Below are 67,500 nucleotides of genomic sequence, written 5' to 3'. Positions count from 1 at the left end.
GTCCTGGTCTGTATCCTGGTCCAAGTCCTGGTCTGAGTCCTGGTCTGAGTCCTGGTCCGAGTCCTGGTCTGTATCCTGGTCCAAGTCCTGGTCTGAGTCCTGGTCTGAGTCCTGGTCTGAGTCCTGGTCTGTATCCTGGTCCAAGTCCTGGTCTGAGTCCTGGTCTGAGTCCTGGTCTGAGTCCTGGACCGAGTCCTGGTCTGACTCCTGGTCTGAGTCCTGATCTGAGTCCTGATCTGAGTCCTGGACCGAGTCCTGGTCTGAGTCCTGGTCTGAGTCCTGATCCGAGTCCTGGTCCGAGTCCTGGACCGAGTCCTGGACCGAGTCCTGGTCTGAGTCCTGGTCTGAGTCCTGGTCTGAGTCCTGGTCTGTATCCTGGTCCAAGTCCTGGTCTGAGTCCTGGTCCGAGTCCTGGTCCGAGTCCTGGTCTGAGTCCTGGTCCGAGTCCTGGTCTGAGTCCTGGTCCGAGTCCTGGACCGAGTCCTGGTCCGAGTCCTGGTCTGAGTCCTGGTCCAAGTCCTGGTCTGAGTCCTGGTCTGAGTCCTGGTCCGAGTCCTGGTCTGTATCCTGGTCCAAGTCCTGGTCTGAGTCCTGGTCTGAGTCCTGGTCTGAGTCCTGGTCTGAGTCCTGGTCTGAGTCCTGGTCCGAGTCCTGGTCTGTATCCTGGTCCGAGTCCTGGTCTGAGTCCTGGTCCGAGTCCTGGACCGAGTCCTGGTCCGAGTCCTGGTCTGAGTCCTGGTCCAAGTCCTGGTCTGAGTCCTGGTCTGAGTCCTGGTCCGAGTCCTGGTCTGTATCCTGGTCCAAGTCCTGGTCTGAGTCCTGGTCTGAGTCCTGGTCTGAGTCCTGGTCTGAGTCCTGGTCTGAGTCCTGGTCCGAGTCCTGGTCTGTATCCTGGTCCGAGTCCTGGTCTGAGTCCTGGTCCGAGTCCTGGACCGAGTCCTGGTCCGAGTCCTGGTCTGAGTCCTGGTCCAAGTCCTGGTCTGAGTCCTGGTCTGAGTCCTGGTCTGAGTCCTGGTCTGAGTCCTGCTCTGAGTCCTGATCTGAGTCCTGGTCTGAGTCCTGGTCCAAGTCCTGGTCTGAGTCCTGGTCTGAGTCCTGGTCTGAGTCCTGGTCTGAGTCCTGGTCTGAGTCCTGGTCTGAGTCCTGGTCCGAGTCCTGGTCTGTATCCTGGTCCGAGTCCTGGTCTGAGTCCTGGTCCGAGTCCTGGTCCGAGTCCTGGTCTGAGTCCTGGTCCGAGTCCTGGACCGAGTCCTGGTCCGAGTCCTGGTCTGAGTCCTGGTCCAAGTCCTGGTCTGAGTCCTGGTCTGAGTCCTGGTCTGAGTCCTGGTCTGAGTCCTGGTCCGAGTCCTGGTCTGAGTCCTGGTCTGAGTCCTGATCTGAGTCCTGGTCTGAGTCCTGGTCCGAGTCCTGGTCAGTTTGGCCAAAATGAGCCTCGAAATATAAACGTCACCTCATGTCAGCAACAAGCCGCCATTGAACACATCAGATCAATTATTAACTCCCATCACATCAATCCTGGACTCAAAGTCCCACATTTAATAAAACCTATTGATCATTTATCATTCAATGATCAGATAGTTGATCATAAACCCGGCCTGCTTCTGGTCGGCAGCAGGAAACTGGACCTGAACCCAGCAGGTTCTCCTGCCGTTCATCAGTAACCAGAACTAGTTCAGTTCAGTCAGGTCAAAATGAATCAGTTCATGTTCATAGTTCACCTCCTGAGGAGTCTGCAGTTCTCAGGCTATTCAGACTCAGAAGAGTCTGTTAATTTATGAACTGTTAATAAAGCTTAAAATGAATACATGAGTCATTAATTGTCCTCCTCTCTGTTTCCTTTCATGAAATCATTCTTAAAGGCTGAGTTTCTAACATATCTGCTGAGTGAAACTAATCGCTTCACAAACAGAACAATATGTTTTCTGAGTCTAAAACTAACAGGAAGTTGATCCCCCAAAATCATTCAGTCACTACTGTCTGCTCAAACTCCACCATTCATGTTTCAGCTGAAAATATTACTTCATCATAAACTTTAACATTTTCACATGGAAGAATCAGTTTTCTTCTTCTCCTGTTGTAAATAATCAAACTGTGATTGAAAGAGTTTAAATGAAGGGAAGAAGAAGAAAGGAGGCACTCTATAGAAATATCCTCAGTTATAAAGTCAGCTTGCTTTACTGTGGCCTTCAGTGCTGACCTTTGACCTCTCTGGTTATGCAGATCAGAGGAATGTGACAGCAGAACCGGGTCAGAACCTGCAGGTTCTGCCCTGTAGAGCTGCTGGGAACATCATCGCTGTGGAGTGGAGGAAATCTGATCTGGAGTCAGATTATGTTCTTCGCTACAGAGACGGGTGTCTGGATGAGGAGAACCAGAACCCGTCCTTCAGAACCCGGGTGGCTCTGCTGGACGGAGCGGTGAAGGATGGAAACGTGTCTCTGGTTCTGAAGAACCTGACGGTTAACGACACCGGAGCGTATGAGTGTCGAGTCGCCCAGACAGGAGCAGAAGAAGCTAACGCTAACATGAAACTCATCAGCACCGTCTACCTGCATGTAGCTCCGCCCCCTCCTACAGGTGAGAGTTGGTTTCTGATGATGATCTGTAGTCGGATCAGACTAACACCTGGTTCTGTTCTGCAGGGAACCAAGACGGCAGCAGAAACACTGGATCCAGAAATCGACACGTTGGACTGATAGCTGCAGTTACTTTAGTCGTTGTTCTGATTATTGCTGCCTCGGTTCTGGTTCTGACCCGCAGGGAACCAAACAGCTGAGGAACCAAACAGCTGAGGAACCAGTGAAAATCGCCTGGACCGATTCCTGCTGTCAGTCTGGCTTTGGCTGCTCCAATGATTTGAACAGAGAAAGTTTTGACTCTTATTGTTGTCTTGAACTGTAGTGTTTCTGTTTTCCTGGGTTCCGTCGGTTCTGGTGAGATCAACAGCATCAGACGTCTTCTGTCAGAACCACCAGATGAACTGAAGCTCGTTGTGTGGCTGCAGAACCGCAGCAGAACCAGGCAGTTTTCTCCTCCTGACGTCTCAGTGATCAGGAACTAAACGGGTCCAGAGGAGAACTGGGTCGGTCCGACCTCGTTTCCTCATCGGTGTCAGAACAAAGAGCAAAGTGTTCAACGAGGTTCTGTGAACAACAACGTTTTTATGGACTGAGGAGTTTCAAAATCTGGACTTTCTGAATTTTTCTTGTTAATCTGTTAAAGATTCAGCTGTCAGCACATTTCTGAGTCAAAATGTAGAAGCTTTATTAGCAACACTAACAAACACATTAACGATCATCACTCACAGCAATAGTCAGAGAGTCATGAAACAGGAACATTTCTGGATGAATCTGGTCTGATATTGTCTTTATGACATATCCTCTGTCAGTTCAGAAACAGGTCAAAGCTCCAAACGTTGGCATCTAAAGATCATTTCAAATGCTTTTATTGCTTCTCATCTTAATAATCATAACAGCCTCTTTATGTACTTTATAATCTGAAGACACTTTACTCCATCTGTCTGGACTCTGGTCATTGTTAAAAGAGCTTTATTTATTCTGCTTTATGTTTTTTTGTCATGTTTTATGGTTGTTTTCATCCTGTAAAATATGCTCAATAAATAGTTTCAACATTATGTCAGGTTCCAACTGAGAGATCAGAAAACACAGTGAGGCTGCAGACCAAACATTTCACTCTGCAGATGATATAAAACTGCATTAATATTTCACTGCATGTTATTTTAGAAAAGCTTTTCTCCTGTCTGGTTGTTTAATGTGAATAAATGTTGAATGTTTTCATGTTTCCATTAAAACTCTTAATATTCTCTGGATGCAGTCAGTGGATGATAATTGTTCTCACTTTATGATTTAACTGAATAAAACAAGAAATGATTTTAGCAGAAACTTTATCTGGAGATGTTTTAAATCTAACTCCTGTTTCAAAATAAGAGCATGCAGTTCAGCCTTGTTCCTCCCTAACATGATTTTATGAATTATTATATTTGATGTTGGTTGTGTTAGTGGCAGAGATCAGAATCATCATCATGTTCAGGAAGATCTAAAGTCTCTGATAAACAGCAGGACATGCAGAATAAACAGCAAAGCTAAAGACACTAGCATAGCGCTAACTGTGTGCTATGCTAGCAGCAGCTTCCCATGACTAAAAAATGAATGGAGACGATTATCTCCATAGATCAGGAGAAGACACTGGGAATATGCTCAGAATACGTTTTATGAAAGTATTTTACTGACTTGCTCTTGTTCAGGTTTGTGACGACGTTGACCTCCAGCGTCTGGTCATGTGACCTTTCACCCTGGATTTGTGAAACTTATGTTGCTCAGAGTAAACACAGTTTTGTTTTATTTTAATAACTAAACTAAACTTATTGTTTAACATCATCTGTTAGTTCGTCAGAAAGCAGAGGAACCTATTGATCTATTGATGACATCAAACTGATCACTAAGCGATGATTTTCTTGTAGTTGAACATTAATGCATGAACTCATCTCTCATATTTAACAGTAAATAATACTTTTTATTCTTTAAATGTAAGAAATAAATGGCAAAACAAATATCTCAACAGGCCTTTTCTTTAAAGCCAGACATCAGGTTTGATCTTTATCATGAATCCTGGTGAAGTTCCTCCAACCTGAAACCAGTTTCTATTTACTGGAAATCAGCAGAAACTGGATGTTAACCCTCAGTGGAAAATCCCCACGAGTTATCTCTAGAGTCATCTCTGGAGCTGACTCAAGGGGATTTTCCAGAGAGAATGTCAGAGATATCTCTAGAGTTAACTCTGACATCCTCTCTGCTTTGAAACAGCATTTTGTTTCAATCAGACAGGAATGTTGAAGCAAGAGATCATTTATCATAAATAATTAGCATTATTTCTGTTTAAATACAGGTTTAAAGAATAAAACTAATGAGCTCTACCCAACAAAAACACTGATCCAAAGACCCGCCCTGTTCTGCTGATTGGTTTCTTATTCACTCACTGGATGCCTGCAGCCTGGTCTGCATGACTCATGGTTTCACCTGGAAGTCTCAGCTCTCCGTGTTGCTGCTTCCTGTAAACCAGGGAGAGGTTTACAGGAAGAATCATGGTTGAGTTTTATGCTCATTTTCATTATCCTGCTCTATCTAACGTAAACTTGCAAATTAATAAGTTTGTTTTATCGAAAAACGGTGAAGAAACTATCACTATTTAGTATATTTTCTGTCAAAGTTTGAGCAGAAAAACAAAACAATAGCAGGAGCCAGGAACTGTTTAAATCAAGTATTTTATTTTTATTTACCCATAAGGTTGATGTTTTGGAGCAGCCGTCACAAAGTCCTGATTGAAAATGTAAGAGCTGAAAAGGTGAGAGAGCAAAACATTCAACCAGCATGGTTCAGTTCCTCCAGTTGTTGAAGGAAACCCAGAAGGTTTGACCCAAATCACACAGTTTGAGGGCAACGGTACCAAATACTAATGGAGAGTATTTAAACTTCTGACTTTGAAGAAAGTAATGAACACTTTTTATTCTGAGTGAGTGGAGAAGCTCCTCCTCAGAAACTACTCCGACATTCATGTTTTTGGACCTAATCATGATGCATGAGTGGCCATGATTCCCTCAGAGGTCAGTTCACTGTCAGCAACCGTTCCCACATAACGGAAGACTTGTTTCCTGTGTCTGACTGGGTTTTCTAAAATCAGTGCAAAAAGGACCAGTCCTCACCACCCGCCCTGGCCTGTTTCTTCTTCATGAAACAAGCAAACAATGAGTCGTCTGCATTCTTTAAAAGGCAAACAGCAGGCAGGTAAAGCGGGGCCTTCACTGCTGCTGCGGTTTGTGAAGAGGATAAAGAGGAAGAGTGAGAACAGGAGCCTGAAGTCCCTCCAGATCCAGAGAAAACAGCTCGACCCATTTACTGTAACCCAGCAGGAGGTCGATGTTCAACCTGAGCGGAAACCCCCAGTCACTCAGAGCCTTCAGTTCATAAAGAAAAGTTTATTTGATTTCTAAAACAGTTTGAATGTTTCTGACAGAAAATAAAATAAAGCCTCTCAATATTACATCTCAGTACAGAAATATAACATTTTACACTGAACATCACTTCTTCACTGAATTCATGACTCAACTCTGCCCCCTGCTGGCGGTGGATGGTACAGAATCCTCTGCAGTCTTGTATAGTAACGAAGTAAAATACTTCACTACTTTAGTATATTTTGGAGTACTTCATACTTTCCTCAAGTATAAAATTTTTTGATAACTTTCACTTTTACTTCACTACATTTCTGAACTTAATTTTATACTTTTACTCCGATACATTTTCAATGTGTGGTTTAGTTACTCGTTACAAAAAAACAAGAGAGAAACGCAAATGTTATGATCAACCTACTGATCAACTGCAACAAAGCCTGTTAGCCTGGGTTTGTTCATCTCCACCAATAGGATGCTCAGGTTTCTCCTCCCCACCTACGTCACAAAGTCCAGCAAACAGTCTGATTGGTCAGTGCTCCGTTTGTGCCGTTAAAATGTTCGATTGTGCATCTTTGGTTTCCGAGATATTAAAATGATTTTTTAGGTCATCCAGAGTCACCATCCCCGCATTTTGCTCCAAAACAAACCAAAGTGGGCTGGTTCGTTAATGCTCCGTTTGTGCCGTTAAAACAAACGCAGCAAAGTTGTTTTCAGTTTGGATTCTGACTGTTCCAATATCCGGTGTGAGCGGCGTCTAACTCGAGGTTGATCCGATTCATGAACGCTAATTTGGGCCAGCCGGTCTCTGGTCTCCTCCTTCCTCAAGGAGTCGGAGTTTCACTCAGAGAGAGTCAACAAATTTTAACTCTCCTGAGAAACTAATGGAAATAGATTTCTACTGACCAACTGACACAAAATTCATGACACAAAATATTGAGTATGAAGTAATCATACTCAATATTTTCAGTAATTGTAATCTTAAAAAGTATATATTTTGGATGGCCTAAAAAATAATTTTTAATATCTCGGAAACCAAAGCTGCACAAACGAACATTTTAATGGCACCAACTGAGCACAAACCAATCAGAGTATTTGCTGGATTATTTGAGTAGATGGGGTTCAGCTTCACTGAGGTCTGTTTCCTTCTCCCATTAAACACCAAGTTAACTAAAATCTCTCCCTCTTCAGATGTCAATAAGCTGCATTTCCCTCCCAATTCTTTTTTCTTTTGCATAATGACCAGTTGTTGCACCTATAGTGTGTGAAGTAGAGGAATCCTAACGGGTTTTTTCTTCATGTTTGCTGCATTTTCTGTTCTGACTATTTATTTTTCTCATTTTCAGCACTGACCTTACTGAAAGGGAAAACTTGAGGCTCATAGAAACTTTGTATTTTCTGTCCTGGAGGGTTTACTAAGAAGCTGGTTCAGTTGTAAAGCAGGTTAAGTTAACCTAAAGCAGGTTAAGTTAATCTAAAGCAGGTTAAATTAACCTAAAGCAGGTTAAGTTAACTTAAAACAGGTTAAGTTAACTTAAAACAGGTTAAATTAACCTAAAGCAGTTTAAGTTAACCTAAAGCAGGTTAAGTTAACTTAAAACAGGTTAAATTAACCTAAAGCAGGTTAAGTTAACCTAAAGCAGGTTAAGTTAATCTAAAACAGGTTAAATTAACCTAAAGCAGGTCAAGTTAACTTAAAGCAGGTTAAGTTAATCTAAAGCAGGTTAAGTTAACCTTGTGGTTTAGCTAAAGCACCTAATGTTCTTAACTAACTGATCCTGCAGGTTTATCTATTAGCAGGTTTCATTTTGCCTGCACTTGGTTGTGTTCATTGTTTTAAGTGTATTTAACAAGTTTACCAAAATATAAAAAATGTCATTCAAACTGCATTTGACTTGTTTTACTTTTTACTTTTCATTTCATTACTTGAGTTCATCCATTGTTACAGTAATTTTCATACTTAAGTACAAGACATTTCAGATACTTTAAGACTTTAACTCAAGTAACATTTCAGTGACTTTTACTTTTACCAAAGTCATATTTTGGAGCGGTACCGATACTTTTACTGGACTCTGAGATTTCACTACTTTATACAACACTGTTGAAAAGCTTCCAGTTCACCTTCAGATCATATTCAGTCTAATAAATTAAAATCATTAAAATCATAAGGCAGAAGGAGGTTTGTTCTTTGTTCTCTGCCTCATGTTCAAACTTTCTCTTACTAAACTGGGTCACTGTGACCCGGTTTCCTCCTGACTGAACGCTGAAGCTCCTCTGAAGATCCTGACGGCATCTCAGCCAGGACTAGGTCTGAACTTTGACTAGGCCATTGACGCACATTGATTGACTGCAGTTGAATTTGAAGTTTTTATAAATAAATGTTGCAGCAGTAATGGACACCATGAGCCTCCACTGAACTGATTCAGTGGCAGCGCCAAGCGCCAGACAGACGGACTTTAATGGACAGATTTATGGCATGAAATAAAGAATAAATCACATATGTCACATATAGTACTGCATTAGGTTATAAATGATTAAATATTAACATTTTGTAAGTTAACCTATCAACTGTAATTCTTAATATTTGCATCATATTCATGTGGAAATTTTGCCCTTACTGTGCAGTATTTTATTTATCCTGATTCCATATATTTTATATTCTATGTTTGTACGAACACTGCAAAACTCACACACACAAAATGTTAAAATTGCACATATACACAACTAAAATATCACACATGTAAATAGACATTATTCTGAATGGTTGAAGAGAACTAACACTAGGCTGAATGAATGGATGAATGAAAATTTATTTGTATAGCATGTATATTTCAGCTACAAGGCATTTCAAAGTGCTTTACATCATAAACACAAAACACAAAGTCATGCAACATAGAATAAAATATCACCTTTTCCTGTTGCCCACAACAGGAAAAGGTCTCACAACCTTTTGTCACGGAATTTAAGCGCCTGTTACCGCCGGACTCCGCCGTCCGTTTAACCACGGGTATTTGCCGGGCCCCGTTGCCCACAACAGGAAAAAAAAATTAAATAAATAAATAAATAAAAAAAAAAAAAAAAAAAAAAAGTTTTTTGTAGTAGATGGTTGACTTCCGGTGTTTGATTTAATGCTTTTATTTTGATGAGAGAGCTTCTGCTGTTTATGTTGCGGATCGGCAGCTTGGCAACAGAAGGAAATGATAAGTATTATTATTATTATTATTATTATGACAGGCCTGCACAGTGACACAGTGGGTAGCTCTGTTGCCTTGCAGCAAGAAGGTCCTGGGTTCGATTCCCGGCCCGGGGTCTTTCTGCATGGACTCTGCATGTTCTCCCTGTGCATGCTGGGTTCTCTCCGGGTTCTCCGGCTTCATCCCACAGTCCAAAAACATGACTGTCAGGCTGATTGGGCTTTCCAGATTCTCCTTAGGTGAGTGAGTGTGTGTGGTTGTTTGTCTCTGTGTTGCCCTGCGACAGACTGGCGACCTGTCCAGGTGACCCCGTCTCTCGCCCAGAATGCAGCTGGAGAGGAACCAGCAACTCCCGACCCCCTTAGGGAGAAGGATGACCGGAGAATGGGTCGGAAAATTTGCAAAGCAATAATTTTGATCATCCAGCTAGGGAAATTTTAAAAACCATGTTGGGAAAAAGAAACAAAAGAAATGGGGAGTCTTGGATGGACAATTGAAAACAAAATAAAAGAATTTAACATGAGTAGTTTGGAAATTAGTCATACAACACCAACATCAGTAAACCACCATGGATTCTACCAGAAGCAATAGTAGATATGACAATAATGGAAAAAAAACAGGATAAATCTTTCATCAATGATAGTGGTTCAGTACAGGTACATTTAAACAATTATTATTATTATATTCAAATCTATACAGATGCATCAAAAAACAACCGGAAAAGTAGGTATAGCGTTGTAGAACCAGAATTCATTATAAAAATAGGAAAACGAATTACAGACGGATTATCAGTGAACACAGGAGAAATGATGGCAATATTAATATCTTTACAATGGATAGAAGAGATAAAACCATTAAAAACAATAATTTGTTCAGATTCAAGATCTGCATTATTAAGTATTAAAAATAAACAATCGGGTAGTAGAATGGACATTTTATTAGAAATATTTCACACATTAAAAATATGGGGGTGATAGTTAATTTGTTTGGGTTCCAGCACATATTGGAATAGAAGGAAATGAGAGGGCAGATAAAATAGCAAAAGGGGCAATTCAAAATCCAATTAGCATTAAAGTTAAAACAAGTAGAGCTAAAGGAAAGAGTATGGTTAAGGAAAAACTGAGGGAAAAGTGGCAGGAAAGGTGGGATGAAGAAACAACAGGAAGATGGTATTATAAGATTCAGAAGATGGTAGGAGAAATAAGAAAGGGAAGAAGAAATAGAAAAGAGGAAAAAGTGATAACAAGGATAAGATTTGGGCATACAGGACTTAACTATACACTTTTTAGAATTCAAAAGCATGCAACTGGTAAATGTGAGTATTGTGGAGAATGGGAAACAGTAGAACATGTTATTATGATAAATATGAAAGAGAGGAGATATGAAAAAAGAGTTTGAAAGTATTAAGGAAAAATTTAGTTTAATAGATATTTTGAGGAAGAATTTGGAGAGCAAACATATACAAATAGTTATTAGATTTTTAAAGAAAACTAAGATATTCAGTAGAATTTGATAGAGTAAGTATAAGAGTTAATGTGTGGATGATAGAAATGGGTAGAATATAAATATGGATGTAAGTATGTGTGTGTAGGTATCAGTATAGTTCTAGGGATTTTTGGGTTTTTTTCTCTGTAGACGTTTGTAGATGTATGTATGTGTATATATAGGTATACATATAGAGAGAGAATTAGGGTGGGATGGACCTAACGGAGTGGGCGTCGGACAGGAGAGGAGGTTGGAGAGTGAATGGAACAAACAAGGCGGTAGGATTTGAATTTTGGCGGATCGCATTAGCTGTACATTGACTGTAGCAGCATGGCTTCTACATCAGGAGGAAATAGTGGGAATGAGATGATTGGATGATTTCTAGATCATCACGAATGAAAACAGCTATTAGGAAAATACAAGAGAGAGCCAGAAGTTGGTCAGAAGGAAGTGAGGCAAGAGCTGACATTAGCAGAAGGACAAAAACAAACTAAAGGGCGAATTCAGAAGAACAGAGTCAAGTTAATTTAGGAGCAGAATTTAAAGTTATGGTAGAATTCAAGCAAGAGGGGGGAAGCTATACATCCCATAAAACTGACCAAAGCAATAGAGGCAGAAATAGGAAAAACCAAAATGGCTAGAATCATGAACAGAAGAATGCTAATACATGCTAACAGTGAATCACAGCAACAGAAGATCATGAAAATGAAAACCCTGATGGGGGAAAGAGTTAGAATCAAATTCCAGGATTGTTAGCGAGGCTGAGAGGAGAGATTTGAAATGACAATGGAGGATGTGAAAGCAGAAATCAAAGGAGGGAAAATGACAGATGCCACCAGGATTAAAAGTAAAAGAGATGGGAACTTAAAGACCAAAGCAGGCACTATGGCAGTAATTTTACAGTTTGAAAATATTGTGCCAGGAAATATCCAGCTGGGTTACATAAACTATAAAGTTAGAGAGTAAATCCCTGAACCCCTCAGGTGTTTTAAGTGTCAAAGAATGAGACACACTGCAAAGGAATGCAAAGGAAAAATCAGGTGTGCAAGATGTGGAGGTCCACATGAATATGGAAAATGTGAGAAAGATGCAAAAATCAAATGTTGTAATTGTGGAGGAGAACACAGTGCAGCTTATGGCGGTTGCCAAATACAAAAGGAAGCTAGGGAAGCTCAAAGAATTAAAATTACAGAAAGAATTTCATATGCTGAAGCCTTAAAAAGAGTAAAGAAAGACAGTGGTAGAGGAAGAGGAGAAACAGGTCAAAGAAACTCAGTTTGGAATACAAATCAAGTGCAGAACGGGCAGAGACAAATCCTAGTCCAAATCCAAATATTCAAAATATATGCTTTTGGATATTTGCATTTGAATAAAAAGAAAACTTTGTAGCATTTATGTGCCATTTTATTAATGTAACAGTGCAAATGAAGAAGAAAAGTGATAAAATAAAGGCAATAGTAACAGCAGCTGGAAGATTTTTAGATATAAAGAAATACAAGCAGATCAAATGCTGAGTGCCACTGAAACTACAGAAAATACTCAGGATTAGGATCCAAAATGGTTTCACATTTTCTCAATGGATGCTTGAAGCTTAATAGCCAATGGACAAGAATTTAAAAAGTATATTTATGAATTAGAAATAATCCCTGATATTATATGTATTCAAGAAACATGGTTAAAACCAAACCTAGACTTTAAGATTCCTGGATCCAGCATGGAAAGACAGGATAGAAGTGATGGTAATGGAGGAGGATGTGCTACTTTAATTAAAGATGGAATAGCTTATAAGAAAATCCCAATGAATAATGAATTAGAATGTGTTATTATAGAAATATTTAATGTAAGACAATATGGTAATATTAAAATCATAAATTATTATAATTCATGTAAAAATCTCGATTGTAAAATGCTTAAGGAAATGGCTGGGAAATTACATAGAAGAGAATTATTTTAATGCCCATAATAGTCTCTGGGGTAGCAAGAAGACGGACCAAAATGGCAACATAATAGAAGAAATAATGGATGAAAGGTCATTAGTTTGTCTTAACAATGGAAAAGGAACCAGAGTATAAAAATACAACCTCATGTCTAGATATTACATTAGTATCTGATTGTCTTGTAGGTTCATGTGAATGGGACGTCAACAGGGAATCTACAATAGGAAGTGATTACTTTCCAGTGAGTACAATAATTAATGATAATATAAAGAAGTAAGAAGATGTCATAATCACAAGATGGTGTTTTAATAAAGCTGATTGGAAAAATTTTAAAGTAAATTGTGAGGAAAGCAGACATTTGGTTACATTAAAAGGCATATAGAAGAGTGTACAAGCCAGATAACAAATCATATTTTAAATGCTGCAAATTCAAGCATACCAAAAATAATAATAAAAGGGAATAAAAAAGTAGTTCCTTGGTGGAATGATGAATGTACTAGAGCGGTTAAAGATCGTAACAGGCCATTTAAAATACTGCAGAAAAATTTAACAATCGAAACTCTTATTGATTATGAAAAGAAAAGAGCAGTGGCTCGTAAAACTATTAAGGAAGTTAAAAAGAAAACGTGGAGAGAATATTGTTCCTCAGTAGGATCAGAAATAAAATTACAGAATGTTTGGTCGGTGTTTATTTAGGAAAATGATTGGGAAAAGGAGTGATGTTAAAATACCAGCCTTAGTCAGAGATCAGGAAGTAGTAGTGTTAAATAAAGATAAAGCAGATTTGTTGGGTGAGTCGTTTGCTGCAGTGCATAGTGGCAAACATCTTACAGACATTCATAGACAACAGAAGATTCAAAAACTTGGTAAGCATAAAAATATATTGGAAAAAAGTCAAACATATTAGACATGAATATAACCATGAAAGAAATTAAAACAGTATTGAAAAGGACAGGATATTCAGCTCCAGGGGAGGATCAGCTATGCTATGCTATGCTATGCTATGCTAGGCTATGCTAGGCTATGTAAAAACAGATTCCTGAAGTAACATTAGAATTAATATTAAAACTGTTTAATAAAATATGGAAAGAAGGTTTAATACCAAATAGCTGGAAGAGGGCAATAATCCCACCGTTTAATAAACCAGGGAAAGATCCTGTAAATCCAAATAATTACAGACCAATAGCATTAACTTCACACCTAAGTAAGTGGATGGAGAAAATAATAGTTAATTTGAATTTACTCTTGATCATAAAATATTAATTAATGAAAATCAGTGTGTATTTAAGAAAGGGAGATCAACAATGGATGCAATAACCAGAGTCAGTAATGATATAGAGAAAGCTTTAAAATGAAAGAGATTATGGTATTTTTTGATATAGAAAAAGCTTATGGTTCATTATGGAGAGAAGGACTACTTATAAAAATGAAGCAGATGGGAATAGGAGGGAAAATGTTTAATTGGATAGCAAATTTTTTGTTGGATAGAAAAATAAAAGTTAAAAATTGAAATGATTACTCAAAAGAATTTAATGTTGAAAATGTAATTCCACAAGGTAGTGCAATTAGTCCAATACTATTTAATATTATGATAAATGATATAATTTCTGAAACAGAAGAATGTATAAAATCTGCATTATATGCTGATGACGGGGTTATATGGATGAGAGGAAAGAATACAAGATATGTGGTAGGAAACATTAAGAAAGCACTTAATAAAGTAGAAAAATGGTCCTATGAATGGGGTTTTAAATTATCAACAAGTAAATCTTGTTATATGATTTTTACAAATAAGAAAAATATTGACATAGGAACAATAACATTATATGAACAACCATTGGAAAGGGTAGCAGAATTTAAATATCTGGGAATATGGTTGGATCAATCATATACATGGAAAACACAAATAGAGAACCTGGAAACTAAATATAAGAAAGTTATAAATTTACTAAAGGCTGTGGCTGGAAATAACTGGGGTGCAGATAGACAGTCATTACTAAACATATATAGGGCTCTCATGAGATCAATAATAGATTATGGTAGTTTTATATATGGAGTAACTAAAACAACATTACAAAAAAGAGATACATTACAGAATAGGGCTTTACGTATTTGTACAGGAGCAGTGAAAACGACACCTATTAATGCCCTTCTAATAGAGACTGGAGAGATTCCAATGGAAATAAGAAGAATCAAATTAGCTCTAACATATTGGATGAGAATAAGAAGCAGCAAGATGGAAATGTAAATTCAACAATATTAAAATATTGTTGGGAATACTCACAGCTCCAGAGTGATGGATTTGGATGGATCATAATGGATTAAAATGTATGGATTAGAAGATGATCCATACAAGGCATTGATATTGGTTCTATCAGCAGATGAAGGCGTAAAAGGCAATGAAAGGGCAGATAAATTAGCAAAAAGGGCTTCAGATCAGCCAATAACAATTAAATGGAGCTAAGGCGTAAATTCAAGCTGGGAGACAGAACACAGCTGATCTACATCACAGCTGATCCTCTTCAATCACGTCACACCCTGCTGCAGCCAATCAGGATCGGCGCCCTCGCGCGTCCCAGCCAATCAACGTCAAGCTGGTCCATTCAAGAAGATGAGCTTCCGGGGATCTGCCTGCTCGTCAGCTGTGCTTCGTCTTTGGTCTGCAGCACCGTAGATGTCCTTCCCTTCTTTCACCGCTCAGGTCCAGGAATCATCCCTTGGCCGCCGGCTGCACTTCGTTAATCTTCCAGTGGCTCCTCACAGATCCTACTGCCGCTCCTAGCCTTCCTTCGGCCTCCATCGGCGGCGTCGAAGCGGGACATCTCCCCTTTTTCATGTCGTGGTCACATTCCGTCATCCGCCTGGTTCCCTGCTCCGGCTCACGATCGTTCAATTGCTGCGGCTCTCCGACGCTGCCCCGCAGTCGTGCGCAGGTTCTCCCCAAGACCTGCTTTGGTTCCTCCTGCTCTTTCTGCTGTCTCATCACGACCTGGCTCCATTACCTGGACGGTCTCCTCCTGTTCGTCTCCGGGAGTACGCTGCCTCCGGACCACTGCGTTCACTTCCGCGTGTCTCGGCTCTCAGCCGGCTCTTCAGTCTCATCATACCGTAACCTCTCCCGCCCATCGAGGGCGTTGCCAGGTAAGACGTACCCGCTCCTGTCCAGTTCATCAGCCGTTCGCTCAGCTCTCAGTCAGTGCACCAGCACTTCAATGCATGTTCATGTCGCCCCTGTGCGGGTCAATCTGTACGTCTCAGGGACATCCGAACGCTTAGTGCAGTCAGCGAGCTGGGTTCACCTCGTCTCAGCCTAATCGGCTCTCAATTCAGCATTTCGTTCCGGCATTCCCCGCCCGGCCCCGAAGCCCTCGCCTCAGTTGCTGGCTTAGATCGCTCCATTCCGCCAGGAGCCCAGTCGCTCCTCGGCACACCCTGCCCTCTAATCCCAGAGGCCCGCAGGCTGTCTGCCACAGCTTTAGCTTATTTAAACAGGATGTGATTCTTTAAGGTCACGGACGAGTCCGGGTGTTAAGTCTGGTTCGATAAGGGTTTGTTTCTCTGTTGCTGCTCTTATATTTAGGGGTTGTGCTGTCTGAGCATCTCGGTTAGCTCCTGTAATTCTGCCTATTGTGCGGCTCTCTCTGGCCACCAGAGAGCGGCGCTCAAGGCAATACATGTTTCCTAAGGCGTCAGGGTACGCATCTTGGCCCTTCCCGTGTTGCTATTCTACTTCCCGAATTCAGCGCGAACCGGTTTGTCTTAAACTTAAGTTGCCAACAACCTCCGGTGTTAAGAGCCCACGCTCATCGCTAAACAAGCGTTTAGCTTAATCGCCTAGTCCGAAATTAATATAAGTCTCACCAGTATTTCAGTAGCTTTGTATATTCGTGCACTTCGAATGTATTATGGGAATTTAAGTCTCAAACGCAGTTCACGGCTTTCTCATGGTCTCCTGCTACCGGACAAATTTAGAAATGGCGATCATGTCGATCAAGATTTATACCCTCATTCATTTCCTCTTCTGCATTCCTCGGAGAACTCACTCAGCCTATGAAAGAAGCCAGGTCTTTGCTGCCTGTCACTCACGGCCATTACTCTCCCCGAGCTGATCCATCCCTCTTAGAACCAATGCTCGACTAAATGACACTCTACATCCCTTCCTGTGTTCAGTATGTAATTGCACAAAATCGGGTTTTGCCCTTCTACTCCTTCCTCGTTTATGTCGTCCGGCAATCAGTCACCAAGTCCTGCTCAGTTATGAATCCGTCTCCCTTACTCCTCCAGTTCTCTCAGATACTTTAAGACGTCCAGTTCTCACCTTCATTACTCACCGTCTCGATGATTGTTGATCCAAACTTGTCACGTCCAGTTCTGCCTGTCGGAATTATTTTCCGTGTAGCGCTTCAGCGATCTAGCACATCATCTAGTCTCTCCTCGATCCCTAGTCAAGGTATCTCCGTTACAAAGGGTCTTCTTTCACCAAGCGCCTCGCTCCCTTCCTAGCATCCTTCGAATTTCTTAGTCCGTTCCCAATCCTTCCCTGACCTCTACAACCTCCTCTTAAGCTTGCCGAAAGGCACTACTACCTATTCTGCACCCACAGCCGGTTCAGCATTACCATTGTCCAAGTTTCCTACAGCTTCTATCATCGCTCGTCCATCCCCAGCCTTCCTTTTCATGTCAGACCGAACTTCAGCTGTGCATGAAGCTCAACGTTCTTATCCGCAACGTGAGTATCTTTCAAATGCCTGGTGACGGAGCACTGACAGTCTTTAACACATTCTTACCTAGTAATCCGGCAGACCAGTGGCCTTCGGCCTTTAGTTAGCGCTGACACATCATTCACAGCTCAAAGGGCCCCAGCGAACGACGCTACTCGCGCCCCTCGTAGGGCACCCTCCAACAATGTGGCTCGCGCCCCTTGGAGGGCCCCGCTACAGCAGCGTCGTATTAATAATAATAATTAAAAAAAAAAAAAAAAAAAGTATTTATATACTTCACTACTTAAGTGTTTCGAAGTACAGGGCATTTCAGATACTTTAAGAATTTAACCCAAGTAACATTCAGTCAGTGACTTCGACTCTACAAAAGGCACTTTTCGGAGAGGTTCCTATTCTTTCACCAGAGTGTAGTACTTGTACAACATCGCCCCGCAATATTGCTGCGCCTCAATATTGCAGACAACAGGTCAGCTAGGTCGACCAAGCCCTCTTGCCTAAGCTTCGCTGTACCAACCACCTGCTCGGTGATCCTCAGCCAGGAGCTATTAATTCTACCTCATACTCTGTCACCGTGTCCAACGTCCTCGCCTTCATCACCCACTGTCAACCTTCGTCAGTCAAATCCCCTATATTCTGTCGTTCGCAGGAATCAATCTTCACGCAAAACTTTCGCAACCAAGCACAGCACCCAGTCTCCTTTCAAACCCAGCCGCGAAACTTCTACTCTTTGACCTCTAAGCATTCCACCAGGTATCCCAACCGCTGAAGCCTATCACTCTCCCTCTACTCATAAAGCTCATCACCGTGCTCCGAGCTTGTACTTTCTCCCCCTATGTTAAAGCGCTCCTCTCCTGCGCTCTTCTTCAAGCATTGTATCGTTTCCTCAGGTCGGGCGAGTTCGCCTCAGCTTCTCCAGTCTTCAACCCTTCAAAAGATTTATCAATCGCCGATATCAAGTTTTTCCCCGACCATTACACCCTCCTAATCACGCACTCCAAAATTAAAGGTCTTCGTACTTTTTCTATCGCACGCATAGACGGTCCATCTTGCCCCTTCCGTGCCACACTCAAAATTGTGTGCAAAAGGCATCAAATTTATCAGGAAGCTAAACCCCGGTTTATAGCTCCCGTAGGCTTCCCCACGACCGCAGACTGGTTTATCCGCCACCTCCGCCCTATTTTACGAGAAGGCGGCCTTCTCCCCGATCATTATTCAGGACATCTATTTAGAATAGGCGCTGCTACGTCCGCCACAGCACAAGGCGTCCCCATCGCTTCCCTCCTCCAGCTTGGCCGCTGGTCATCTTCGGCCTTCACTTCCTTCTTCAGACCCAATCTCGCAACTGTGCTCGAAGCCCAACGCTCCATGTCATCAGGGCCATTTTTAACCATTAAATTTCAAGGGGAACCGGCCAGACCAGATCCTCAGCCTTCAGCCCGGCAGCAACCGGTCCCCTCTCCGCTCCTCATAGCTCATCGTGCTCATCAGGCCTCGTATACGTCTGTCAGTCCCCGCCAACGATGCGGCTCGCGCCTAACAAGTTTATCAGACTGCAGGCCCCGCTTCAGAGCCTGCATACAGTCCGTCGGACTGCAGGCAGCTAGGCCTCGGCCGGCACCCTCTTTTTGGGGGGTAAGACTAGTGAGCTTCGCCGGACTCAGCATCTTCCCCCCGGCGATCTACGCTCACTAGTCTTCCGCCGGTTCGAGCGCCAAAGATTTGTTCATTAAAATCCTCTAACTGCTTATTTTTCTCTGTGTGAGTTGATCCAGATTGAAATACCTATTGGGAAAGGGAAGGGAAATCAATTAAGAATAAAGAAATGGAAATATGGCAAAAAAGGTGGAATGAAGATAAGAAAGGAAGGAAATTATATAAAATACAGAAGTCAATATTAAGTAGAAATATTAAGGAGAGAAATAGAAGGGAAGAAATAATAATGATTAGATTAAGAGTACGTCATACATATTTAAATGATACTTTATATATAATAGGGAAGAAAAGTAATGATAATGAAAGAAAACGTAGAGCATGTATTTATGAACTGTAAAACATATGAACGTGAAAGGGAGAAATTGAGAAGAATAGTTGGAAGGACAGATCAAGAATGGAGTTTGAAAGGAATACTGGGAAATGATGGAAATATAATATTTTGCATATTAAGAAAAGCATTATTTATTTTTCTTCAAAATACAAAATTAAAAAATAGAATCTGAGGTAAAGTGCTGTTGCTACACACTCGTGTACAGTAGGTGGCGGTATGCACCTTAATGTTGCTTGCAATCCACCATAATAGAAAATATGCAGAAGAAGAAGAACTATCAGACCACAGGCAGCTTCAGATCAACAGCAGTGACAGCAGGCAGCTTAACATCAGGCTGAACTGAGGATCTTACTGAGAAACCATGAAGATCTTCGTCTTTCTCTGCTTCGCTCTGAGTTTCATGGATCTGTGTCTCTGTGGAGGTGAGCAGATAAAATGTTTTTCATCAGAGCAGCAGCACTGAAACCAGTCAGGATGATTCAACTTGTTTCATTAAGAAGCTGTAGAAAAAGCTCCAGTGGTTTTTAATATTTAATATGAATATGTTTTAATATGAAGCTGCATCAACTTGGATTATTTCAAACTGTTTCTCTTGTTTATATCTTGACAACCTGATTAAAATGTGATCAGGAGATGATCTGAAGGTTGAGGCAGTTGGGATCAGATCGCTGTTCTTAGTGGCCGTTTGCCAGATCATGAGAAACAAGTTTCTGTTTCTGCTCTGATAGTTTTGCTTTATTCTTGTTGTTATTCTGATGTTTCACTTTAAAATGTTTTGCTGTCTTGTATGTTTTGACATGATTATATAAATTCAAACCATACTGAAGATATAATCAACACCAAAAACATTTATCTGACTGTGACTTTAAATTATTTTCATATTCAGACTATGCATACAATCCCAAATTAGTGTCTGCAGAAGAAACTTTACATTTATGAACCAACAATACAGAATATGAGAATCACAATAGATTTGCTCATAAACACAAACTGGGAATTTAACTTTAGTTTAATCTGTAAAAAGCATAAATATATAAACTGTAGACTGAATAAAGCATTAAAGGAGAAGTAGCTCCATGTATTTGCAAACAGGAAGTAGAAGGTTTGGTGTGAAACTCTTGTTGAGTTTCCCCGCCTGACCCTCAGGCTGGAAGACGATCCGTCTGACAGAAGCTGGTCTCTGAGGTGGAGCCTCAGACGGGTCCCTGACAGGCAGGCATTAATGTACGGAGGAGGAGCGGGGCCTTGAACGCAGCACTGGACCCGCCTGGTGCTGACGGCTACTGGGAGGAGGAGACGCTGCTCATCCTCACCTGCTGTCAGGCACTGAGGAAGCTGATGACCCACTGGCAGGTGGAGGAGCTGCTAGGATGTTTAGGGTTGATGATGCTGAAAGCTGATAGAACATGAACTGCATGACATTATTTGGTCAAAGTTGCGTCTGAATAAAAGTACAAATAATGTCTGCCGTATAGACAGATCTATTTTAGACATGAAGACTTTTAGTCTTTGTTTTGTTGTATTGTTAAAGTAAAGATCTGAACTCTGGATCATTTTGTTTTGGTTTATTTTTACAGATCCTGTAAACATCAAAGCAGAACCAGGAGAGAACGTCAATCTGCCATGTGAAGCTGACAGGAACAGCAAAGTCTCAGCTGTAATCCTGACCAGAAACGACCTGGAACCAGAATATGTGTTTCTCTACAGGGATGAAGAGATTGATGTAGATCTCCAGAACCCTCAGTACTCGGGCCGAACAGAACTGCACAGCCTTTACATCACTGATGGAAAGGTCAATGTGACTATAAAGAATGTGACAGAGAAGGACAGTGGAGACTATGAATGCAGTGTCAGGGCTGGAATAGGAAGCAACACACGCAGGAAGAGAGCCGCTTCAGAAAAGACCACCACCATCATAAAGCTGAGTGTAGCTGCTGCTCCTCCTCCAGGTGAGTGTTTGTCTCTGGATCAGAACCAGCAGGTCCTGGTTCTGGATCTCAGATCAGATAATGATGATCTTCAGTGGGATCAGACTAACTCCTGGTTCTGTTCTGCAGGTGGAGGACACATTGGACCGGTTCTGAAGGTGGTTGCTGTGGTTGCTGTTCTGGCTCCTCTGGTTGGGTTTGTCTGGAAGAAGAGAAATGTTTCTCCTCCCCAGGATGAAACTGTAGAGACTCTTCAGGCCTGACTAGCAGCTGTAAACATCAGCAGATATTGTTATTATGCTTTGCCCTGCTTACATCAGTGTAATCCAGCCATTGGACAGACACAAGACCGAACATTCCTAATGACGGTCCCAAGCCCGGAAAATGGGGAGGGTTACTGAGGAAGGGTTGGGTTCCTATTTCAATCTGTGGGCTGAAACTTATTAATCACAATATTTCAACAAATTACATCAACTGATTAACAGACTTATTACTTTCTGTAATATTGACCTGGGTACATCCCTAAATAATACGTTTTAAGAAGCGTCTGATTTTAAATCTCTCTTCTGTTAACACATCTGTTTCTGTGTTTCTCATTTATGATTATATTTTAGTCTTCTGGTGTCAGTTTATTGTGACATTTAATAAAAGCAAAATGAGAAGCTGAGCTAGTTGTTAATAAGTATAAATTTATTTCCTCACCAACATGAACAAACAAGATCACTAATGATGGTCATCAGTGATCTTTTTGTGTTTTTATTCTCTAAGTTTGCATGATTGGAATTAATGACAAGAATGAAATAATCTCATTTAGTGAAATGAGTTGTGTCTCTGTGACAAAGTGGTTCAGTTTGTGTTCACCACTTGTCCCTTATTCTTATTTCTGATTCATTTACTTTCTGTAGCTGGTCATAATGCTTAAATTTAAACATTACTTTGCAACTTTGCTTCACTTTCTATCCTGGGTTTGTTTGTGTTAGCATCATGTTGCAGTTTATATCTATTTATATGTTTAGGTTAAAATTATTACTTCTGGATTGGCTCAAAATGGCTCCTCTGAGCTACAGAGGAGCCATTTTGAATGTTAGACTGAGACGGAAGAATCACATCAACAACCGGGTTTTAGAAACGACACATTCCCAAGTCTTCCTACATGATAAACTGGTGAAATAATTCATCAGTTTATCACATCAAATATTATTCTCTAAATCATCTTGTCTTCATTTTGACTGCAGACAGTTTGCAGAACCTGAAACATCATTTCAGCTCAGATTTAAATATGTTTGGTCTTAATGAGTTCAACAAGGTTTTTGTGAACTATTTTTATTCTTCCAATAACTTCAGTAATGTTAGCAGTTAAAATGAGGAAACAGGCTTCAGTAAAGATAGCTTTCGTTTCTCAGAAACCAGTTGCAATGTCACTGTTGCTGTTTGCTGCTTTTTCTACAGTGAAAGAGTCAATTGATCACTTTTCTTAGCAGATTAAAACTGAGCCTGTTTCTCTAACGGATCAGAACCGAGAGAAGCAAACTGTAAACTGAAGCTGTTTCTTTTTCTCTCCTTGATGTGAATCATCAGCAGGTTTTACTCAGCCTGCAGCTCTTCCTGTTTCTCACGGTGAGACTTTGTAACGAAAGTTACTACTGTAACTACGGTTCTATGAATCCCGGGTGACCGCCAGAGGCGGTGCTTCAAGCACTGGATGACTCATAACAACAAGGTCACGAGGAATCGGCAACATCCAAAGGATAACCACCGCACTACCCACCTCCATGTGATGTAGGGGTATGCTGCTCCAGAATTCCTTGAAGGGGATGGGGCGCAGCCACATTCACCCTGTAAAACCGTGTAAAGGTACTAGCCGACTTCCAGGAGGCTGCACTGCATATAACGTCCAACGGTACCCCAGACATGGCTGCAAACGAGGTCAACATTCCCTTCATAGAGTGGCACCACACACCGGCCGGCAGCCTCTGGTCCTGCAAGGCATAAGCCTTGGAGATCAAATCCACCACCCAGTGTGCAGGACGTTGCTTAGAAAGCGCCTGACCCTTTCATGAGCCAGCGTAGCAAACAAAAAGGCTATCTCTCTGTTGGAAGGATGCCGTGGCATCGATATATCCCTCAAGGGCACGAACAGGGCACAGTGGCTCAGAGGAGCCACCGGTGTGAAACCAGGCAAGATGGAGTGGCTGGGTATTGCCTGCTGCCAACGACACCTTAGGAATAAATGCTACATCAGGCCACAGTGTAACACCTGAGCCATCCGGATTCCACCGGCAGCAGGGCTCAGCAATCGAGAGAGCCTGTAATTCCCCCACACTTTGCAGAAACCATCGCTAAAAGGAACGCCGTCTTCATTGAGAGCCATTTGAGGTCCGCAGATGCCAAGGGCTCAAATGGGTGGGACCGAAGAGCATCAAGCTCCATGGAAAGGTCCCATGCCGGTGCCACAGGACGATTGGGTGGGTGCAAACGTCGAGCACCTCTCAAAAATAGCACAACGTCCTTGTTCCGGCCCACTGAACAACCATTCAGACCGGCATGCCAGCAGGAAATGGCAGCCACGTACATTTCAAGGTAGATGGAGACCTTCCCCGATCCAGTAATTCCTGCAGGAAGGTCAGTATGTCAGAGACCGAACACTGCACCGGATCCCGCCCTTTATCATGGCACCAGGTCACAAAGGCCGCCCACTTGTTAGCATAGACAGCTCGAGTGGATGGCGCCCATACATTAGCCATTGTAGGCCCTTCCGACCCAGTATATCTGGAGAAAGTGGCTCCCGGCCTTGCAGGGGTCAAAGCCAGAGCTGGAGCTGGTCCGGTTTGGGGTGCAACATCTGACCCCCCATCTGGGAAAGAAGATCCCTCCTGGAGGGGAGACGCATTGGAGAGCCCACGCTGAGCTCACGAAGGAGAGGAAACCAAGTCCTTGCTGGCCAGCAGGGGGTCACCAACAGAACCCTGTGCCCTTCCTGACAAATCCTCAGGAGAGTCTGGAAAAGTAGGCTGAACAGTGAAAAGGCTTGAAGGAGGTTCCGGAGCCAGTCGTGTGCCAGCGCATTGTGGCCCAGAGGACCGCTGTCGTCCAAGGAGTACCAAAGGGGACAGTGAAATGTGTCCTTCGAGGCAAATAGGTCCACGTCCGCCCTGCCGAAAGCCTTCCAGATGCACTCCACCACCTCTTGGTGAAGTGGGAGGTGGTGGAGTGCAGAAACGGTTTCACCGTTTCTGACAGGAAAAAAATCAGCCGACACGTTCTGTGGGCCGGGGATGTAGGCTGCCCTGAGGCTGGCCAAGCATGGGGCTGCCCAGGTCAGGAGCCGCTGAGTCAAGTAAAATAGTTTCCTGGACCTGGTCCCCCCCCCCCGGTGGTTTATGTGAAAAACCACAGAGGTGTTGTCTGACCTCACCAGCACATGCTTCCCCCGTAACCCCGGAAGAAAGCTAAGGAGAGCCAGAAACACAGCCTGCAATTCCAGGAAGTTGATGTGTTCCCGGCCCTGCCGCTGGGACCATGTCCCCTGTGCCATTTGACCCTGCCATGTTGCACCCCAGCCCGTGGAGGATGCATCCGTGAACACAACTTCTCGACGACACGGGAGGGAACCGAATGGGACCCCCTGTGAAGACACTGAGGGCCCACCCGAAGTCTCCTGTGATGATGAGTGTACCTTGTGGAGTCCAGATTCAAGCTGTTCAACCACATCTGGAGGGGCCGCAAGTACAGCAGCCCCAAGGGCACTACGGCAGATGCTGCCATAAGCATGCCCAGGAGTCGAAAATACCGCACAACAGGTGGTGCCATGCCGCGCCTGAATTCTGGGAGCATGCCCAATATACTGTTCACCTGCTGGGGCGACGGACATGCAGTCATTGAGATGGAATTCATTGCCATGCCCAGGAAGATGGTCCCCTGGGAGAGAGTCAAACTGCTCTTCTTCATGTTCACCTGCAAGCCCAAACGTTCCACATGATGGAGCACCAACCGAGTGTCCCGGATCGCCTGGTCCCGTGATGTGGCACAAATCAGCCAGTCGTCCAGGTACGGGAGGATCCTCAATCCTCGTCTCAGACTACTGAAACAGTTTCAGAAGTATTTAAACCAGTTTGAGATGCATTTAAACCAGTTTCAGTCGCATTTAAACCAGTTTCAGTTGTATTTATACCAGTTTCAGTCGCATTTAAACCAGTTTCAGTCGTATTTAAACCAGTTTCAGTCGTATTTATACCAGTTTCAGTCGCATTTAAACCAGTTTCAGTCGCATTTAAGCAGTTTCAGTCGTATTTAAACCAGTTTCAGTCACATTTAAGCAGTTTCAGTCGTATTTAAACCAGTTTGAGATGCATTTAAACCAGTTTCAGTCGCATTTAAACCAGTTTCAGTCGCATTTAAACCAGTTTCAGTCGTATTTAAACCAGTTTCAGTCGCATTTAAACCAGTTTGAGATGCATTTAAACCAGTTTCAGTCGTATTTAAACCAGTTTGAGATGCATTTAAACCAGTTTCAGTCGTATTTAAACCAGTTTCAGTCGTATTTAAACCAGTTTGAGATGCATTTAAACCAGTTTCAGTCGTATTTAAACCAGTTTCAGTCGTATTTAAACCAGTTTGAGATGCATTTAAACCAGTTTTCAGTCGTATTTAAACCAGTTTGAGATGCATTTAAACCAGTTTCAGTCGTATTTAAACCAGTTTGAGATGCATTTAAACCAGTTTCAGTCGTATTTAAACCAGTTTCAGTCGTATTTAAACCAGTTTGAGATGCATTTAAACCAGTTTCAGTCGTATTTAAACCAGTTTCAGTCGTATTTAAACCAGTTTGAGATGCATTAGTTTCAGTCGTATTTAAACCAGTTTCAGACGCATTTAAACCAGTTTCAGTCGTATTTATATCACGGAGCAGAAAAAGCATTTTAAATGTTCTCTAGTTTCCTCAGAAAACTTTAAATATTTTCCTGTTTGTGTGAATCAGAAGCTTAAAGGCGTCAAAGTGATGAATTTGCTCTTCATGTCAGACATGCAGCCATGTTGTAGTTTCCATCATAACAGCCGTTACATGCAGTAACATGTGCAGCAGCTGGATGATGAGGGAAGCTGCAGCACAGAGACGATGCTTCCTGTCATCCTCCTTCCTGCTGCAGCAAACGGCCACATGTGATGAGCTGAAGGTCAGGAGGAGCCGAGAGGTTCAGAGAACCAGAGGAAGCTCAGAACACGTCCAAGAGGAACCTCTGAGTCACATGACTGAACTGAACTGAGGAACAAGTGTGAAGCTAATATTAATAACTAACTGGTTGTTAACCAGAGAGTTTCAGCCCCAAGCTGAGAGTCTAATAATAACCTGTGATCTGCGTCAGTCTGACTGTTTTATTCTCGATGTCTGCAGAGGAACAAACTTCAGACAACAGGGCCTGAAAAATTAAAGATATTTTATTCATTGACAGGAGCTACAGTTTATACAGTCATCTGTCATTGCAGCTTGGCTGGTATAGAGATAGGGTCACTGTAACCCTAACCTTAAACTCTGACTGTGAAGTAACAAACAGAATCAGTGACAAACATCAGACCTGGTGGAGTCCAACCCTCAGCAGGAACCATCAGACTTACTGCCAGCAATGCAGATATTTATATAAGATATATTTTATTTAGTTATTCAAAAATGATTCTTTATTCTCTCTTTAGTTCTGACCTCAGTGCTGATCTGCACAACAACACAAGGTTGGTTCACTTTATATATATTTAAGTATATAAAGTATAAACTTTACACATTAAAACCTCACACACAAAAACACAAGAACATTTTGTTTCATGGTGAGACTTTTATTCAAAATAAAAAGCAGAAGATTTTCCTTCCAGCTGTTCATCTGACTGTGAGTCCCAGCAGATCCCAGTTCTTTGAAGGAGAATCAGTGACTCTGATCTGTGAGGATGAAAACAGATCAGCTGGATGGACAGTGAGGAGAAACACCAGCAGAGAGACCAGGAAGCCATGTGGAGATGGATGGGGAGAAAATGATGGTTCTACCTGTAACATCAGCTACTTGTTCACATCAGACACTGGTCTGTACTGGTGTGAGTCTGGATCCTCCAGCAGCAGCTGCAGCAGCAGCAGCAGCAGCTGCAGCATCCAGCTCTCTGTCTCTGGTAAGATCAGACTGTGGAGTTAGTGTTGCTGTGTGGAAATGGATGAAATGCTGTAGTTTGTCTCTGTGTTGAAAGGATCAGTGATCCTGCAGAGTCCTGTCCTCCCTGTGATGGAGGGAGATGACGTCACTCTGAGCTGCAGAGCAAGGAATCCAACCCACAACCTCCCAGCTGCTTTCTATAAAGATGGCTCCTTCATTGGTGATGGATCAGCAGGCAGCATGACCCTCCTCCATGTTTCCAGCTCTGATGAAGGCCTCTATAAATGTAGCATCAGCGGTTCTGGAGAGTCTCCATCCAGCAGGGTCTCTGTCAAAGGTCAGAGGTCAGCAGCTTCTCTGTCTGCATCATCAGGAGACAAGAAGTAAATGATTCTCTGGTTCATTTCAGGGAGAATCTCCTCCACTCCTCCTTCCTCCATCTCTCCTCCTCCTGGTTCATCTTTTCCCTCCATCATATCAGTTGCTGCCATTTTTATCTTCTTGGTTTTGCTCTCATTGATTCCTCTGGTTCTTCTGGTGAGACGATGTTTCTGCAGGAAACCTGAAGGTGAACTTTGAATATTGTTTTTTTCAATCATTTTAACAGACATGCAGTTTAATCTTTGTTTTGTTGTTGTTGCATGTTTTATTTTTCATTATTTTCAAAAACTGTTTATTTCAGCTGAAGATGGAAAAGATGGAGAAAAGGAAATTAGAGAACTGAAAACCTTCATTAACCAGCTGCAGCCAATCAGAAGCAGGAGAGGTAACAGGCTAACAGCTCAGTGGTTATTAATGCTAACAGCTAACAGCTCTGTGGTCGTCCAGCTTCCTGTTATTGTAGGAAACATGCAGGTCAAACTGGAGTTGCTCCTGGAGAACTGGGAGGTTTAAACTGGTTTCCAGTTGGAGCAGCAGACATAAGGAGGATCCAGCCTCCTGTCTGCAGTTTGACCAGGAAGCTGATAAAAGACTTCCTGCAGCTCAGAGTGGATCACTGAGTGGATCACTGTGTGGATCACTGAGTGGATCACTGTGTGGATCACTGAGTGGATCAGAGCTGCACTAACCTCACTGTTTGTGCTGCAGGAACCTCTACATGTGTCCTCTACTCAGCGCTGAGGACAGACGTCCATCAGGGACGGATCGTCTGCAGAGCCTCAGCGGCTTCGTCTCCAATCTGAGGAAATCTGGTCCAAATCACCAGCACAGAGATCTGGATCTGTTTTCCTGCTGCAGCAGCTCCAAGCCTTTAACATCTGGCCCACAGCATGATACCCACTGACCCGGTTCTGGTCCATCGCTCTGATCCTCTCAGACTTTCTCTGTCAGGAGGTCAAAGGTCACAGCATCTGACTGCAGGGTTTAGAAACAACCCATGAGTTTCTGAATTATTGTCCTGGACCAACATCCAGTCATCACGTGACTCCATGAACATGTGATTCATGCTGCCACCTGGTGACAGGAATCTGGTACTACAATCACAATATCTCAGCGTAAAACAGGAGCGTCCAAACTGTCCTAAACAAAGTCCGACTTTGGACACGGTTTACAAGAAAGACACTTGTTTTAATATCATCCTTCCATTTTCTAACAGCTTGTCCCAGTGGGGTCAGAGGTCAGGAGGTTCTGCTGCCTCTCCAACTCAGGTTCTGGGCGAGAGGCGGGGTCACCTGGACGGGTCACCTGGACGGGTCACCTGGACGGGTCACCTGGACGGGTCACCTGGACGGGTCACCTGGACGGGTCAGCTGGACGGGTCACCAGTCTGTCACACAACTGTTTTAATACCTGATCAGGTTTTAGAGAAATCTGATTCTATGAGTTACATTTGTGAAAAAGAAGAATCAAAAATAAAATTAATATTTACCGTAAAGACATTCTATATTTTGATGCAAAATAAAAGTAGCTCTATATTTTGCATCAAAATGTACAAAATAGAACCACAGTATATTCTTGCACAGTTATGGTTATGTATATATCTGCATAAAGTACAACATTTTAAATAATAAAATATGCACATTTTTCTTTTACTTCAAATATTGTATGCATGGATTATTTTTAGGATTATTTGTGATGTAGAAACATAAAGACAGTGAAGATAAAAATGAACCTGAGTTACTTTGGCAGAAATAAAAATCCTCTTCTGCACATTAAACATTAAATTATCCACATTTTTCTTGTGTTGTATTTATTTATCTAAAATAAAATAATAATAAAACTGTAATAAAGTGGTTTACATACAGTTCCAGGTATAGTTCTGAGTCGGCCAGTTTATTACAATGTGTCAGCTGAAAATCAGTATTGATGTGGTTGAATGTTCCCCCATATAAAGACATGATACCAACATGTTGTCTGTGTGATTCTTCCAAGCCAAGAATATCACAAAACCTGCTTCAGTGTGAAGAGCTTCATAAGCAAGGAGTCATAAAAACTTGATCCAGTTTCATTCACCAACATTCAGACGAAACTTTACAAAATCTCTGAGGCCAAACGTGAGTCCAGAGAAAACCAACATGGCCGACTGGGAAGAAGGTTGTTCAGGATGTAACCATGATGATGAGGGCTGGAAACAAGGCCTTTCCTTCGTGTTCTGCACAGTTCCTGGTTCAGATCCAATAGTTCTGGCAGGAACTGACTGAGTTCATGTCTCTGGTTGCTCTTCCTCAGGGTTCATGCTGCTCACACTCCCAAGAGTCGTGCTTTAAAATAAAACAAAGGTCTTAAAATGGTTGCTCCCAGTTCTTCTGCTACGGTCTTCTGATCCAGATTGTAGGAGTCAGTTCTGTTCTTCAGCTTTAAAGTGAAATGGTTCCTGCAACAGCTGGACTTCTGTGAGAGACGCCCACAAAGCCACTGGAACCAAGACAGAGCAGAGCGTCGCGCTACGTTCATGTGAACATGGCCACTAACAGACCAGACAGGTGGAAACAGGCCACGTTTTCACCAACACTGGTTTATTTGTGCTGAAATCTGGTTGAGACCAGTTTCAGTTAAAGTGAAGACGCTGAAACCAGCAGCCACAGAACCACAGAAACCAGCAGCAGCTGGTTTCTGTGGTTCAGACGAGATGAACAGGATGTGCTAACAGGAAACAGGCTGCAGGCCACTGAGCTGACTGGTGTCATGCAAAAAAACTCTTTCTAAGGACTGTTCAGGTAGAAGCACTCAATCAGGTTCATTCATGCATTCTGCACAATTATAAAAGCTCATAAGATAATCAAGCCGGTCTGGATTCAAGTCTAACCCAGCTCACTAAGCTCTGCCAGGCAGAGACAACATGGAAGTTTTCATACAATGATTAGAAAGGAAAGCAAGAGGCAAGAAGGTCTGGTCCTTATGCAGCTGTGGAAAACAACCTTCCTCAGTAACCCTCTCCATTTTCCGGGTTTGGGACCGGCATTAGCAATGTTTGGTCTTGTGTCCGTCTAATGGCTGGGTTACACTGATGTAAGCAGGGCAAAGCAGAAGAACAAGATCTGCTGATGTTTACAGCTGCTAGTCAGGCCTGAAGAGTCTCTACAGTTTCATCCTGGGGAGGAGAAACATTTCTCTTCTTCCAGACAAACCCAACCAGAGGAGCCAGAACAGCAACCACAGCAACCACCTTCAGAACCGGTCCAATGTGTCCTCCACCTGCAGAACAGAACCAGGAGTTAGTCTGATCCCACTGAAGATCATCATCAGTTGATCTGAGATCCAGAACCAGAACCTGCTGGTTCTGATCCAGAGACAAACACTCACCTGGAGGAGCAGCAGGAGGAGCAGCAGGAGCAGCAGCAGGAGGAGCAGCAGGAGCTACATGAAGGTAGACAGTGTTGAATGGCTGCATGTCTCTCTTATTGCTTTTTGTTTCTCCCTGAACATAACACTCATATGTTCCTCTGTCCTCAAGTTTCACGTTCCTCAGCTTCAAAGACACGTTTCCTTTCTCCATGTCCACCAGATCAACTCGACCCTTGAACCTTTGTTCTGGGATTTCCAGATCTGGGTTGTTAAACATTAGAACATATTCCATCTCTGTCCCAGGTCTGCTCCACTCCACAACTTCTAAAGGCCTGTAGTCGTTGGCTTCACATGGCAGAGTGACATTGTCTCCAACTGTAACATTGATGTTCACACCTGCAGGAGAGAAAACAGCACAGAGAGGATTAATGGAAATGAACCTTCTGAATTAAACTGTAGAGAAGAGACAGTCTCTACAGAACTGACCTCTGACCTCTGACCTCCCATTCATCAGCAAAGTTCTTGAAAAAACTGTAAAGAATTAAATAGTTTCCTCATGATGACCAACTGCTTTCACTCTTTCCAGTCTGGTTTTCATGCTCACCACAGCACGGAGACTGGCCTAGTCAAAGTATTCAATGATATCCATATAAATACGGACTGTGGACCACAGTGCTGGTTCTGGTTCTGTTGGACCTCAGTGCAGCTTTTGACATATTACTGAATGGACTGGAGAGTTGGGTCGGACTCTCCGGTTCGGTGCTCGACTGGTTTGAATCTAGAACAGGGATTACTTTGTTTCAATTGGAAACTTCTCATCAAAGAGGTCAAAGGTCACATGTGGGGAACCCCAAGGTTCAATCCTAGGACCCCTCTTATTTAATATTTATATTCTCCCACTAGCTCAGGTTATAACAGGAAATAATATTAGCTACCATAACTATACAGATGACACACAGTTCTACATTATGATGTAGAGATAGAGATGTAGAGTTATAGATCTAGAGCTATAGATCTAGAGTCAATGTACAGCTTCAGTTATTACAACTAAAAACTAGCGATCAGCCTGAAACCTGGGAGTAGTGATGACCTCTGACCTGAACCTTGCGAGCCACATAAAGACAATTACAAAGTCAGCCTTCTATCACCTGAAGAACATCTCCAGGATTAGAGGACTAATGTCTCAGCCAGATCTAGAGAAACTCATCCATGCGTTTATCTTTAGTTGCTTTGATTATTGTAACAGCGTCTTCACAGGCCTGTCCAACAAATCAATCCTCCAGCTGCAGCTGATCCAGAAGCTGCTGCTCCTGTTCTCACTAGAACCAGGAAGATAGAGACATAACAGCAGTTTTAAAGTCCCTCCACTGGCTCCCTGTAGCTCAAAGAATAGATTTTAAAATCCTGTTGTTAGTTTATAAATCACTGAACGGTTTAGCACCACAATACATCAAAGATCTGCTGTTGTTGTATCAACCTTCCAGACTCTCAGGTTCTGGTTCTGGTTCTGATCTGCATCCAGAACCAGAACCAAGAGAGGAGAAGCAGCTTTCAGCATCTATGCACCAAACATCTGGAACAAACTTCCAGAAAACTGTAAAACAGCAGAAACCCTGACTTCCTTTAAATCTAAACTAAAAACCAGCTGATTAGAGTTTTAATATGTAACAATGTTTTGTTTATTATATGACTTTGTGTTTATGATGTAAAGCACTTTGAAATGTCTTGCTGCTGAAATGAGCTATACAAATAAAATGTGATTTGATTTGATTTGATTCTGGACATTAAGAGTGGTTGATCCTACTTGAAAAAAACTAATAGATCTTTTGTGGTTTCATGCTGTGAAGGTCAATCACATTACAGTCCTTATGATACCAGAATCTTTCAGAAACAGAAACACATCTTAGAACCTCGACTCTGATCTGGATCATCAGAAGAAATCCAGATTGTAATGTATTTCTGCTAACCTGCAATCAACCAGTAAATATTAGAACATTCCCATGTTGTGATTTTCAGATTCAACAGAACTTTGGAGCTGATGTTTTGATTATTTATCCCAGAAGAGGTAAATAATAAAAACAGTAGCAGAGGCTTTAGAAGAGGAGAGGAGCTCAGCATAACAGATACTGGATGGATGGATGTAGTAAAGATGAATGTGCTTCATCTGTACAGTAGAATCATTTCACACTCATTTTCAGTTAATGGGACACACGACTTGGAAGTTATTGAAGAACTCATATTATTTAATATTCAAATTATTTATCAACCGGTTTCCTTAGTGCGGCCTGTCATTCAGTAGTGCAACAGTAAAACATAAAGTCTGAAGAAAAGCAGGTAGTGTGTGAGACAAAGAAACATTTATATTTAGAACCAAAAAAACAAAGTAACTAGAACCTCAGCTTACTGCTAAAGGTCCAAAACAAACACAAATAATAATAAATGAAGTATTAATTCTTAGGTTGCTGCTGCTTCTCCAGCTGCCTTCCAGGTGAGAGGCGGCTCACCTGGACAGGTGTCCAGTCTGTCACTTAAACCTTCAACAGAGGATAATGCGCCTCGTGTGACAGAATGAATTATTATCAGTTTTTCTGTTGTTCCGCTAATGGCTAAAGCTACGCGTCATAATGCTCACGATGTGCTTGCAGGGAAAAATGACAGACTGATAATAAATATGTTTAATAATAAACATAATCGCTGCTTGCTCTGTCAATGATGTTTTTATCAAAGATGTTAATGTTTCTAATCAGAAGAAAACAAATGTCTTGAAGTAGAGAACTGACCAATAGCAGGGCCAAAGCCGACAGCAACCAGGAAGAGACACACAACCTTTAACTGTGCGCCTCTTCTGAAGCGCAGAGAGGTTCGGTGGCTTGAGTCCATGTTACTCCTGACACTGTGGCGTCTGTCGTGTTCCGCACACTGAGCGGCACACCTGGCTGTAAACAGGAAATGGCGAAACAGAACACAATTCGGTTCCCCTGTGAAAATCTGTTCCCTCTGTGTCGGGAACGCGCATTACAGCCAGACAGGCGAAAGAGGAACCTATACGTGAAGCTGACACCCCACCTACGTCATCAAATCCAGCTGATAGTCTGATTGGTCAGTGCTCCGTTAGTGCAGGTTTGTGCCGTTAAAATATTCGTTTGTGCAGCTTTCGTTGTTGAGATATTAAAAGTTATCATATTTTCAGATTATGTCCCCTCCCCCACCCCGTTTCTTGCTCCAACAAAAAAAATGAAATAGGCTAGTTCGTTATGCAAATGAGAATTTGAGATGACCCCATTATTGTTATTCTTACTATTTTCTAAATATACCAACAAAATCTTATTTCACTTTATTTGGTATCAGAGTGTAATATTCACTGAGCACATTCACCTAATTAGGGGACAATTAATTTCACCTGCTGCATGCTGTCCTCCCTGTTTCATTTCTTCATCAGTTGTCTTCCAGCAAATTCCTGTCTGTGGGTAAGTTTTGTTTTTGTGTCGTTTTTATGCAATTGAGGTTATTAATTATTATAGAAAAGGTACTTTCTATAATGCCAAGAAGTCATGGCATAATCAATACAGTTAGAAGAAAAAAATCTCTGGTAATTTATTATTTTTTTTGTGATGCATGAACTTCCATACATGTGTGTTATGGTTTGCTATTCATCCACCCAAATATCTTCTTTGTGAGGCAATTGAGAAGTAATGAACCATGGAAGTGACTGGTTTTAAAATGCAATATAAGTTGACAGTCAAATAAGAAACGGTGTTGATTTGAACAATGAACTTTAACAATTGAAACAACAACAACAAACATTGACAATTGGAAATTAATTTCTCCTCTTTGAATACAAAACTCCTGTCTTTTGAGATTTATGCAGAAAGAAATATGAAAACATGAAACTCATCAAAATATCAAATCCTTTTCCACATAAGAACTTGCAAAAAGAAAAAAGAAAAAATCTAATCAGGGGTATGTAAACATGGTATGTTGCTCTCTTCAAACTTTCTCCCCAACTTTTTTCTATCACAGATCTGCTGTGTATAGCACTGCATGTGGAAGTATTTTGTTTGTTTCAGACACTGTCTTCATGATATTGGCAAGGTCATCATAAAGCTCCCACACAGATGGAGCTCTCCGGCAGCAGGCAGTGTAATGTCCAAGGCCATCTTTGGTCAAGCTTCCCTGAAAGCAACGATTCCTCTCAAAGTTAGTGTTTTTTCTTGGAGAACCATAGTGGAGGGAAATTCACTTAACGCAAATTCTGTTGGGTTTGAAAGGTCAGTGTCAACCTGTAACGGATTGTAAAATGAAATGTCTAAATTATTTGTAGTTTATTTAAATTAAACAATTTAAATGAATTTCTAATTTAAGACTGTTGCAGATTGTTTATGTATGTTTGTCTGTTTTGGTTTGCATTGTTGGTGATTTGTTTGGTTTAATGGTATTTTGTAATGTTTGGGATTTTTTTTGTTTAATACGTACCTCACGGGCTGCCGTAGAGAAAGAGGGCAGGGCCTATAAAACTGGGGAATTGCAGTGAACCAAATGAACTGTCAAACGTTGGACTAAGAAATGGCGTTCCCCAGTAAAGGCAGCGAGGTACGTTTTTGTTTGTTGTTGTATTGTTGATTTGTGTTGTATTTTAATATTTGTATTTGTTTAGTTTTCACGGTGATGGTGATGATGATGGTGATGATGATGGAGGTTTTGAAGTCAAGTGACCTGACGATGATCCAGCAAAATCATCAAAGGAGAAATAAAGCCAATATCACCTGTCGAGACCGACTGTTTTTTAATTCAAGTACTGGGGATCAACTACAGTGAAAACTCGAGGTCTCCGTGTGTCGCCTTCCAATGACGGTGAGACGTTTGGTACGGACATCGCCGAAGTTTGTCGCTCCTCGGAATCAACGCTACAATGAGGAACTGTCTTCGCGCTGGATCCAAGTTTGTATCAGAAACTGAATCTGACAGATGACCACTGGAGCGGTGAGACATTGACTGATCAATCAACGCGGAAATAACGGCACCTGCTCGATATTTATGAACTGAGTTTAGACCGCTATTGGGTCAAATGAAATTCTGAATTATTTACAAGGTAGTAGCATATGTAAGAAAAAATTATAAAAAAAAAAAAAAAAAACAATGGTGTTTTGTAATTAAATGTTAAGTTTGAATGTGGGTTTAATTTCACTGTAAGGTCTTAGAGTTAAGATGTCACTGCCAAATGAAATGGATCTTTCTGCTGAAGATGTGAAAACTGAAGAAAAGCCAAAGGGACAAGAGTTGGTTTCAGGTCCTCGCACAAGAAAGTTGACTGAAAAGGGAGAGCAGTACAGAGAAGAAGAGTCTGCAAAACAGATAAAGGCATTTCTTAAGTCTTATGCATCCTGGAAACAAACTGCAAGAGAAGCAAGGAAGAAACTAAAGGGTTTCTGCTCTGAGGAGAATCTGGATGAAATAAATAAGCAAGTCCAGAACAGTCTTGATAAAGTGAAACAGAATTATGAGTTTCTTCAACGTAATTTTTTAAATACTCCAGATATTGTGCAGAAACTAGATGCCTGTACTATATTAACAAATGAGATTTATGATCTTGTGTGTAAGCGTTTAGAAAGGGGTATGTTGAGGAAAACTTTAATCAAGAAGTTGAAAAGGAAAGAGTGAGAGAAGTCTTAAATAGAGATGAATATCAATCTGTTTTTGGAGAAGCGTCTATTGAAAGTTCTCCCTGCAGTTCATCAATTACTAGCTCCAAGGTTTCTCAGGGGCGTGTAATGGCAGAAGCTGATCTTGCAGCCAAAAGGGTTCAAGTTAGATCAATGTTGGAGATTGAAGCTCAGCATGCTAAAGTCAGTAAACTTGAATGTGACTGGAAATGTCATGAGTCCCAGATTATGGCAGAAATGAAGCAGAAGGAAGATGAAGTGCTACAGCAGCTTGATGAAGAGAAGAGCAAGTTAAAGGTAATGCAAACAGACATGGAAGTTAAGATGGCTGCAGCTCGGGTTGATGTTTACAGCAGACTTGAAGATGGTGTTGAAAAGGGAAATCTTGATTTTAAGTCTGAGGTTAAATCAGAGCAAACACTGAAACACCCAAGTCATAAAGCTGCAAAGGTTGCATCAATTCTACCACCTCATGTTGGTGCTGAGATTCCTGCAGTGAACTTGGCTGAAGCCTTAACGAGCTCATTGAGTTTAAGTCGCCTTCCTGTTCCTGAACCTGCTATATTCTCTGGTGACCCTTTGAAATTTGTGGACTTTAAGATATCATTCACAACTTTAATTGATTCAAAATCCATCTCTGCTGGGGAAAAAATGTTGTATCTGAAAGGTTATCTTTCAGGAGAAGCCCGAAAGGCTGTAGAAGGTTTCTTTTACAGAAGCTCTGAGGACGCATATGAAGGTGCTTGGTCAGTTTTACAAGATAGGTATGGAAACCCATTTGTCATCCAGAAAGCATTTAGGGATAAACTTATGTCATGGCCAAAGATTGCACCAAACGATCCATTGTCTCTCAGAGATTTTGCTGACTTTTTGAAAGGTTGTGAAGAGGCTATGCCTCAAGTAAAGGGACTGTCCATCTTAAATGACTGTGAAGAAAATCATAAGATGTCGAAGAAGTTACCAGACTGGGTTGTACGTAAATGGAGTAGAGTTGTTGTTGAAGTACTTGATGCATGTGGAAAATATCCATCCTTTGAATGTTTTTCTAGATTTATACAAAAGGAAGCACGTATAGTATGCAACCCTGTTGCTTCTCCATTTTTGTTAAAGTCTAGAACTTCTTCAAATGACCTTTCCAGGAAAGCAAAGGTTCTTAACACCAGTACGGAGTTTAAGAAACAAGAAAGTGTTCATGGTTTAAAATCTAAACTGCCTTGCTTGGTTTGTGCAGACATGTCACACAGTGTTGCTAAATGTCCTAAATTTGCAGTTAAATCAATGGAAGACAAAAGATCATTTATATCAGAACCATCTTTGTTTTGGATGTTTAAGGAAAGGTCATTTATTGAAAGATTGTAAAACGCGGCATGTTTGTGGGGAGTGTAGACGGCATCATCCTACTTGTTTGCACAAGGAGAGAGTCAGATCTCATGATGTTGCTCAGCAGTGCTCCATAACTCCAGAAGAAACACCTCAGGTTTCTCATAGTGTTTTTCTCATGCACTCATCCGAAACATTTCTGCTACATCAAGTATTGTTCCAGTTTTCCTGTCCTCTGTGAAGGATCCTGGGAAGGAAATACTTACATATGCACTCCTTGATACTCAGAGTGACTCCTCCTTTGTTTTAGAAGATCTTGTGAGAAACTTGATTGTTGAAACCAAACCAGTACAGTTAAAACTTAGTACCATGGTTTCTGTTGATACACCCATTTCAAGTCAAAATGTGTATGGCTTGCAGGTTCGGAGTTTTTTCTCTGATACTTGTATACAGTTGCGGCAAGCATATACACGTGACTTTATTCCTGTTGATACATCTTGCATACCAAGTAGAAGTACAGCATTACAGTGGCCTCACCTTAAACATCTAGCTGGAGAAATGCCTGCTTTGCAAAATTGTGAAGTAGGTTTACTTATTGGTTTTGACTGTCCTTCTGCTTTGGCTCCCTTGGAAGTTGTTGTTGGTGGGGAAAATGAACCTTTTGCTCAGAAGACTGCTCTTGGTTGGAGTATTATTGGGGCAATTAATCCACATTTAGATCGGCAAGGAAACCAAAGATATGTACACAGAGTGATGGTGAAAGAAATGCCCACTCCATTAACTTCTGATGTTTTAAGAGCTTTGGAGTTGGATTTTAATGAAAGGGGTTCAGAAGGAAAATGTGTTTCCCAAGATGACATTCGGTTCATACGACTTCTGAGCGAAAACATTATACAAAAAGATGATGGCCATTTGGAGATGCCCCTTCCATTTAAAACATCCTGCCTTCCTATGTTGCCAAACAATAAGACACTGGCTACCGTTCGTTTACAACATCTGAGGAGAAGGTTAAAGAGAAATGATCAGTTCTACAATCATTATAAAACATTTATGGAGTCTATCATTAACTGTGGAGATGCTGAACTAGTTTCTGAGGAAAATGCCAATGATGGTTGTGTGTGGTACTTGCCTCATCATGGGGTGTATCATTCAAAGAAACCACATAAGTTAAGGGTAGTGTTTGACTGCTCAGCTAAATTTCGTGGCATCTCTTTGAATGATACTTTGTTGACTGGTCCAGATTTGATCAACTCTTTAACTGGAATCCTCCTGCGTTTCAGAAAAGAAGCTGTGGCTATTACTTGTGACATTGAAAGGATGTTCCACCAGTTTTATGTTACGTCTAACCATCGCTGTTACCTGAGGTTTTTATGGTGGGAGCAAGGAGATTTGGATGGTCTAATAAGTGTTCCTACAGAAGACACTGGAACGTTTCACTAAGTTTTCATCTTGGTCAAAATTGATTAAAGTTGTTGCCAGAATCAAAAGACTTGGATGCCACAACAAATGCTATTCAAACGTGGTGAGTGTTAAAGAACGGGAAGATGCTGTTAAATCAGTGGTGAAACTTGTACAAGAACAGGCTTTTGGCTCCGAGATGAGGTTGTTAAAAGGGGAGACATCCTTCCCCGTTCTAGCCTTTGTTCAATTTGAATCCTATTGTAAAAGATGGACTGCTGCGAGTTGGTGGACGATTAAAACATTCACCTCTTAGTGAAGATTTTGGATATCCACTGATTTTGCCAAAACACAGCCATGTTACTCATCTTATTTTGTCTTACTGTCACAATCAAGTAAGTCATCAAGGCAGAGGTCAAACTCAAATGCAGGTCCGGCTTAATGGGTTTTGGATTATTGGCTGCAGCAGGTTGGTGGCTCAGATGATTCATAAATGTGTGCAGTGCAGGAAGATCAGACGTCCAGGAAGAACAACTTATGGCTGAGCTTCCAAAAGAACGCTTGGAAGCATCTGCACCATTTACCTATTGTGGAATGGACTGTTTTGGTCCTTTTATTGTTAAAAGAAATCGTAAGGAATACAAAAGTTATGGGTTGTTGTGCACCTGCCTTTATTCAAGAGCTGTTCACATTGAAATGTTGGAGGATTTGTCCACAGATTCTTTTATTAATGGCCTGCGCTGTTTCATTAGTTTGAGAGGAGCCGTTCGCCAGATATATTGTGATCAAGGAAGAAATTTTATAGGAGCCCAAAATGAGTTTAAACAATGTGGTCCTAAACATTTGGAGTCTTTCCTGGCAGAAAATCAATGTGAGTTCATTTTTTAATGCACCATCAGCAAGTCATGCTGGTGGTGTTTGGGAGCGTCAGATACGAACCATTCGAAATGTATTAGCTTTTACTCTATCACAAAACTTGGGAAAACTTGATGATGCTTCATTAAGAACTTTCTTTTATGAAGCCATGGCCATAATTAATAGTCGTCCTTTAACACTGAAGGGAATGAACGACCCTGGTTCTCTTGAACCTTTAAACTCCTAACCATCTGCTTCAGATGAAGTCTGAGTCTGCCTTGCCTCCTGTAGGAAAATTTGTGAGGGAGGATATCTATTCCTCAAAACGTTGCGCGCCGTGTGCAGTTTCTGGTTGAGCAGTTTTGGAGTCGGTGGAAGAGAGAATACCTCCAGAATATTTCCATTAGACAAAAATGGCATGTAGTTCGGCGCAATTTAAAAATAAATGATATTGTAATAGTAAAAGAGGATTTTCCCAAGAAATAGGTGGCAGTTGGGTCGTGTTGTTGAAACAATTGTTGATAGCGATGGCTTGGTTCGAAAAGTAAAATTGAGGACAGGAGAACAAAGATCAGGTAGGGATATTATTTCTAAGAGTTCAGTAATAGAAAGACCGGTGCAAAAAATTGGTGGTGTTATTAGAAAATGATTTGTAAACTTAATGTACACAGACGAGCATGTTTTTAAACAATCTGCATGATTTAAAAAAAAAAAAAAAAAAAAAAAAAAAAAAACCTTTTAAATAATGCATAATTTTAGTAATGGTTCATGCATTATTGGTGGGAGTGTAACGGATTGTAAAATGAAATGTCTAAATTATTTGTAGTTTATTTAAATTAAACAATTTAAATGAATTTCTAATTTAAGACTGTTGCAGATTGTTTATGTATGTTTGTCTGTTTTGGTTTGCATTGTTGGTGATTTGTTTGGTTTAATGGTATTTTGTAATGTTTTGGGATTTTTTTTGTTTAATACGTACCTCACGGGCTGCCGTAGAGAAAGAGGGCAGGGCCTATAAAACTGGGGAATTGCAGTGAACCAAATGAACTGTCAAACGTTGGACTAAGAAATGGCGTTCCCCAGTAAAGGCAGCGAGGTACGTTTTTGTTTGTTGTTGTATTGTTGATTTGTGTTGTATTTTAATATTTGTATTTGTTTAGTTTTCACGGTGATGGTGATGATGATGGTGATGATGATGGAGGTTTTGAAGTCAAGTGACCTGACGATGATCCAGCAAAATCATCAAAGGAGAAATAAAGCCAATATCACCTGTCGAGACCGACTGTTTTTTAATTCAAGTACTGGGGATCAGCTACACAACCCATAGTATTCCTCCAAAGCTGTAGGTGTGAGTAACAGTTCCTGCACAGAGAACGTTTCCTGAGTTCCTGGCTCCTGTTTTGAATTCAGATGGGCATTCTGATTCATTCTGCAGTGGTCGGAGACAGGGAGACTGTGGAAGGAGGAGTCCTTTTTCTACTGAAGTGCCAAGCTGAGCCATGCCAGAATTCTTCAGGACAGAAATGTCTGGTAAAACAAATGGTACTTCCCTCGTCATTCCTTTGTTTAGGTGGCAGTATTGTGAAGAGCAGAGTTTTGAGAGGTAAACGCTTGATACATTTCTCATTGTCTTCCCAATAATAGTGGAAATATTGCACTGTGCATCGATTTGGTGGGTGCCAGACCTCAACTGTGTTTTTGCAAACATTGAACTAAGCAGATCTGCCCTCTGCAAGTATTTCTTCGGGGTCACACCATCTGTAGCTATGGATTTCACCAGCTGCAGCAGTGGGTTATCACTGTCATTCATGACAAGATTTTGAAATGCAGAGCTGTCACAGAAAGTACAGCATAAGCATTGACAAAAGGCATCAAAGGAGCAGGTGTTTAACACAGAGAGTGACAATATCCCAACTTTAACAGGCTGATGCATGTTTCCATTTTTCAATAGTCCCACTTTCACTCTTTTGGCCCCAGATGCTTAATCTGCATGGAGCCATTCAGTGCAGGAACTCAGGTATGAAGACCTATTCCTCTTTTTGAGTGGAAGAAGTTGTCCTCTCCAGTTTTCATCTGCGGTGGAAAGGTTTCTGGTGGCTTCCGATTCCATTACATCACTGGAATCCATGTTTCTGCTGCCTTCAGCATTGTGGGTAATTATGGATGCAGGGCTAGCTTCTGTAACTTCTGCTGATGCAACTTGTCCCTCCTCCTGTTGTGCTTTTTCAGAGCAAATCCGCATATTTCCTTCGATGAAGGAAAGATGCCTAGAAATGAAGCGGTCGACTCGAATGGGTAAGTTATCATGTTTGAAGAGGCCATGTTTTACATTTTTGAATTCTGCTTCAACATTGGCTGAGCTTGCTGTGAGGCTGGTACTTTTGAAGAGGGGAACCATTATTCCTGTCCACAGTGGTAAGTAACTTGCAAGTCTTATAATGTGTGGCACAATCTCAGGGAGGAAATGGATGTTATCCCTATCCCCATTAGCTGCAGAATGTCCTGCTCTCCTCACAAATGTTTGACACCCAGTCTCGTAGGTCAGTCTGGAAGTCATCACATGGATCGACTTGATGCACTTCCTGTGCATCTTCTTCTGGAATGATGATGGAGTCTTCTGCAATCTGTGCTTTCAGGTATTTTTTGCACCTCTCTGACTCAAGAGGGGTTCCAGAGCTATCATCACCTTCTGCCTCACTGAGAGCCACAACAGTGATGGCATGTATTAGCTGCTTTGCATGGTCCAAGCTTTGTGCTTGAAGAAGCTTTGCTATTCCTCTGCCAAAGAAGTCTTTGACACGGTGTGACTTCTTTTTCAGGCAGTCCCACTGGCATACCATCTTTATGCAGTGGGCAACATCAACCCTGATGTAACAGGGAGGAAGTTTTGCAGACTGGTTCCCACGTGGCACACGGAAGCACTCATCAATGTCTGACTTCAGGTCAGAAAGAGGAGTGAAGGCCTTCACCAGAGCACCTAGAATAGCCAGGGAAAAGTCACTCACAGCTTCTTTTGGTACAGCTGCACCTGAACGAAGCCAGTCTGTCAGCCATGTTGCAATTGCATTAATGTCATGTCTTTCTGATAGCATTTGTACCAATGCTATCAGACAACTGAGCAGTTGTCTCCCTTCAGAACACCTTGATATAAGAAGATGTGGCCAGATTTACCATTTGGTCGTGTGAGTTTTCTGACGACTGAACCAGTTGCATCAAAGCAAACTACTGAGGGACATTTTTTGGTCAGTGCCTTATAAACATGTATCTGGGTTTGACTCCAATAGTGACAAAAGAATTTATCCAGACCAATATCTCTTATACTGCCACTGTTGGGTGTGCTATATTTTAATAACTGCAAAGATAGAATGGGGTCTTTGTCGCCTAATTCCAAGTCTTTTCTCTCTTGCTTGGCTTTTCGTAAGGTTGCCAGGTTTGGAAGGTGGCTTGGTTCGGGATCTCCAAAAGCCATCAACTCTGATGCCTTTGCTGACCTCCGTCCAGCTGGCTCCATCCTACCCTCACACAGCTCTTTTGAAATTTGTGCACGAAGGGTTCCTGACATGAATCTTTTGGACTGGCCAGTGTGCAGGGAGATGTCAGCACCTTCGATGGAACACTGGAGCACCATTGGGCTGTTGACCGCTGGCTTGCTGTCGCATGTCATTGTAACATGGCCTTGACACTCTTTACAGAAGCCTTTGATGTCGATGTACTTATTAGTGACAGTTGGATAAACTTTTGCTCTTTGGAATACAAAAGTACATGTGTGTTTGAATTTTTTCCACACCAGATCATTAATGACATGAGTCCAAGTGCCAGGTTTTAAAACAGTGTAGTTCCTTTTGCCAGATGTTGAAAACTTGTTGTTGTATTCAACAGTTTCAGGTATAAATTGAACCCATTCTTTAAATGGAACTTAAATCTGAAAGTTGTCCAGAAGAAGTGGTGCCAGAGTCAAACTCTGTGTCCACAGGGCTTTAGTGTCACTTTCTTGAGCATTTATTTCTAATGTTGCCCAGATGTTGTGTCTGTTCATTTTTACAATAGTGTATAGGGCTTTTGCTGACATCTTATTTTCCAACTGCTGACTTAGCTCTGTCCAGACAGGAGCAGCTGGAGTGGCTATATTGCCGTTTTCTAGGATAGCCTCTTTTGCCTTGCAGAGAAATGCAAAAAGAGACTCTCTGTCTACGGCTGGCTGTCAAGGCATCTAGTTAGAAAACAAAAAGACTTTGATTAGTATTGCTCAAAGTAATAATTCTGGCCTAAATAATTTTTAAAAAGCCACAAAACATTGATATTTTAGCATTGTAAATTACAAAACTCTTAAACTAAAAAAACTTATGTTGGCTTCCCCAATTTCATTTCTACTATTTAACTATATTTCTACTAATTAACTAATATATATATATATATATAATATATATATATATATATATATATATATATATATATATACATTCAAGAATGCATTGCTACGACTCTTGAATTGGCAATTTAAGTACTTGTTAAATTTTAATTTCCCTTTGGAATAAATTATATTTTATTTGAGTTCAGAAGATGTGCCCTTTAAGTGTTCATGATTAAATTTAAAGGCTTAAAGAAAGTGCCTCACTATCTATGTGTCAATACTTGAAATATAAGTTGTGAATTTAAATAAATGCATATGTAAGCTTTCCATATATAAATCTCTGCTTTTATGGGTGGATTGAGTCAATATTTTACATAAAAACTGAGGATTAGTTTACTTACCTTGTTGGAAAATCAAAATCAGAGGGTTGGAAAAATTCCAAAGATTACTTTTTCAAAACGATTTCTTTCAGACTGCTAAGTAACTTTTTACGATCGGTTGAAATTACACTTGCTACTCCACAAAAACAAGGGAAGGTGGGGGAGGGGAATCAGTGCAGTGTGGGTGGAGCCAAGCTTACGTAGCCACAACTACGTAAAAGTTGCCGAAACATTTTATGTATTTTTAAAAGTACTTGAAACCCATGCACATACAGTTTGTGTCATAAATTGTATTAAATGAAACTCGTTGGGTTTAAAATATATTTACTAAATATTAAGTAGGCTACATTACCTGGATGAACTTTGTTCAACCAATGAAGCTGCCGTGCACTTCCGGTTTTACTAGGCCAAAAAATCAAACAGCTAGCATGTTAGCTATAGATTTTTACAAAATCCTTTTTAAATGCATAATCAGAAGACATCAACACTGTCAATATAATTGTTCAGATCACGTCCGAAACCAAAGCACAGTTGAACAGTCATACAGCTTATACACATTACATATGTCCTCTATTGACAGGATTCAATTATTGGAGAGAGCTATATTGGTGAAAAAAATTACTGCTGATGTAAATACATTTATTAAAATGAGACATTTTGGTTTTTTCTAAAGCTTTATTGAAGTTCAAAACAAAGAAAGGTACATTGTACAACAGCTGAAAATCTGCAGAACTTAACTGACACAATGACATAAGAAATTTATAACAGCATGCTTTGTGGTTATGTCCAACGCAGGCCACAGTCAGTTGTAATCTGAAAGAAAATATCTCCTAAGGGACAGCGGCAAAACCTAGCACTACCGGGTGACTATTTTGGTTTGTTTTGGAGCTGTATGGGGGACTGGTGACGTCATCGGCCAAAATTATAACTTTTAATATCTCGACAACGAAAGCTGCACAAACAAAAATTTTAACGGCACAAACCTGCACTAACGGAGCACTGACCAATCAGACTATCTGCTGGATTTTATGACGTAGGTGGGGTGTCAGCTTCACGTAGGTGAAAGACCTACATCAGGAGCTCCTCCTGCTGACGTCACTCAGCTAATAATAATCAGTTTAGATTCAGATTCATTGTCACTGATTTCAGATTATCTACAATATAAACATGGAAATGAAACGTCATCACTTTGATTACAGTAGATTATATTAAAACCTCACAAAGTTGATCGGTATTTAAATTAAAGGTCAAAGACAGTAAACATGTTTGACCACTGGGGGGAGCTGTTGATTTATTTATATCTGTTTCTGCTTTTACAGTGTTAGAATAGACTAGATTAGACTAGATTAGATTAGATTAGATTAGATTAGATTAGATTAGATTAGATTAGATTACATTAGATTAGATTAGATTAGATTAGATTAGATTACATTAGATTAGATTAGATTAGATTAGATTAGAAGCTTTATTGCCCCTCAGGGGGTAAATCAGGTGAAGCAGCAATAACTGGACAAGGGAAACAAATTCCATTAAAAATATGTATAAAAGCAGAAAGAAAACTGACTATACAGTGAGGACAGAGTTACAGTCTAAGATTAAAATATTTTAGTTTCCAATATAAATATGATAATCATTGATTTTGATCCTGATCAGAAATCATCCTGCTTCAGTTTGAACAGCAGGAAACAATACATGATAACTTTATTCTTCTGTTCATGTGTTTATTGTACCATCGCAACATTCACCAGCATCTCCGTCTACCTGCATGTAGCTCCGCCCCCTCCTACAGGTGAGTGTCGGTTTCTGATGATGATCTGTAGTCGGATCAGACTAACACCTGGTTCTGTTCTGCAGGGAACCAAGACGGCAGCAGAAACACTGGATCCAGAAATCGACACGTTGGACTGATAGCTGCAGTTACTTTAGTCGTTGTTCTGATTATTGCTGCCTCGGTTCTGGTTCTGACCTGCAGGGAACCAAACAGCCGAGGAACCAAACAGCCGAGGAACCAAACAGCCGAGGAACCAAACAGCCGAGGAACCAAACAGCCGAGGAACCAAACAGCTGAGGAACCAAACACCTGGACTGGTTCCTGCTCTCTGTCTGGCTTTGGCTGATCCAATAATCTGAGCAGAGAAAGTTCTGACTCTCATTGAATCGTAGTGTTTCTGTTTTCCTTGGTTCCATCGGTTCTGCTCAGATCGACACCATGTTCTGTCAGAACCACCAGATGAACTGAAGCTCATTGTGTGGCTGCAGAACCGCAGCAGAACCAGGCAGTTTTCTCCTCCTGACGTCTCAGTGATCAGGAACTAAACGGGTCCAGAGGAGAACTGGGTCGGTCCGACTTCGTTTCCTCATCAGAACAAAGTGTTGAACGGAGACGAGGTTCTGTGAACAACGTTTTTTATGGACTGAGGAGCTTTAAATTTGGACTTTCTGAGTTTTTCTTGTTAATCTGTTAAAGATCCAGATTCACCTGTCAAAATGTAGAAGCTTTATTAGCAACATTAACATTAACGATCATCAGTGATGATCCGCTCCTCTCTTCGCTACAGCAATAATCAGAGGATCATGAAACATTTCTGGATGAATCTGGTCTGATATTGTCTTTATGACATATCCTCTGTCAGTTCAGAAACAGGTCAAAGCTCCAAACGTTGGCATCTAAAGATCATTTCAAATGCTTTTATTCCTTCTCATCTTAATAATCATAACAGCCTCTTTATGTACTTTATGATCTGAAGACTCTTTACTCCATCTGTCTGGACTCTGGTCACTGTTAAAAGAGCTTTATTTATTCTGCTTTATGTTTTATTTGTCATGTTTTATGGTTGTTTTCATCCTGTGAAATATGCTCAATAAATAGTTTCAACATTATGTCAGGTTCCAACTGAGAGATCAGAAAACACAGTGAGGCTGCAGACCAAACATTTCACTCTGCAGATGATATAAAACTGCATTAATATTTCACTGTATGTTATTTTAGAAAAGCTTTTCTCCTGTCTGGTTGTTTAATGTGAATAAATGTTGAATGTTTTCATGTTTCCATTAAAACTCCTAATATTCTCTGGATGCAGTCAGTGGATGATAATTGTTCTCACTTTATGATTTAACTGAATAAAACAAGAAATGATTTTAGCTGAAACTTTATCTGGAGATGTTTTAAATCTAACTCCTGTTTCAAAATAAGAGCATGCAGTTCAGCCTTGTTCCTCCCTAACATGATTTTATGAATTATTATATTTGATGTTGGTTGTGTTAGTGGCAGAGATCAGAATCATCATCATGTATAAACAGCAGGACATGCAGAACAAACAGCAAAGCTAAAGACACTAGCATAGCGCTAACTGTGTGCTATGCTAGCAGCAGCTTCCCATGACTAAAAAATGAATGGAGACGATTATCTTCATAGATCAGGAGAAGACACTGGGAATATGCTCAGAATATGTTTTATGAAAGTATTTTACTGACTTGCTCTTGTTCGGGTTTGTGACGCCGTTGACCTCCAGCGTCTGGTCATGTGACCTTTCACCCTGGATTTGTGAAACTTATGTTGCTCAGAGTAAACACAGTTTTGTTTTATTTTAATAACTAAACTAAACTTATCGTTCAACATCATCTGTTAGTTTGTCAGAAAGCAGAGGAACCTATTGATCTATTGATGACATCAAACTGATCACTAAGCGATGATTTTCTTGTAGTTGAACATTAATGCATGAACTCATCTCTAATCTGATGTTTGCTCACAATAAGACAAACATTGAAGACAGTTTTAAAAACTGTGCAAAGCTGACATGTTGGTGATCAGAGGAAACCTGGGAATCAGACAAGCTGCACTGATGACTGGATCTCTGCAGCGTTTAGATCCTCCGCTGGTCCAACACACCCGGATCCATCGGCCCAAATGAGCTCAGGCTGCAGCCAGCTTCTGCTCATCTTCACTTCCTGTAGTCATCTACAACCGGCTTACACTGGGAAGATCACTTTGTGATTTAGATGCTGTTCATATGGAGAATGTAGCCTAGCTTTACTTTTCTGTTATGGTTGGATGAATGAATTCATTTTCAGGCTCTTGGCTGATTCTGTCAGTAGGTTTGTTGTGTTTGGATCATTTTCTGGGTTTAAATGGAATCTGAGCCAAACCAGAGAATATGACATGATCATAATCATGAGCAGTCAGTTCAAACACGGCAGGGAACTGACTGCTAATGATGTCATCATTATTAAGTCATGATGACAACATTATGGCTTAATAAACTCATAGAATATGTCGCATCAGCACTAAAAGCTGAGCTGCAATGATCCACTTCCTTCCTCCTTTAACTTCTTACCTTAGAAATAAAGTTAACTTAAAATGAATCTGAACCTTGAAACAAACATGAGGCTGAAGGCTGGTGGTTGACTTTTAAACGTTTAGATTGAATTAATTTAATGAATTAAACGGCTGAGTTCAGATCAGTGAGTCCTGGGTGGGATCCTCCAGTAAAGCGTTTCTCCGTTTTCTGTTTTCTCTGTTTTCTCTGTTTTCTCTGGTTTCTCTGTTTTCTCGGTGGCTGCAGCTCGTCGTGTTCATGTGGTGAATCATTAATGAAGCCCAGACTTCTTCCATACAGAACTCAATAAAAATGGAGGAATGTCCAGGAACTCAGTGTTTCAGCATTTTTGCAGTTTTCTGAAAGTTTTCTGGTTTATTTAACAGTAAATAATACTTTTTGTCCTTTAAATGTAAGAAATAAATGGCAAAACAAATATCTCAACAGGCCTTTTCTTGAAAGCCAGACATCAGACGCCCTGAGATGGAAAACAAGCTGTGAGGTTTGATCTTTATCATGAATCCTGGTGAAGTCCTCCAAACTGAAACCAGTTCTATTTACTGGAAATCAGCAGAAACTGGATGTTAACCCTCAGTGGAAAATCCCCACGAGTCAGCTCTAGAAATATCTCTAGAGTTATCTCTAGATCTAGATCTAGAGATAACTCTAGAGTTAGATCTAGAGATAGATCTAGAGCTATATGAGTCGTCTGCATACTGAAAACAGCAGGCAGGTAAAGCGGGGCCTTCACTGCTGCTGCGGTTTGAGAACAGGAGCCTGAAGTCCCTCCAGATCCAGAGAAAACAGCTCGACCCATTTACTGTAACCCAGCAGGAGGTCGATGTTCAAACCTGAGCGGAAACCCCCAGTGACTCAGAGCCTTCAGTTCATAAAGAAAAGTTTATTTGATTTCTAAAACAGTTTCTGACAGAAAATAAAATAAAGCCTCTCAATATTACATCTCAATACAGAAATATAACATTTTACACTGAACATCACTTCTTCACTGAATTCATGACTCAACTCTGCCCCCTGCTGGCGGTGGATGGTACAGAATCCTCTGATTACTGACTGAACTGGTTCAGGTTGAAAAGCTCCCAGTTCACCTTCAGATAAATAATGCAGCAGATTTCTGACTTTATTATAGAATCTGTTTTTATGTTCCAGATTTATTCACTGGAGGAAAATAATCATATTGAAATAGATTTTACACAGATGTGTGGGATAAAGTTTCAGTTTTTAGATAAGTAACTGATAAATATTAAAACTCTGCCCCCTGGTGGAGGAAAGTGGAATCTGTCTCTGCTTTATGATATAAACATACAAATTATATGTCAGAAAACTAGTTTATAAAGTTCAGATTATATATTTATTATGTTTATTCTGCTTTAATAAACGTCCCACAGAAGATAATTTAGTTTATAAGAAGCTTAAAACAATAAAAACACCAAAATAAATCTGGAAATATTATTTCTGAAAAAGAAAAAACTTTTATTAAAAAAACAACATTTAAAAATACTGACAGGTTTTATGAAGCAATGCGATTTTTACATTAAAATATTGATAAAACTCTGAATAAATGTCACATTGTAAGAAACCAGATCATAAACCAACATGAAGACAGTCCAGTCCAGTTAGCTGGGAGACGGACCAGTTAAACCGGACCGGGTCCGGTGGACAGACCGGGTCCGGTGGACGGATGTCACTGGTGGATCAGGAGAGAAGAGTAGCTGATCTCTGGCTGCGGATCTGGAAACAGAAATCATCTCTGTATTAATAATGATGCTGATGTTTGATCTCTACTGGAAAACCTGCAGGAACTGAAGCTGCTGCAACTTTTAACATTCAAACTGGGAGATTTTAGGATTATTAATCTGAGAAATCTGACAGATTATCTGAGATTAGATTAGATTTTACTGAATGACTGAAATGAAAGTAGGCTGCACAGTGGAGCAGTGGGTAGCGCTGTTGCCTTGCAGCAAGAAGGTCCTGGTTCGATTCCCGGCCCGGGATCTTTCTGCACAGCATGCTGGGTTCTCTCCGGGTTCTCCGGGTTCCTCCCACAGTCCAAATACATGACTGTCAGGTTGATTGGCCTTCCCAGATTCTCCTTAGGTGTGTGTGTGTACATGGTTGTTTGTCCTGTTTGTCTCTCTGTGTTGCCCTGCGACAGACTGGCGACCCATCCAGGTGACCTGTCCAGGTGACCCCGCCTCTCGCCTGGAACGCAGCTGGAGAGGAACCAGCAACTCCCGACCCGTTAGGGAGAAGGATGACCGGATAATGGATGGATTGAAATGAAAGTTGTCAGATGATGTGTGCGTGTGTTTGTGTGTGTGTGTATCAGTGTGTGTGTGTGTATCAGTGTGTGTGTGTGTGTGTATGTGTGTGTATCAGTGTGTGTGTGTGTGTGTATCAGTGTGTGTGTGTTTCTACCTTCAGTCCTGTTGACTCTCTCTGCGTTTCCTTTTCTAACATATGAATAAACAGCAGACGATTCGTTCTCTGTAATGAGATTAACTCAGATTAGTGGTGCAGATTACAGAGGAACATCAGACAGTAAATCTGCTCAGTATCAGTGTTTATGCTGTTGTTTGCTGGAGTCAGGAAATGATCCATCTTCTGCTCCTTTATATTCAAATCCTCAGGATTGAATCAGCTGTTCTGGTAAACACCCCGTTGCCATGGTTACAGATCACAACAGTCAGAAAGTGAAGGAGAAAAAATGATGAAACAGCATCAGAACCAGAGAGGAAAACTGTTTAAACTTTAAAGATTCAACCTGAAGAATGTAAAGTCTATAAGGAGCCAGCAGAGCTGCTTCCTGTCTATTAATATTTATTATAAACATGATGAAGCTCCATGTTTGATCTGATCTTCACTCAGAGACAATTAAAGGTTTTAACAGGAAGTTTCTCTCTATTGTCGGCAGAAACCAGTAAAACTTTATCAGATGATTATGTGGAGCAGAAGAAAAAAACACAAAGATCAACTTCTGGTAAAGACAGAAACAGTGATGTCACTGTGACTCATCCAGGTCAAAGGTCAGAGGAATCCACAGCTCCAAGCTGCTGCTGTGCTTTATATGAGTTTAAACAGATTTAAAGCTGGAAGTCTGGATTAAAGTGAAGTTCAGATTGTGATGCAGGATGTGAACCTCTGAGCTCGTCTTCCTCCTCTCTGCTGCTCTGCTGTCCGTCTCGGTTCTCCATCCTCACTGCAGAGTAAACCGAAGCCCGGTCGCCGTCTGGTCAGTAAAACACACACATGATGTCACTGCAGCGGCTCCAGAAACACAAAGCAAGCAGCTCTGCCTGCTGCAGCCTCTGGCTCCTCTGGTTGATCTGAGGAGGCAGCAGGTTTCAGGCTGAGATGAAACCAGAGGAAACGAGAGCAGAGCTGCAGCAGCTGCTGCAGCCGCAGAGGAGCAGCAGCTGCTGCAGGCTGGCAGAGTTTCTGAAGATTAAACAGGAAACCAGAGGCCTCACACACACACACACACACACACACACACACACACACACACACACACACACACACACACACACACACACACACACACACACACACACACACACACACCGTCTCTAACTGAACCAAAATCATCATCAATAGTTTCCTCTGATCGTCCTCATTGATCAGTGATCAACATCATCATCAATAATTCATCACAGGATCAAACATTTCATTGATTTCTCCCTCTGTCTTCTTCACACTGTGGTGAAACTGTCACTACGTCAGTCTGGGTGTCAAAGCCACTCGTCTTCCTCCTGTTGAATGAATCAATACGACCAAAACATGACAGACGATTCCTGACTCAACATGAGGAGAAAATCATCTCAGCTCTGAGATTTAAATCACTTCAGCATAAAACATAAAGACAGAGAGAAAATCATAAAGACCTAAACCATGAGGAGGGAAAGATCTGACCTCTGACCTCTGACCTCCTCATGGGATCCAGTCCCATCTGTCTGAACCTAACAGATTAACCTCCTGGTGTTCACCATCATCTGGTGGAGTCCAACCAGAACCAGAACCTCTGACTGGTTCTGGAACCTCGTCAGCAGAACCTCTGGTCCATCATCGAGCCTGGATGCTCCTCCATGCTGCCGTTGGTGAACCAGGAAGTTCTCCTGCTGCCCGCTCACGACCCAGAGCTCAGGTTCTGCTGCTTCCACAGAGGACCGAGAAGACCCGGTACCATCCAGAACCCGGTACCATCCAGAACCCGGTACCATCCAGAACCCGGTACCATCCAGCACCCGGTACCATCCAGGACCCACTGAGGCCCAGCAGAACTCTGAGTCCGGTTCAGAGACATTAAACCGTTTCCAGAACATCAGATGAGAACCTCTGGTCCATCTTCAGAACCTCCAGGGTTCAGCATCGGTCTCCAGGTCCGACTGCAGAGGATCCGAACCCGGTCCATTCAGACTCCCGACCCGATCCAGAACCCAGTAAACCTTCCAGATGTGATTCTCCTGTACCAGCTGGTACCACCAGGAACCAGACTGTCTGAATGCAATGGATCCGGATCCATCAGAACTGAAGGGGACCAGAGGAATCATCTCTGACTGCAGAACCGACCCGGTTTGGATCGTCTGGACAGTGAGTTAGAACCATCAGAACCTTCTGACTCAACAGGAGAAACACCAACCCAAAACCCGCAGGGGGTCCAGTTGTTCTGCTCTGGACCGACACAGAGAGCTGATACCCCCAGGAGCCTGAAGTGGGTCGAGGGGAACCCGACCACACGCCTCAGAACCAAACCCTCCAGAACCTCCCAGTGAGGAGACATTTCCACACTAGAGGGTGGATCAGTAAGTTACACTGGTTCAGGGTTCTGGTCCACTGAGCGGTCCGGTCCGGTCCGGTCCGGTCAGGTCCGGTCCGGTCCGGTCCGGTCTGGTCCGGTCCGGTCCGGTCCGGTCCGGTCAGGTCCGGTCTGGTCCGGTCCAGTCAGGTCCGGTCCATATTTATGGTCAGGAGTATTCAGGACGGATTAAACCCAAACCATCCTGGTGCTGCACGGATACAACTGGATCATTTCTGTTTGTGGATCTGAATCTAAGCTGCAGCGTGACAGAATGTAGACTGGAAACACAACAAATACTGAAGCACAACGACCTGCAGACACCATGGCGTCATGATGACGTCATCACGGCGTCACTGTGACGTCATCACAGTGTCATCAGAGCTGGGTCCTGGTTGTTCTTGTGGAAAATCAGAAACTGAAACAAACATTTCTAAAAAAATGAAAATACAAACATCAAAACTTTCTAAGATTTTCATCTGATTGATAAAAATAAAACACTAATAACTGTAAGACTGAACCTTTGCTGCATCTGATTGGCTGCAGTCGTGTTTGTGACGCATCATCACTGTGGGACAGATCTTCATCTTCATCTTCATCAGCTGAAAACAACAAGAAACCTGAAATCACAATCTGACAACATCTGAAATAAAAACTCATCAAGAAAATCTCTGATGTTTACCTTCATGTTTCCTCTTGACAAAACATTTCAGCAGCAGAACCAGGAAGACGAAGACGAAGATGAAGACGAGACCGAGACAGAGAGGAAGAGGAGGAGGAAGACTGGGAGAGGAAGAATCCACCGGAGACTGGGAACTGGGAGGAAAGGTGGAGGAAGGAGGAGTGGAGGAGACTCTCCCTGAAATGAACCAGAGAATCATTTACTTCTTGTCTCCTGATGACGAGACAGAGAAGCTGCTGACCTCTGACCTTTGACAGAGACCCTGCTGGATGGAGACTCTCCAGAACCGCTGATGCTACATTTATAGAGGCCTTCATCAGAGCTGGAAACATGGAGGAGGGTCATGCTGCCTGCTGATCCATCACCAATGAAGGAGCCATCTTTATAGAAAGCAGCTGGGAGGTTGTGGGTTGGATTCCTTGCTCTGCAGCTCAGAGTGACGTCATCTCCCTCCATCACAGGGAGGACAGGACTCTGCAGGATCACTGATCCTTTCAACACAGAGAAAACTACAGCATTTCATCCATTTCCACACAGCAACACTAACTCCACAGTCTGATCTTACCAGAGACAGAGAGCTGGATGCTGCAGCTGCTGCTGCTGCTGCTGATGCTGCTGCTGCTGCAGCTGCTGCTGCTGCTGCTGCTGCTGCTGTTGGAGGATCCAGACTCACACCAGTACAGACCAGTATCTAATGGGAGGATGTAGGTCAGGTTGCAGGTAGAACCATCAGCTTCTCCCCATCCATCTTTACACTGAGTCATGTTTCTTGTGCTGGTGTTTCTCCTCACTGTCCATCCAGCTGATCTGTTTTCATCCTCACAGATCAGAGTCACTGATTCTCCTTCAATGAACTGGGATCTGCTGGGACTCACAGTCAGACGAACTGGGAGGACTGGAAAATAACATGATTATCTGTAAATACTCTGATATGCTTCATTAACAGCATCTTCTAATTACTTATAGATGTCAGAATAGAGTGTAAATATTGATTGGTCACATGATGATCAATCGATCCAAACTGATGGTCTCTGATAATCAGTTCCTGATGCTGCAGGAGGAAAAACTGACCTGAGTTTGTGGAGCAGCTCAGCAGGACAAAGAACTCTGAGGAGAAATGAATTCAGATGAACGAATCAGGACGTTTCTGATCCTCATCTCATGATCTGTGAAGGTCTGACACACATTTCCTGTTCCTGTCTAAAGTCCTGCTGCGTTTGGACTCAGTTTTAACCATCAGAACCATCAGAACCAGCAGAACCAAAGCAGAAGTGCAGACAGTTTCTCACCCAGCAGACGTCTAGCAGATGTTTCCTCCATGTCTCCTCAGAGCGTTGACCCGTTTGGGTCGGTGCTGGTGAGCCCGGCTCAGTCCGCCCTCTTCCTCTGAGCCTCCGGCTGCTGGCTGCTCACTTCCTGCTCTGCTGATGCTGAGCTGCTGCTTCAGCCTGAGACCTGCTGCAGCAGGTGAGGCAGCAGCACCTGCTGCAGAAACAGCTTCAGACAGAAAATCAGTTTATTTAGTGGAGATTGAACAAATAAAAACCTCCAGGATGATCATGAATGATGCATTAATATTAGTGAAGACAGAAACTGATGTAACTTAATCTGTACAGAACATCAGCGCCATCTAGTGTTGAATTAATTACTGCTTAACTACATTATGGTTGGAAATACTGAAGTAAATGATCTCAGATTGATCCTCCCTTGATCCTCCCTGCTGTGACCCAGAGACCCCCTGCTGTGACCAGGAGACCCCCTGCTGTGACCCAGAGACCCCCTGCTGTGACAGGAGACTCCCTGCTGTGACCCAGAGACTCCCTGCTGTGACAGGAGACTCCCTGCTGTGACCAGGAGACCCCCTGCTGTGACCCAGAGACCCCCTGCTGTGACCAGGAGACCCCCTGCTGTGACCAGGAGACCCCCTGCTGTGACCCAGAGACTCCCTGCTGTGACCCAGAGACCCCCTGCTGTGACAGGAGACCCCCTGCTGTGACCAGGAGACCCCCTGCTGTGACCCAGAGACCCCCTGCTGTGACCCAGAGACCCCCTGCTGTGACAGGAGACCCCCTGCTGTGACCAGGAGACCCCCTGCTGTGACCCAGAGACCCCCTGCTGTGACCCAGAGACTCCCTGCTGTGACCCAGACACCCCCTGCTGTGACCCAGAGACCCCCTGCTGTGACCAGGAGACCCCCTGCTGTGACCCAGAGACACCCTGCTGTGACCCAGAGACCCCCTGCTGTGACCCAGAGACCCCCTGCTGTGACCAGGAGACCCCCTGCTGTGACCCAGAGACTCCCTGCTGTGACCCAGAGACCCCCTGCTGTGACCCAGAGACCCCCTGCTGTGACAGGAGACTCCCTGCTGTGACCAGGAGACCCCCTGCTGTGACCCAGAGACCCCCTGCTGTGACCAGGAGACCCCCTGCTGTGACCCAGAGACTCCCTGCTGTGACCCAGAGACCCCCTGCTGTGACCCAGAGACCCCCTGCTGTGACCCAGAGACCCTGCTGTGACAGGAGACTCCCTGCTGTGACCCAGAGACTCCCTGCTGTGACCCAGAGACCCCCTGCTGTGACAGGAGACTCCCTGCTGTGACCAGGAGACCCCCTGCTGTGACCCAGAGACCCCCTGCTGTGACCAGGAGACCCCCTGCTGTGACCCAGAGACCCCTGCTGTGACCCAGAGACTCCCTGCTGTGACCCAGAGACCCCCTGCTGTGACCCAGAGACCCCTGCTGTGACCCAGAGACTCCCTGCTGTGACCCAGAGACTCCCTGCTGTGACCCAGAGACCCCCTGCTGTGACCCAGAGACTCCCTGCTGTGACCCAGAGACCCCCTGCTGTGACCCAGAGACCCCCTGCTGTGACAGGAGACTCCCTGCTGTGACCAGGAGACTCCCTGCTGTGACCCAGAGACCCCCTGCTGTGACCCAGAGACCCCCTGCTGTGACCCAGAGACCCCCTGCTGTGACCCAGAGACCCCCTGCTGTGACCCAGAGACCCCCTGCTGTGACCCAGAGACTCCCTGCTGTGACCCAGAGACCCCCTGCTGTGACCCAGAGACCCCCTGCTGTGACAGGAGACTCCCTGCTGTGACCAGCAGACTCCCTGCTGTGACCCAGAGACTCCCTGCTGTGACCCAGAGACCCCCTGCTGTGACCCAGAGACCCCCTGCTGTGACCCAGAGACCCCCTGCTGTGACCCAGAGACCCCCTGCTGTGACCAGGAGACCCCCTGCTGTGACCCAGAGACCCCTGCTGTGACCCAGAGACCCCCTGCTGTGACAGGAGACTCCCTGCTGTGACCAGGAGACTCCCTGCTGTGACCCAGAGACCCCCTGCTGTGACAGGAGACTCCCTGCTGTGACCAGGAGACCCCCTGCTGTGACAGGAGACTCCCTGCTGTGACCAGGAGACCCCCTGCTGTGACCCAGAGACTCCCTGCTGTGACCCAGAGACCCCCTGCTGTGACCCAGAGACCCCCTGCTGTGACCCAGAGACTCCCTGCTGTGACCCAGAGACTCCCTGCTGTGACCCAGAGACCCCCTGCTGTGACAGGAGACTCCCTGCTGTGACCAGGAGACCCCCTGCTGTGACCCAGAGACCCCCTGCTGTGACCCAGAGACCCCCTGCTGTGACCAGGAGACCCCCTGCTGTGACCCAGAGACCCCCTGCTGTGACCCAGAGACCCCCTGCTGTGACCCAGAGACTCCCTGCTGTGACCCAGAGACCCCCTGCTGTGACAGGAGACTCCCTGCTGTGACCAGGAGACCCCCTGCTGTGACCCAGAGACCCCCTGCTGTGACCCAGAGACCCCCTGCTGTGACCCAGAGACCCCCTGCTGTGACCCAGAGACCCCCTGCTGTGACCAGGAGACCCCCTGCTGTGACCCAGAGACCCCTGCTGTGACCCAGAGACCCCCTGCTGTGACAGGAGACTCCCTGCTGTGACCAGGAGACTCCCTGCTGTGACCCAGAGACCCCCTGCTGTGACAGGAGACTCCCTGCTGTGACCAGGAGACCCCCTGCTGTGACAGGAGACTCCCTGCTGTGACCAGGAGACCCCCTGCTGTGACCCAGAGACTCCCTGCTGTGACCCAGAGACCCCCTGCTGTGACCCAGAGACCCCTGCTGTGACCCAGAGACTCCCTGCTGTGACCCAGAGACTCCCTGCTGTGACCCAGAGACCCCCTGCTGTGACAGGAGACTCCCTGCTGTGACCAGGAGACCCCCTGCTGTGACCCAGAGACCCCCTGCTGTGACCCAGAGACCCCCTGCTGTGACCCAGAGACTCCCTGCTGTGACAGGAGACCCCCTGCTGTGACCAGGAGACCCCCTGCTGTGACCCAGAGACCCCCTGCTGTGACCCAGAGACCCCCTGCTGTGACCCAGAGACTCCCTGCTGTGACCCAGAGACCCCCTGCTGTGACCCAGAGACCCCCTGCTGTGACCCAGAGACCCCCTGCTGTGACCAGGAGACCCCCTGCTGTGACCAGGAGACTCCGTGCTGTGACAGGAGGGCGCAGTGGTTCAAGCTGCTGCAGCAATCTTCCTGCAGCAGCTGCAGCAGGAATGGACCTGTTGGAGGAGGGCGGATCCATTTATTTCGAAATGTTTGTTTCTGTTTATGATTTTCCACAAGAACAACCAGGACCAAACTCCAACACCTAAAATAGAGAACGGATCCTGTAGGAAGCTGTAATTGCTCTTAGTTCATGTATTTCATTTTGGATTTAATCATAAATTAAATACATAATAAAGTCATTTTTGATTTTGCCAATAACATAAAGAGGTTGTTAATTTTTCCGATAATTTGATCTCTTTTGCTGTGAATGAATAAAATAACTTCAGTAAATAATAAACCCTGTGCAGGTTGGACCAGTCTCTCTCTCTCTCTCTCTCTCTCTCTCTCTCTCTGTTATTCTGGTTTAATCTGATGTTTTAACCTCTGACCTTATGCATCACCTACAAAATACTCGAAAAAGATTCATGTAGAGAAATGAGCTTTTCAGGTTTTATTTTAGACTGAAATAATCCTGACATCTTGAAGCAGCAGTTTAATTTGAAATGAGGAAGAACAGGAATCTGAACCTGATCATGTCTGAACACGATCAGGTTCAGGGAACCGGATCTGCGTGTTCAGACATGATCCGGTTCCAACACACAGATCACATAAACGATGTTTTCTTCTCTCTTCGCTCCTCATGGCGTCTTTACCGCAGCTCCTGCTCTTGGTTCTGGTTTCATACGTTCGTTACTCGTTTTCTGGTAAGTTCCAACTAACCAGCTAAACCATGTTAGTAACTCACTAACCAGCTAAACCATGTTAGAAACTCACTAACCAGCTTAATGTTGATGTTTTGGTGTAAAGTTTCAGGATCCTCCAGTTTGTTCCTGCTGCTGTTTCTTTTCTTTTGTTGCTTGATTTTGTTCAACGCTGGAAAAACTGCTGATCATTTTTATTCACCAACTGGAGCAGAACAAACATGACAGATCAATAAGTTCATGATAAATAACTAGATAAAAGAAGAAATAACAGGAAAATCATTATTATTCACATGTTTTAGTTTAACTCTGAGTTTAATGCAGATGGATCCATCAGAACAAAGACAAGGCAGAACATTATCTGTAATTTTCCTTTAATGGTGGCAGTTTGGCCTAATCAAAGTATTTATTTCACACCCAACTGCACGCTCTTATTGTGAAGGGGAGAGGTGAGGCGACGCCAACGGTTTTATTTCATTCTGTTTTTGGTTTTGATTGGAAAACAGAGAGAATAAAACTAAAGTGATTATATTTCAGTAAAGAAACCAGAGACAGCAGAACTTCACTGAACCTGAAGACGATTTAAAGAATGAAACCAGAAATTCACTCAAAACTAAAAACTAGAATCACTGAAACGTTACTGATTGTGTTCCAGGAGGCCAGTGAACAAACTGAACTTTGACCCCGTCTGGATCAGGTTTCTCTGCTGCTGGAGATGAAAATCATTTTTGTTTATTAACTGGATTTATTACTTTCACATTTAACAGGCAACCAATGAGATCATCTGAACCTGAACTTTGAGTTAATTTGGTTTAATTTGTGTTGAATGAGTTTGATGCTCTCACTGCTTTCCAGTCCAGAACAGCTGAGCAGAACCAGACCATTAAAGGTTCTGTAACCAGATTATTGATCTGAGGTTCTGTTGGTGAATCCAGAGACCAGAATCTGATCTGTAGTTTCTTTTTCTCTCCTTCAGATCAGATCAGCATCAGAGCAAAACCTGGACAGAACGTCGTTCTCCCATGTCGGGCTGCAGACAGCAGACCAATCATAGTAGTGGACTGGACCCGGGACGGTCTGGGTTCCTATCGGGTTCTTCTGTTCAGAAGTTCCCAGTTTGTCACAGATCAACAGGATTCATCTTTTAAGGGCCGAGTGGATCTGCAGGACAGACGGATGCAGGGCGGAGACGTGTCTCTGGTTCTGAGGAACCCGACGGCTGCAGACAGAGGAACATATAAATGTCGAGTCGTTCATAGAGGAGCAGATATGAACTCAGAACCCGACTGCATCATCAACCTGGAGGTAGCTGGAGGTGAGTCAGTCAGTCTGTCTGTCTGTCAGTCTGTCTGTCTGTCTGTCTGTCTCTGCAGCTTCCTGCAGGAATCACAGTTTCTAAGATCTTCAGATAATCTTCATCCAAAACTGGAGATTAGATAATCTCTTAATCTGATGTTTAGTCTTTATTCTACTGAGAATAAGGAGTAAGAGAACCAGTCCGGGTTGCACTCCCAGGGTTAGATGTTGTCTAATGTCTCATGTCTCACTGTCTCATGTCTCATTTCTCACTGTCTCAATGTCTAATTTATCAAGTCTCACTGTCTTATGTCTCACTGCCTCATGTCTCATTGTCTCATGTCTCACTGCCTCATGTCTCATTGTCTCATGTCTCACTGCCTCATGTCTCATTGTCTCATGTCTCACTGCCTCATGTCTCACTGCCTCATGTCTCTGCTCTGTGTTGGTCATCAGCCTGAGGTCAGAGGTCACAGAGTTCACTCTGAGATGCAGTTCAGGTCATTTCTCCACATCATGAGCCAAAGAGGAAACACTAAATGGCTGCTGGTTCATCCAGGCAGATCCTTCTGGATCGGAACCAGCTGACCTCTGACCCCTTGGTCCGGTTCTGTTGCTCAGTGGAAACAGAGCAGGAAACTGGGAGCTCTGGGTTTCAGCCCAGTTTAACTCACAGATACAAACAGCATCACATCGTCTGGAACCAGGAGGGACATCAGACAGGAAGTGAGTCACGTTCAGGGTCAGAGGTCAGAGTTCACCAAGTCCTGATTGGTTTTCATGTTTCCAGTCCTCATCACCTCAATGAGAGACTGATTGTGGTCCATCAGATGAAGCATGAGGACAGAACCTGTCCACTGCTCCTGATGACCCGACCGGTCCAGACCAGTTAGTCGTGTTCAGCAGGTCCATTTCAGGTCTTGGTTAAAGATGGAGGACGGAGGTCAGGGAACCTGAGCAGCTCCAGAAACTTCTCAGCCTGATAGAAACAGAGTCAGAGATCATGTGGTTGAACAAGCAGGAACTGAGCTGAGTCAGCATTTAGTCAGCTGCTGCTGCTTCCTGTGTGTACCTGACAGAGGTCAGAGGTCAGAGGTCTCACTGCTGGTTCTCCTCCACAGAGTCCAGGATGATTACAGGCAGAGGAAGCAAAGCTGGACCTTCTGGACCTTCTGGACCTTCTGGACCGCTGATCGGACTCACCATTCTTCTTCTTCTCCTCTTTAGAGACTGATTTGGGTTCAGGTGGTTCTGAAATCATTTAGAGGAGGAAAAACATATCATCACTGAATTTCAATTATCAATTTTAAAAGCCCTTTGATTGGATTAGATTGCTTGGTCACTGGGTTCACGCCACACATGGATGTGTCAGAGGTCAGAGGTCACATTCCCACACTTCCTGCAGGAGGGACAAAGAGGAGCAGGTTTGAGTCAGCTGGATCACAGGGGTCAAACTCCAGTCCTCAAGGTCATGAGAGGTTGAGGCAGAAGCAGCAGATCCAGAGAATAAACGGAGATTTAAAGATGAAAATATGAATCCATAATCCAGGCAGATTAAACAGATTAAACACTGAGAGCAACTAATAAACATCCAGCAACAGGAAACAGAACGACAGAGACGACCAGAGACGACCAGAGACGACCAGGCCCTGACAGAGACACAGAGGGACACAGGGAAGCAGGTTACATTAAATACACAGGAAGTAATCAGGGAACGGGACACATCAGGGAACGAGACACATCAGGGAACAGTCGAGGGGAAGACAGGACAACATGGAGACTCAGAGACACAGAAACCTGAAATAAACCTGCAGAAAAAGTCAAATCCCTGCAGGTTTTAGATGAGCCACAGGTACAAGATGCTCCAGTGTGGATCGGATCTGCAGAACCTTGATGACCTCATTTTCTGTCCAGGTGATGCAGCAGAGGGGTAAAGGTCACAGGACACTGACCCTCCAGGACTGGACTTTGACCCAGTCAGTCCTTCAACAGGAAGTGGTTTTCTTCCTCAGATCACAGCTACTTAGTGTGCATTACCACCACCTAGTGGTGAGGAGTGTGAACTGCAGCTTTGTTAAAATGCTTAAGATGAAAATTAATTACTGACTTTTACATCCAAATTAATTTTAATTCATTTCTTCATATTGAGCACATAGAGCTACTGTTTATTTTCAGACATTTTAATGGGAATAAAGGAATTAAAGCTAATTCAGGCACTAAAATCATTATTTCTGCAGTCATGGGATCATCTGCTGGGATCTTGTTTGAGTTTTGTTATTTTTGACATTTTTGGTGTTATTAGTTGTTTCTATTTACCTCTATTTAGTTTCTTACTTTAAAATGTTTTGCATGTTTAGAGTAATGTAGCTTGCAAATCTTTTTTCATTAAATAAATGTCAATAAAATGCTTATGTAATGATGCTTTTCTGTAGTTTATTGTCCAGTTTTCAGGCCTGCTGATGTTTAATGGTGTCAAAGTTTTTATTTGTGATTCTCAAGTTAAAGAAATTAAATTTTTGTTCATTTCTGAATGAATTGTTTTGATAAAACGTTTGTCGAGTTTCTTTATGTTGTTTGTATCAAATCAAACCAAAGTTGATGCAGCAGGACAGACTGTGTTCAGACACTGGAGACACTGGGACACAGAGACACTGGGACACAGAGACACTGGAGACACAGAGACACTGGAGACACAGAGACACTGGGACACAGAGACACTGGAGACACAGAGACACTGGAGACACAGAGACACTGGGACACAGGGCACTGGGACACAGAGACACTGGAGACACAGAGACACTGGAGACACTGGGACACAGAGACACTGGGACACAGAGACACTGGGACACTGGGACACTGGGACACAGAGACACTGGGACACAGAGACACTGGGACACAGGGCACTGGGACACAGAGACACTGGAGACACTGGGACACTGGATACACTGGGACACAGAGACACTGGGACACAGAGACACTGGAGACACTGGGACACTGGAGACACTGGGACACAGGGACACTGGGACACAGGGACACTGGGACACAGGGACACTGGGACACAGAGACACTGGAGACACTGGGACACAGAGACACTGGGACACGAGACACTGGGACACAGGGACACTGGAACACAGAGACACTGGAGACACTGGGACACAGAGACACTGGGACACTGGGACACAGAGACATATTTATATTTAATGTTTCTGCTGTTTCCCTCTTTATTGTTTTCTGACATAAAACTCTTTGATCTGTTTGTTGCAGAAACATCTCAGTGCTTTTCTCTGCAGCAGGTTATTGATTTATTATCATGTTTTGCTCTGATATCAATTAAAATCTTAATATTAATTCAACCTGAAAGTATTTAGTTTCCATGACGACGTCCTGCTGTTTCTCCAGAAGGTCAGAGTTCACCGAACATGTTGAATCAGCTGGTTTCCCCTGAAGCTCCTCCTGCTGCTGCCTGCATGAATTCATGTGTTCATCAGTCATTCATCCACCTTTCCAGGGAATTTCCTGAACAAAAGCAACAATTTGGTGAATCAGCAAAAACACATTTTAGACCAGAGCAGCAGAAACTGCTGCTCCTCCAGTCATCTTCATCACCTCCTCATCTTCATCACCTCATCATCTTCATCACCTCCTCCTCTTCATCACCTCCTCCTCTTCATCACCCTCCTCTTCATCACCTCATCATCTTCATCACCTCCTCCTCTTCATCACCTCATCATCTTCATCACCTCCTCATCTTCATCACCTCCTCATCTTCATCACCTCATCATCTTCATCACCTCCTCCTCTTCATCACCTCATCCTCTTCATCACCTCATCATCTTCATCACCTCCTCATCTTCATCACCTCATCATCTTCATCACCTCATCATCTTCATCACCTCCTCCTCTTCATCACCTCATCCTCTTCATCACCTCATCATCTTCATCACCTCCTCATCTTCATCACCTCATCATCTTCATCACCTCATCATCTTCATCACCTCCTCATCTTCATCACCTCATCATCTTCATCACGTCCTCCTCTTCATCACCTCATCCTCTTCATCACCTCATCCTCTCATCACCTCCTCCTCTTCATCACCTCATCATCTTCATCACCTCCTCATCTTCATCACGTCCTCCTCTTCATCACCTCCTCATCTTCATCACGTCCTCCTCTTCATCACCTCATCATCTTCATCACCTCATCCTCTTCATCACCTCATCATCTTCATCACCTCATCCTCTTCATCACCTCCTCCTCTTCATCACCTCATCATCTTCATCACCTCCTCATCTTCATCACCTCATCATCTTCATCACGTCCTCCTCTTCATCACCTCATCCTCTTCATCACCTCATCCTCTTCATCACCTCTTGTGGTTTCTACTGCGTTCTGGTTCCGTTTGAAAAGTCTCAAGTCGTTTCTCATCAGTGATGTCTGGAGCAGTCGGACCTTCAGACGTCATTTACCCAAAACATCTGAACACTAAAACAAATCCATCCAGTTTTTACATTATTTAGATTTAATCATTTAATTGATAGCAGATTTATGTCAATTAAAATCTGCTGTTGAGTGAAACTCAGGCAGAAACAGAGAAACTGATGAAAGATGAAATATTTACATCATAACTAAAATTCTCAGGAAAATGTGTGAAAATCAAAGCATTTGATTTCCTGCTTGTTCTGGTTCTGGTCCGGTTCTGGAGCAATCAAGTTATATATCTAGAGTTATAGATCTAGAATCATCTTCAGTTCTTTCAGCTGGAAACTAGAGATCATTCTGACCTCTGACCCTTGGTTCTTCAGTGGGCCTCCTACCAGCAGCAGAACCTTTCCAGGACCAGAGGACTAAAGTCATGCTGAGACATCAATATTTCACTAATGTTGAAGTAACACAATTTCTGTGTTTCTCTTAAGTGAGAAGCGTAATTAAAACCACATGGATGAGTCATTAAAAACCATCATCTTCCTGTCGTCCACTTCGGATTTTCCACCAGTTTTAACATCTGGATGTTGATCAAATGAGTCAAATAACGTAAAAAATTTGTTTCTTTTGCAGATTTGAGAAAAACATTTGACCAATAAACGTGTTATCTAAATCAATGTGTTTTCATAATTGCAATTGAAGCAATTATCTGGCTAAAGGAAGCAGAGCTGCTGCAGATCCATCACCTTTCTGAACATGGTGTGATTATTCACTGAAACACAGAGACAGACAGATTCTTTCACTCTAAATTTATTCAAATTCAACTGAATTTACCTTCGAATGTAAAAACAGAATCAGAGAAATGAAAGGAACAAGAACAGTTTGGGAATAAATTCTTCATATTTATCTGCAGAAACCAAAAGATAAAACTGACAAAAAAATGTTTTCTCCATTTCTTTTTCAGGACAGTAAAAACACAGAAACCTTCATTTTGGTGGGTCCCATCAGTGGCAGGCAGCATTATGAAGCATCAGCCAGCTTACATGGACATGTGGGACCCTTCAGAGACATTCTGGACAATGGGGTCTTACGGGGGACTTACTGGACCATACAGGGCCATATTGGGCCATATGGGGCCCATAAGGTGGCAGATCATGTTTGATCCAGGATGACTGTGGGGGGAAGTGGGACCCATGTGGGTTCTACATGTGTTGCTGCTTTTATCGACAAAATGGTTTGACAGCAGCTTCCTGGACCTTAATGTCTCCAAAACCAAGGAGATGTGGCTAGGAAGCAACAAGAAGGGAGGCAATAAAGACCCGCGGCACACCTTCAGGCCAATCAGCATGAAGGGTCAGGAGGTGGAGCAGGTGACTCAGTTTAAATACCTTGGGACAGTCATAGACAGTCACCTGCAGTTTCAAGACCATGTGGACGACACATTTAAAAAAGGTAGACAGCGCCTGGCTCTCCTGAGAAGACTCACCAGTCAGCGCACCATGTCCATGGTCTACAAGTCCCTGACCGAGAGTGTGCTGACATTCAACATGGTGTCATGGTATGGGCCTCTCCGTCAAACAAAAGGACAAACTGGGACAGATCGTCAACCAGG

At 42.9% G+C, this 67,500-nt stretch overlaps 4 protein-coding genes and 1 long non-coding RNA gene across 5 annotated transcripts; 3 read left to right on the top strand and 2 right to left on the bottom strand.

The window, feature by feature from the left end:
• Positions 1–15,221: 15,221 nt before the first annotated feature.
• Positions 15,222–21,938, top strand: LOC129376703 (uncharacterized). The gene is made up of 3 exons (XM_055056294.1): positions 15,222–15,719; positions 20,921–21,292; positions 21,401–21,938. Exons 1-3 carry the CDS (start codon positions 15,413–15,415, stop codon positions 21,532–21,534), a joined length of 813 nt encoding a protein of 270 aa, XP_054912269.1. The 5' UTR covers positions 15,222–15,412; the 3' UTR covers positions 21,535–21,938.
• A 7,722-nt stretch (positions 21,939–29,660) lies between these two features.
• LOC129376700 (sodium channel subunit beta-2-like) lies at positions 29,661–34,150 on the bottom strand. Its single transcript, XM_055056291.1, has 3 exons — positions 33,909–34,150; positions 31,147–31,524; positions 29,661–31,038 (listed from the first exon to the last, which is right to left on the bottom strand). The coding sequence occupies exons 1-3, from the start codon at positions 34,006–34,008 to the stop codon at positions 30,905–30,907; spliced, it is 612 nt and encodes a 203-aa protein (XP_054912266.1). The 5' UTR covers positions 34,009–34,150; the 3' UTR covers positions 29,661–30,904.
• A 1,434-nt stretch (positions 34,151–35,584) lies between these two features.
• On the top strand, positions 35,585–35,896 carry LOC129376710 (uncharacterized). Its single transcript, XR_008607802.1, has 2 exons — positions 35,585–35,718; positions 35,783–35,896. It is a non-coding gene; the product is annotated as an uncharacterized LOC129376710 (long non-coding RNA).
• A 15,061-nt stretch (positions 35,897–50,957) lies between these two features.
• Positions 50,958–55,667, bottom strand: LOC129376518 (uncharacterized). Its single transcript, XM_055056126.1, has 7 exons — positions 55,469–55,667; positions 55,152–55,394; positions 54,904–55,080; positions 54,743–54,823; positions 52,566–52,655; positions 51,845–51,913; positions 50,958–51,157 (listed from the first exon to the last, which is right to left on the bottom strand). Exons 1-7 carry the CDS (start codon positions 55,665–55,667, stop codon positions 51,111–51,113), a joined length of 906 nt encoding a protein of 301 aa, XP_054912101.1. The 3' UTR covers positions 50,958–51,110.
• Positions 55,668–60,081: 4,414 nt separating this feature from the next.
• Positions 60,082–63,387, top strand: LOC129376701 (hepatitis A virus cellular receptor 2-like). The gene is made up of 3 exons (XM_055056293.1): positions 60,082–60,172; positions 61,146–61,484; positions 62,587–63,387. The coding sequence occupies exons 1-3, from the start codon at positions 60,109–60,111 to the stop codon at positions 62,697–62,699; spliced, it is 516 nt and encodes a 171-aa protein (XP_054912268.1). The 5' UTR covers positions 60,082–60,108; the 3' UTR covers positions 62,700–63,387.
• The last annotated feature ends 4,113 nt before the right edge of the window (positions 63,388–67,500 follow it).

Source organism: Poeciliopsis prolifica, unplaced genomic scaffold (genome assembly GCF_027474105.1).
Source record: "Poeciliopsis prolifica strain line A6 unplaced genomic scaffold, Auburn_PproV2 SCAFFOLD044, whole genome shotgun sequence".
Taxonomy (NCBI): domain Eukaryota; kingdom Metazoa; phylum Chordata; class Actinopteri; order Cyprinodontiformes; family Poeciliidae; genus Poeciliopsis; species Poeciliopsis prolifica.
This window is presented reverse-complemented; position numbering and strand designations above follow the sequence as displayed.

What these genes read in the sequence shown, in the direction of transcription:
- LOC129376703 (XM_055056294.1), top strand. Translation starts at nt 15,413, where the DNA reads ATGTCGTGGTCACATTCCGTCATCCGCCTGGTTCCCTGCTCCGGCTCA. An exon ending in CCCATCGAGGGCGTTGCCAG is followed by an intron (nt 15,720 to 20,920) that starts GTAAGACGTACC and finishes TTATTTTTACAG; the next exon opens with ATCCTGTAAACATCAAAGCA. An exon ending in AGCTGCTGCTCCTCCTCCAG is followed by an intron (nt 21,293 to 21,400) that starts GTGAGTGTTTGT and finishes TCTGTTCTGCAG; the next exon opens with GTGGAGGACACATTGGACCG.
- LOC129376700 (XM_055056291.1), bottom strand. Translation starts at nt 34,008, where the DNA reads ATGGACTCAAGCCACCGAACCTCTCTGCGCTTCAGAAGAGGCGCACAG. An exon ending in CGGCTTTGGCCCTGCTATTG is followed by an intron (nt 31,525 to 33,908) that starts GTCAGTTCTCTA and finishes TCTCTCCTGCAG; the next exon opens with GTGTGAACATCAATGTTACA. An exon ending in TCCTCCTGCTGCTCCTCCAG is followed by an intron (nt 31,039 to 31,146) that starts GTGAGTGTTTGT and finishes TCTGTTCTGCAG; the next exon opens with GTGGAGGACACATTGGACCG.
- LOC129376518 (XM_055056126.1), bottom strand. Translation starts at nt 55,667, where the DNA reads ATGACTCAGTGTAAAGATGGATGGGGAGAAGCTGATGGTTCTACCTGC. An exon ending in GCCAATCAGATGCAGCAAAG is followed by an intron (nt 52,656 to 54,742) that starts GTTCAGTCTTAC and finishes TTTACTGACCAG; the next exon opens with ACGGCGACCGGGCTTCGGTT. An exon ending in GGAGGAAGACGAGCTCAGAG is followed by an intron (nt 51,914 to 52,565) that starts GTTCACATCCTG and finishes ATCTCATTACAG; the next exon opens with AGAACGAATCGTCTGCTGTT.
- LOC129376701 (XM_055056293.1), top strand. Translation starts at nt 60,109, where the DNA reads ATGGCGTCTTTACCGCAGCTCCTGCTCTTGGTTCTGGTTTCATACGTT. An exon ending in CGTTCGTTACTCGTTTTCTG is followed by an intron (nt 60,173 to 61,145) that starts GTAAGTTCCAAC and finishes TCTCTCCTTCAG; the next exon opens with ATCAGATCAGCATCAGAGCA. An exon ending in CAACCTGGAGGTAGCTGGAG is followed by an intron (nt 61,485 to 62,586) that starts GTGAGTCAGTCA and finishes TCTCCTCCACAG; the next exon opens with AGTCCAGGATGATTACAGGC.